Source organism: Primulina eburnea, chromosome 7, assembly GCF_022965805.1.
Source record: "Primulina eburnea isolate SZY01 chromosome 7, ASM2296580v1, whole genome shotgun sequence".
NCBI classification, from domain to species: Eukaryota; Viridiplantae; Streptophyta; class Magnoliopsida; order Lamiales; family Gesneriaceae; genus Primulina; species Primulina eburnea.
The window spans coordinates 7211015-7278633 of record NC_133107.1 but is presented as its reverse complement, the minus strand read 5'-3'; the positions used below and the strand labels follow the sequence as shown (position 1 = coordinate 7278633).

The 67619-nt window shown below is 33.8% G+C and overlaps 7 protein-coding genes and 2 pseudogenes across 7 annotated transcripts; 2 read left to right on the top strand and 7 right to left on the bottom strand.

Annotated features, from left to right (window-relative positions):
* Positions 1 to 9789: 9789 nt before the first annotated feature.
* Positions 9790 to 12122, top strand: LOC140837051 (probable pectate lyase 5). Its single transcript, XM_073203038.1, has 4 exons — positions 9790 to 9958; positions 10149 to 10889; positions 10999 to 11137; positions 11511 to 12122. The coding sequence occupies exons 1-4, from the start codon at positions 9831 to 9833 to the stop codon at positions 11733 to 11735; spliced, it is 1233 nt and encodes a 410-aa protein (XP_073059139.1). The 5' UTR covers positions 9790 to 9830; the 3' UTR covers positions 11736 to 12122.
* A 15413-nt stretch (positions 12123 to 27535) lies between these two features.
* LOC140837050 (BTB/POZ and TAZ domain-containing protein 1-like) lies at positions 27536 to 29920 on the top strand. The gene is made up of 5 exons (XM_073203037.1): positions 27536 to 27766; positions 28155 to 28288; positions 28374 to 28677; positions 28773 to 29089; positions 29518 to 29920. The coding sequence occupies exons 1-5, from the start codon at positions 27647 to 27649 to the stop codon at positions 29693 to 29695; spliced, it is 1053 nt and encodes a 350-aa protein (XP_073059138.1). The 5' UTR covers positions 27536 to 27646; the 3' UTR covers positions 29696 to 29920.
* Positions 29921 to 31263: 1343 nt separating this feature from the next.
* LOC140837048 (ammonium transporter 2 member 3-like) lies at positions 31264 to 34594 on the bottom strand. The gene is made up of 5 exons (XM_073203035.1): positions 34456 to 34594; positions 33460 to 33621; positions 32647 to 33113; positions 32234 to 32519; positions 31264 to 31996 (listed from the first exon to the last, which is right to left on the bottom strand). Exons 2-5 carry the CDS (start codon positions 33584 to 33586, stop codon positions 31449 to 31451), a joined length of 1428 nt encoding a protein of 475 aa, XP_073059136.1. The 5' UTR covers positions 33587 to 33621; positions 34456 to 34594; the 3' UTR covers positions 31264 to 31448.
* LOC140837049 (putative late blight resistance protein homolog R1B-14) lies at positions 34368 to 37560 on the bottom strand (annotated as a pseudogene).
* Positions 37561 to 39289: 1729 nt separating this feature from the next.
* LOC140837472 (autophagy-related protein 16-like) lies at positions 39290 to 43165 on the bottom strand (annotated as a pseudogene).
* On the bottom strand, positions 42979 to 45593 carry LOC140837047 (28 kDa ribonucleoprotein, chloroplastic-like). The gene is made up of 4 exons (XM_073203034.1): positions 44979 to 45593; positions 44722 to 44823; positions 43410 to 43691; positions 42979 to 43318 (listed from the first exon to the last, which is right to left on the bottom strand). The coding sequence occupies exons 1-4, from the start codon at positions 45465 to 45467 to the stop codon at positions 43253 to 43255; spliced, it is 939 nt and encodes a 312-aa protein (XP_073059135.1). The 5' UTR covers positions 45468 to 45593; the 3' UTR covers positions 42979 to 43252.
* Positions 45594 to 48068: 2475 nt separating this feature from the next.
* Positions 48069 to 50345, bottom strand: LOC140837046 (strychnine-11-hydroxylase-like). Its single transcript, XM_073203033.1, has 2 exons — positions 49282 to 50345; positions 48069 to 48921 (listed from the first exon to the last, which is right to left on the bottom strand). Exons 1-2 carry the CDS (start codon positions 50176 to 50178, stop codon positions 48298 to 48300), a joined length of 1521 nt encoding a protein of 506 aa, XP_073059134.1. The 5' UTR covers positions 50179 to 50345; the 3' UTR covers positions 48069 to 48297.
* Positions 50346 to 56477: 6132 nt separating this feature from the next.
* Positions 56478 to 57599, bottom strand: LOC140836082 (high-affinity nitrate transporter 3.1-like). Its single transcript, XM_073201494.1, has 2 exons — positions 57303 to 57599; positions 56478 to 57179 (listed from the first exon to the last, which is right to left on the bottom strand). Exons 1-2 carry the CDS (start codon positions 57436 to 57438, stop codon positions 56692 to 56694), a joined length of 624 nt encoding a protein of 207 aa, XP_073057595.1. The 5' UTR covers positions 57439 to 57599; the 3' UTR covers positions 56478 to 56691.
* Positions 57600 to 61704: 4105 nt separating this feature from the next.
* LOC140837045 (potassium transporter 5-like) lies at positions 61705 to 65705 on the bottom strand. Its single transcript, XM_073203032.1, has 9 exons — positions 65457 to 65705; positions 64882 to 65104; positions 64494 to 64742; positions 64351 to 64389; positions 63974 to 64234; positions 63832 to 63884; positions 63272 to 63386; positions 62918 to 63172; positions 61705 to 62802 (listed from the first exon to the last, which is right to left on the bottom strand). The coding sequence occupies exons 1-9, from the start codon at positions 65637 to 65639 to the stop codon at positions 61841 to 61843; spliced, it is 2340 nt and encodes a 779-aa protein (XP_073059133.1). The 5' UTR covers positions 65640 to 65705; the 3' UTR covers positions 61705 to 61840.
* Positions 65706 to 67619: the final 1914 nt, after the last annotated feature.

Genomic DNA, 67619 nt, shown 5'->3' with positions numbered 1-67619 from the left:
CATAATATTAAATATTTCATCGTTTGATACAAAATCAAATAACTAATATTTTACAGCGAAAATGTAAAACGAGACATAACATTGCCTTGACAGATATAATTTAGAACTGAAAGACAACAATCTTCTTCATCAGACCCAGAACTGATTCTACTCTTCTTCTTCTTCTTCTAGTGTTTCTTCTTTGTTCTTATCTGAGATGAGTTTGGTGAGTGAGTGATATAGTTTTCACTCAATAAGTGAGGGTGAGAATAACTCCTAGTTTTCGAAACCATTTTCAACAAAAATAATTGTGAGGCCCGGGGCCGAAGAGAGCGGGGGGTGATCGCCGGTGCCATGAAATGACACGGACAATGAGTGGCTCCTGGCAGGCTTCTAGGTGGAGAGAACATGAATGAATCGTTCTTACACCGTAAGGAGATGGATTCCGAGACTGTTCAATGTAATGGACTGTACAGTTGAAGATTGCTTAAAAGATTTGATTGGTACTACTCATATCACGAATGTGCATCTTATTTTCGGTAGCTCATCACATAAGAACTTCAATGTTAAGCGTGCTTGACTTGGGGCAATTTTGGGATGAGTGACCTCCTGAGAAGTTTCCTAGGGTGCGTGTGAGTGAGGACATAAGCACGCTGTAAAGACTTGTCTTGGTACAGTGAGGACAGTCGTCGAATCTGGGCGTTACAGGTGACCTCTCCGAGTACGGTGTGGTTCGGGGAAGAACCAAGCGGAATCTGGTGGGCGTGTGAGGCCCGGGGCCGAAGAGGGCGGAGGGTGATCGCCGGTGCCATGAGGTGGCACGGACAATGAGCGGCTCCTGGCAGGCATCTAAGTAAAGAGAACATGAATGAAACGTTTCATACACAGGAAGGAGAGGGATTCCGAGACTGTTCAATGTAATGGACTGTACAGTTGAAGAGGGCTTAAAAGATTTGATTGACACTACTCATATCACGAAGGTGCATCTTATTTTCGGTAGCTCATCACATAAGAAGTCCAAAGTTAAGCGTGTTTCACTTGGAACAATTTTGGTATGGGTGACCTCCTGGGAAGTTTCTTAGGGTGCGTGTGAGTGAGAACATAAGCACGCTGGAAAGAATTGTCTTGATACAGTGAGGACAGTCGTCGAATCTCGGGCGTTACAATAATAATACAAATAATATACAAAAACTTTTGTTTTCAGAACATGAATCAGTATTAAGGAATAACATGTTTCAGAACAAAAATCAGAACTTTAAATTTAGCAAGCAAGCACTGAGCATGTTTGTGAATTTCATGGCTAAACAGATATCAGTCCCTTGTATGTTCTTGGTGTGCTGTCGTTGACCACCAAATTAATTCCTACTCTTTTAAATAAAAACTAGTGTAATGGTGAGTAGGGTCGAATCCACAGGGAACGGTAGATTTATTTCTTTCGAGTAAAATGCAAATAAAGGGGAGCTTTGCTTGATATGAATTTATTAAAATACTAAATTGAATTTATCAAAGAAAGGAAAAACAATAAATTTAAATGATAATTAATCAACTAGTATAAAGCGAAGAATTTAATACGAGAAAGATTTGATTCAAGGAAGAATTATAGGGATAGCCGCTAAAATTCTTGTGTTTTCCTAAATTAATTGGCCGAACCCAGCATCCAGTCAAAACTTACCAATAATCAACTGGGCACGATAGCGTTCCATATTAATTAAAGATAGCATTTTAGTTTCGTGAAAACAGTTAATCCTAAAATCTAACAATCGAGATAGCTGCAATTGATAGATCGAGTTTCGTTGATTTATTTAGATTAAATATATTATGATAGCACAACACATCTAATCTATGCTACTCGTGTATCAATCATTCATGACAATTACAGATCACTAATTTATGGTTAGCAGTAGAAAATCATATATCGAATTAAATTGTCAGATTAATCAATATACAATATTCATATAATTAAATCATAAATCGACAAATACTTGGAATAACAAGAATATTAAATCTAAGAACAAAACCTCACAGTGATAAATTAAACAGTAAAAATATCCCCTGAATCAGAAATAAAACTTAGCCTAAAAGTGTGGAGAGAGTTGGAGAGAAAATCCTTGAGCCTTTTTTTTTTCTCTTGTGCGTGAGTTGTGGAGGAATGGTTGGAGAGAATATCTAATTGTGCCGCCTCCCTTCTTTTGAAACGTGCAGGCAAGCCAAAAAAAAAAAGGGAAAGGAAAAATTGGGTCTCAAAGTACAAGGGCCCTATTAATAAAAATAAAACCTAATCATTGGCAGTAGAAGAGTAGTAACAAGGCGTGGCCACGCTTTGTTCCAAGACCTCTTCTCGTTGAGCAATTCTCTTTTAAAATCTATCTTGGAAACTTCGAATATGATAAACATCACATTTTTAGCTCAAATTTGCTCCAAGATCGTAAAAGTTCCTCTTAAAACAAAATTACACAAAAATATATCAATTAAACATCTCGGAGGTTGGAATACTGGGAAATATGAAAATAAAAATATTAACTATTACGAGCCTATCAGTTCTCTCATCTAAGGGGTGAGCCCAGTAATCAGTGATCAAGAATGTTTCAGAATATATATTCCTACCATTAGTTCACTAGGTTTCAGTGCTTCAAAAATCAGATATCAACAATATATATACTTTGCTTCAAAACAGGAATTACCAAACTGGTTTCAAGATATTTATACATAAGCACACTTACAGTAATTTGCTAGAATTTCGGTTGAAGTCTGGAATCTGTCTGCTCTCGCTACTGGATTTTTATGCTCGAAAATGCACTCTTTTAGCTCGAATTTCAAGCGATAACTCAAGATTTGTGTAACACCAATTCAGAGATTTGATGGTGTTATTTATAGGCAAAATTCTGACTTTTAGCCTCTCAGTTAATGGCCATAATCTGGCATTATGTGTCATTAACAACCTTTATTCCCTGTTAAATGCTTCAGTTACAAGTCATAAGTAGAATCCGTAGCTGTCTGCTGGAATTTGACGCTATTGAACTATTTTGCTGCTGGATTCTATATGCTGGAAAAATAACAGCTTCTGAAATATTAGTTGTTGCTGAAATTATTAGCTTCTGCTGAAAATTTTGCATTGCTGCTGGATATTGCTAGCTACTGCTGCTGGAATTTCTACCGTTGGAATTTTGGGCTTCTCACAATAAGACTGATCTCTAAAGATATGAAAAAACACTAGCAGATAGACATGCACATTCTCAGACTCATTAGCATAACAGTTCAACCCATTAACACCCAAATAGATGCACTAAAAACTTTCAAATGTATAAAAAAATAAAATTATGTATTGACTAACAATTATAATTTTCATCTATTGATAAACATTTCATCGTAACATGATATATTATATACTTATTGGGACGGCAACAGTTCTACTAACGTTATTTTAATGATGATGATTGATGACTGATCTATACCCTGCTGTAATCATTTCATCGGATAAGGCGTTGGCAACGACAGTAAAAAAACATGGGACTACGAATTAAAGGAAAAGAAATTGACCTTAAAACCACTAATCAAGCAGAAAAATCTGGAGATTGTAATTGGAAATTTAATTCAATGGAATAACAGTACTTGGACTGAGTAAAGTTTGACCACATGAGATTTGCATACGGGAAAATACTTTTATTTTAATAAAGTAAGATTACCTTGAACTATATTTTAAATTATAAGATCTTGAAAAAAAAATTACAGTATAATATAATAGTTAAAAAAAAATTTAAACAGAATTCCAAATACCACTTTTTCTGTATAACCATCGATTCTGTTTTGTGTTTAGGAAAATTGTGAATTTGATGTTGTATGTTTGTCTGATTTTTTTTTTTATATTATCAAATTTCAATCTTGACTTTTGTATATTTTATTTTTGACAAATTTAGTCGAGTCATATCAACGTCACATAAAAATTATTGATTTTTTAAAAATAATAATAAATGACTAAAATTGAAATACGACAATATAAATAAGTAACCTCGCAAAAATACAAACAAACATACTATGACTAAAATTTCAATTTTCCTAATGGTATTTCGATCACAATGTGGTGTTGGATCTCAAATGAAGCCTAGGTAGAGCCGACCTAATTTTTGAATTAAAAATCTGAATAAAAAACGTTTTGATAATAATATTCCGCCTCACTTATTTTCATCAAACATGTTTTAAAATTAACTTATAACAAACAATATTCATCAGAGTTTTAATATATAGTCCACTCATCGTATTCACCTATGTGATCACCATTGATATGAGATCCATATATTAGATGTACAATTTTTATATATTTCATCACATTTAATAAGTGAGTCAGTGATGAACAAGACGAGTGAACATAAAAAGTAATATTTTTTTATCAAAACGGTCTCACGAATCTTTATCTACAAGAGGAGTGTCTTGCGAAACGGTCTCACGAATCTTTATCTGTGAGACGGATCAACTTACTGATATTTACAATAAAAATTAATTTTTGTTCAAGGATAATCCAAACAAGCGATACAAGTTTTTGTCTATATAATAATAAAATATTTGAATCATAATATGTTGCCATCTGTCATATTTGTGAATGGTACTTGTTTCTGCAATTAATTCTCCATATAAAAGTAGCCCATTAATTGAAGAATGAAAAGCGCTCCAACTAACAAGCCTCATGGCTATGCCTCTTTATGTGAACCTACTTATACTCTAACCTCCTTAACAAGGACGTTCACGTTAGCTTTGTCCCCATGGCATTGATCGAACGAGACACTCTTACAAAAAGGGAAATTATTATTATTATTATTTTGGATAAGAACATCTTTGTTTATTAATTTGGATTTAAGTATACAATATTGATATTCTAGATATATAATGCACAGAGTTATCACGAAAGATATGTTATAGTTGTTATTCTAAAGATGAACATTTCTCCTCACAAGAGAGATTCATCGAAAAATGTGTCGACCTCACTCATTTGATAAATATTCACATTTAAATACACTCATAGATTATATCTTTAAGATAAATATTCATATTTAAATACACTTGTAGATAATACCTTAAAGATGGTAACCTTATTTCACATCAAACCACTGTCAATTTGGTGGAATTTTTTTCGAAAAAGAAAGCACAATCACGGGCTAAAAAATATATATATTTTTTTTGTGTAAGTAGGATCAAATATTATCTTTCAAATATAAGTAAACTAATCGATCCAAATTATCATTGACAAAAATTTGTGCCTTGTTCACTAGTGAATGAGCATGTCATGTGATCTATATGTGTATTTAGAGGACTAGACTAGACTAGACTAGACTAGATATTAAGTTAAAAAATGGATGGTTTAAGAAATGGTATAAAAAAAGAATAATATATTTTCGAATAATGAAACAACGAGTCATCAAAACCGAGTTCAGGACTAATAAAGTGTCCCATTTGGATCTAATGGGTCATAAAATAGTGCCGCGACCAATGAAACCTGTAATTCATCATCGAACTGATCGAATGCTCATCCGAATAAACTCGACCTCGATGGCATACATCGTGCATGACGGCTGGTTGGAAAATAAAGTGAGGGAACCGATCTCTCCATGTGAGAATGTAGCTTTCAGGAGGAACTATAGGTTAAGTAGTCACTTTAATCAGTTTGTTGATGTAGAGTAAGACCTTGTGTTTAGGGCCATGTTAGCTTGGTCGATTAAATGTCCTCGGCTGTGGGGCAATTGCGGCGAGGTTTGCGGTCTACAAATTATTCTAATCTATTTAGTTTTGGGCTCGAAAATCAAAGAAAATTTGGCTTGGGATGTTGGGGGTAGTTTGAACCGTATAATTTAGTTTGAATTTTAATGCAAAAGCATGTGCTCTGTCTTTCCAAATTCTGGGTATGCTGGCATGTCACCGTCGTTTGTTCAATTTAAGTACTATTAATTTTCTGTTAAAAGTATTATATTCATACTCGCACATGTATGTAATATAGACAAATATTTTTAAATTTGTATGGGTCATTATAATGGGATTTAAAACTTCATGTAAATTATTTTTACATGCTGTTCGATTTTATAACTTGCACGTTTTTCATTTTTTTTAATCGACAGTTCACTATTTTAATTCAATAATTTTCGTTTTTATATTTTAGTACCTATTCATTGTAGTCGTCAATGTTTAGTTTAGCATATATGGCGTTTATATTGCCATATATTAATTCTTTATGATCAATATTTTTTTTTTTTATCCATAGTGGAATAATAACGATCCTTGTAAAAATATATTCTCTCTGTCCTATATATTTAGTGTTGGGTGTAATAATTGTACTTACTTGATAGAACGATCGAACCGTGGTGCTTGAGCTACTGTGTGGTTTAAAAGATTTGAGTTGCACATTACCACCACGAGCTATAACTTTTGGTAAAACGGCAAACGCTCGGTCCTACAAGTGGTATCAGAGCCAAGGTCACGAGTTTGATTCTCATTGCAAGAAGTGCAATTATTCGGAGAGAGATTGTTGGGTGCAATAATTGTTCTTACTTGGTAGAGCGATCGAACCGTGAATGTCAAGCGCTCGGTCCTACAATCAGTCTTGTGTATTTTTTCAAATAAATTAAGAAAAATTTTGAAACAATAAATTATTTTTTTTTTAAATTTTATCCTTTAATGAATGTTTCAATAAAATAAAATAAAATACTTTTTGAAAGAAATTAAATAATTTAGGCAAAAAATTGTGTGAGACGGTCCCACGAGTCTTATTTTGTAAGACATATATCTTATTTGAGTAATCCATGAAAAAATATTACTTTTTATGCTAAGAATATTATTTTTTATTGTGAATACCGGTATGGTTGATCCATCTCACGGATAAAAATTCGTGAGATCGACCTACTCAAATATTTAATGATGAGAGTAAATTGGTCAAAAAATAAAAAAAATAATATTAAATATAAAAACTGAACTATATATATATATATATATATATATATATATATATATAAGACGAATATGTTGATAATAATATAATAAATGAGCTGAAAAAAATTAAAGTCTGAAATACAAACAAATCAAGCGGGTCAACGCTCAATTTTAATTAGTAAAATTGTTAAAAGAAAAAAGATGTTACGCCCAGAGTAACTGAGATATCATTATTACCGTCGGTGGAATAAATGAAATTAGCATTATTTTCTTCTATTTATTATGAGTAAATTAATATCAGTAGCCGTGGTAGTTCAAGTTTAATAATTTAAGCAATTGCATGCAGTATATTTTTGAATTATTGCTGCCATAAATCTGTACATGTCACGACTTTTTTAAATAGCAGACTAGAATCCATAATTATTATTATATTTTAAACATTTTTTTTATTATAAATATAATTAAATTTAGATAATTACTAATAATATAACTAGCTTAAATTAATGTATAAGATAAGAATGACAAATTATTTTTGTGAAGTTATGGATAATTTAATAATAGATTATATAAAATTTATCAGAGAATTGGATTAATAAAAGCAATTTATTATTGTTGGCTTTTGTTATTGATGCGTTCATATTGTGGTTAGGAGAATTTTAATTGCTTAAATTGATTCTTACAGTTCTTAATCATGATTTTTTTTAATTGCATATAGGTGAAAGTATGATTATTAAATACTCACACTAGTATATATTAATTAATTTTATTGAGTGAAGTTAATTTTGGGGCAACATGGTATAATCTTTTTACTAAAATTCAGAAGGAATTATGTCTGCGCGCATAGTTAAAAATACCATTAGCTTGAAAATTAATTACCATATATTTAAATATCACATACGGTTTCATGAGTCAATTTGATGAGATATATATTCTATTGGATCACTCATGAAAAATCATTATTTTTATATCAAATTTATTATTTTTTTATTATAAATATGAACAAAGTTGACTCATTTCACGAATAAAAATACATAAAATCATCTCATAAGATACCTACTCAGTAAATATTATATTCATCGAATATTTAAAAATTTGTATCCGTGACTTTGAAGGTAGTGCCCATAGACTTCCTTTAAAAAATAAAAAATAACAATTTAACGTGCTTGATTGAAAAAAAAAAAAAAAGCAATACAAATAAATAATAAAAGGTTAAACTTCGATCCTCTACATAAATATTTTAAACACGAAGTTTTTTTCATTTGAAAAACCTGATTTACATATGAATATTTAGAAAAAGATCCGATCATCTTTTTTACATGATAAATAATTTTAAAAAAGGTAGGAGAAAATGAACACCTTTCTTATTTCAGACGAATGGCAATGGATTTTCAAATTAACAGCATCAATATTTTACAATTTAATGATACGTCAAAGGTCGAAAATTCTAAAATAGGTCCCGTACGTTGATTTATATCCATTTTTTATAGTCTAATTATTCAGACTTTTAGGTTATAAACTCAATAAGAATATCATCACAAAAACTTGTTTATCAGGTGATGCAATATCTCGATTTATAATTTACTCTTTATTAATGCAATATATCATGTGAGACAATTGTAATGTAATATCATTCTTGAATCGTTGATGTTCACAGCGACATACTTTAAATGACTTTCACTCATCTTTTTCGATGATACCTTTTTTTCTAAATCACTTATTCTGTTACTCCGACTCTCAACGAGATCAATATTATTTTGTAAACTCACAAAAGTTATCTTCACAAAAACTTGTCTATCGAGGAGTGTATCATATGAGACAATTGTAACACAGAATTAGTATATTTAGGTAGTGTTTGGTTCGGGTGATTAGGAGGGATTGATTATTTTATCCTACTTAGTAGTCGTTTGGTTCGCGTGATTATTTAACCAAGTCAATACCTCCTATGAATGATTAGATTATATTAGGTGGGTTAAAATAATACCTCCTCACCCCCTAGGATTATTTATCCAAATCTTAATCATTCATATTTTCCAATTTTACCCTTCTCTTATATCCAAACTCACCACCACTCCCGCCATGACCGCCGCCACCGGCCATCGCCCGCCGCCGCCGGCCGTCACCGCCGCCACCCACCGTCGACGTCGCCGGCGGCCAGACCACCCACCCCACCGCCGGCGTCGCCGTCAGACCACCCACCGCCGGCGTCGCCGCCGGACCGCCGCCGCCGAACTGCTGCCGTCGCCGTCGGAGTGGAAGAAAAAAAAAGGGCATTTTTATCCTTTCATCAAAAAATTCAAAATTATCCCACACTTAAAAATCATACCAAACATAACACCATATAATACATTCCTACAATAATCATTTTTCTTTATCATTTACTTACTAATCATTAGTATATTTTATCTTCCAAACCAAACGCAGTTTTAATTTAATAATAACAAGTGGCAATAAAAAGTAAGATATGTCAGAAACATATGATATCACATCAGCATGTCAACACTTCTGACAATAATCGGATTATTAAAACAAAATTTTTGACTGATTAGTGAAACAAAAACCAATATATCGGACGATTTTTCGAGTTTTCCCGGTAATCACTTGAAACTTTAAACACCATTAAAAACTCTGATCAGTCTGAGTTCTACGAGATCTTTTCACCAGCACTCCTCGAGTGCTTGTACGCACGCCGCAAGGCGCATGTGCGTGTGTATAGTATGCGTATTTCTGGGTTAACAATAATATCCATAATTCCAGTATATTTCGGACAAGATTAACGGCCAAAACGGTCAAATGAGGGAATCTCCGTAATCCCAGTAATCAGCACAGTGCAAGGGGCCTACTCAATTAGTTAATTCACGCTATCTTGTCTGCCCTTTTATCCCTTTATAAGACCCGCATTTCCTCCCATTTCTCCACACAGAACTAACTCCACAATATCAGAAATGGCATCGGCTTTCTCTTCTGCCACATTCCCATTTCTTCTTCTCTTCTTCTGCACGCTTCTCCCGTCTCTCATTGCCTCCTCTGCGGCTGTGCAAGACCCTGAATTGGTGGTCCAAGAAGTACACAGGTATGCGTCGGTCTAGCCAAGGCGTTGTTTGGAAATTACTCGTCAAATTTCGATCTTTGTGGTTGAAGGGTGTCGAAAATATTGTCTTGTGTAGTTTAGTTTACTGCTTGTTGGCAGTTTTCTTGTAGCTCATTATTGCCTTTTCTTGTTTGGTTATGTATAATGTCTGACTTGTTACGAAACAATGTAGGAGGTTGAATGATTCTAGAAGGAAACTGGGATTCTTGTCATGCAACACGGGTAATCCCATAGACGACTGCTGGAGTTGTGACTCCAATTGGGAGCAGAACCGTCAGAAACTGGCGGACTGCGCCATCGGATTCGGCAAGAACGCCATTGGCGGAAGAGACGGCAAGATTTACGTCGTGACGGACTCGAGCGACGACGACGCGGTCAATCCGAAGCCCGGGACGCTCCGCTACGCGGTCATTCAAGAAGAGCCGTTGTGGATCATATTTGCCCGGGACATGGTTATCAAATTGAAGGAGGAACTGATAATGAACTCGTTTAAGACCATTGATGGCAGGGGTGCAAGTGTTCACATTGCTAATGGTCCTTGCATCACTATACAATACGTGACGAATATTATTATTCACGGGATCAATATACACGACTGTAAGCAAGGTGGGAATGCTATGGTGAGGGACTCCACCAAGCACTACGGGTGGAGGACCATATCGGACGGTGACGGCGTGTCGATCTTCGGCGGGAGCCACGTGTGGGTTGACCATTGCTCGTTGTCAAATTGCAAAGACGGGCTGATCGACGCCATACACGGGTCGACCGCGATTACCCTTTCGAATAATTACTTGACTCATCATGACAAGGTCATGCTTATGGGGCACAGTGATTCCTACACTCAAGACAAGAATATGCAAGTTACTATTGCCTTTAACCACTTTGGTGAAGGACTTGTTCAAAGAATGCCAAGGTAAAGTTTTCTAAAGTAGTTTGATTTGATCAAGATTTTGTAGCAAAATTCTAATTAAATATTATAATATATAGTTATTTATTAAATTATATTTATGTTATATGTGCAGATGTAGACATGGTTATTTCCATGTGGTGAACAATGACTACACCCATTGGGAGATGTATGCAATTGGAGGTAGTGCGTCGCCTACCATCAATAGCCAGGGCAATAGATTTCTAGCCCCTGATGACAGATTCAACAAGGAGGTAAGAATTTTGATGCTCACGTGTGTGCAAACTTCTAGGAAAATGTCAGTCTTTTTTAGATCGAGACGAACTCGAGCCTAAAAATTTCGATAAAAAATTGTCTAAAGTCAAGAAAAACAAGATTTCGATCACATACCATGCCAAATTGCATCCTCGATTGGCTATATCATTAATTTTGTCGCACCTCAACATCAATAAGATACTAAATAATTTGACCCAACTTTTTCAACCAAGCATCTATTTAATTGATATAAATAATAAATAAATAAATAAATATATATATATATATATATCTGTGTGTGTGTGTGTGTGTGTGTGTGTGTGTAGTGATTGCATTTATTATTAACTAACAATTTTAATTAAATTGTTATAGGTGACCAAGCATGAGGATGCACCGGAGAGCGAGTGGAAGAATTGGAATTGGAGGACAGAAGGAGACTTGATGTTGAACGGGGCATTCTTTACGACGTCGGGTGCCGGAGCATCCTCGAACTATGCCAAGGCCTCGAGTTTAGGTGCTAGGCCTTCTTCCATGATAAGCTCCATCACTGGCCGTGCCGGCGCCCTGAGCTGTAGAAAGGGATCGCGGTGTAGTTAAATTACCATTATACCCTCACAAGACCCTATTATCTATTTCGTCTGGTCTTGTAATTGGAATTGTGGAACATGTAAATCTTTGTGCGCCTAAAAAGAGAAGATCCCTATGATAAAAGTTGTCAATGGAGCACTTGAGATTTGTCACCTTTTTCTTTTTTCACTATATTTTTTACTTTTACGGTTTTACCCTTCTTTTTTTTTTCGGAAATTTGGTCAAGTTTTTTACCTGATTGGAAGAAGACAACATCGGCCTGCTGATCTGAACCGTCGGTTCTATGTTCTGTCGGACTTGTAATTTGTTGAAAAGGGGAGCAAGTGCTGAAGTATGTATTGGTAAACTATAATATATATATATATAAAATATTTATATGAATTTCTAATTTTAATCGATGGTTGTCATTTTCCCACTCTTTCAATTCTATTATTTTCTATGCACATCTATATATATATATATATATATATATATATATATATATATATATATATATATATATATTCTTTTGTTTATACAATTTATATTTTGTCCTCTATTGTTTAACAAGAAAATATAACAAAATCTGTAATGATAAGACAGTGTAGATTTGTTTTCATTAGCCTAATGGCTCCAAGATATTTCATATTAAAACCGGAGATAGTCGTTCTCGTAAATCCCTTCAAACAGATCTCTATTTTTTGTTCGTCAAACTAGATCAAAGATCAGAGAAGTTTTCGTTGTTTGGATTGCACTAATAATCGCAAACAATTTTCTTCGTTGAGACTAAATCGTCCAAATTTTTAAAATCCAGAGTCAGTGCAGTAGTAGGGGCTCGGCGTTGGAACACTCGCAGTAGCCGAATTTTTCTTCCCACTTCTTGGAGATGGCTGAAAATTACCAAGGAGAGGAGGGAGGAAATTTGTGCTTGTGTTGAGTTCAAAAAACAACAAGCTTTGCATATAACCTTTGTGTCATATTTTAGAAAGGTTGATTCCTAATCTCACAAGGAATCACTCATAAATTAGATTATTTACTTACATTATTATTAAATTCTCATATGATAATATCATACACTAAATCAACACTTCATAATGTATAATATATCTATATACATATTTCCATGTATACAAATATATTTATATCATCATATAAAATATGTTTGCGTGTGTATAAATACACACACTCTCTCTAATATATCGATACATGCATATCATATATACATGGATATTAAAATTAAATAACTTTTATTTAATTTCCTTAATTAACTTATTAGTTAATTCATTTTAGACTATTCTAGAATATTTTATGAGAATTTTATACATGTTAGTCGTCACTACTACTAGTACTATATTTAATTAGTAAATTTCAAATTCACTAAATAAATAATTATGAACTCATTATAACACCGATCGATGATCAGACATCGCCTATATATCGAAGGTACAAATCTTGTTCATATAATAAAAATTGAAAATTTCGAATATCAAAATTTTCATTTACTTTACCAAAACAACCATTTTCAATCTCTTTCTTCAGTTACGTTAACTTCCATTTCTTTCATCATATGAAATCAACTTATAAACTAATTTATAAGCATCCTATTTGATATCCATCAAATTATAGTAGCCAAATTCAACTCCTTGAATTTTGAATTTCTCATTGGGAACACATAATCCGATACTTGTGTGACTCTTAATGGTTCGAGGATACAACTAGTCACGGGTTCACGTCCCCATATGATTCAGAATAATATATATTCTCGTTTAGGCTTACCTTATCAGCCCAATTCTTTTCATCAACTTCTTGATCAAAAATGTCAGAAATCATTTTTAATTGCACCCATCGGATCATGGGGATCATGATAAGAGTGTCTAGTAGGATCGCCGCATGATCCCCTATGTATCGCTGATTGTGCCTGCAAGAACCTTAAATCATGGTTAGCGTACAGTACGCCCTTCATCACATATACCTCGATCGAATCTACAATCATTGGTACATCGAGAGTTGCATGAGTTAGATAACGATGTGATTTATCTTTGAGTACTAAAATAGAAAAATATGTGCAACTAGGAAAACTCATTTTCCCAAAGCACATTTCTTGCTCTGGCTAGAGACTCTTTGCACTGTTAACTCATCTAATCACATAGAATATCTTCATCCGTAGCAAACGACGAATCCCAGACTACAATATATTTGCTCCTAAGTTTTCGTAACTACACTCAACTTCACCACCTGGTGATCCTCAACGGAGTCTGTAAATGGATCAAAGTGCATGCTAGTACGTATAACCTCTATATTTTCCCGGATCAAAGGACTAATGTTGTACAACCATAACTGTGGACTATTCCACTCGATAAGTGAGAATCACTTGAACCATTCGAGGGAGGGTTGTTTAGTGCATCATCATATGATCACTCATATGTATGAATGGACATATCCATGCCCTTGCCAATGAAACATGTAGTTTACATCACAGATGTTAGTGTCAAGCTCAAGCTATCTTTATCCTTATTTTAGACGGATGATTCGAATAGGAACTCGTTTAGAATATACGGTACACTTCCTAATGAGTTTCATGATCTTACGTTGAGTCAGACCTCATGGTACATATTGTATATTCAAGGACTTTATCTATGCAGCTGCATATGTATACATATAAAGCATAATGTCATAACTGAATAAAATCATAAAGTATTATTAAAATAAAGATCGTTTTGTATTAGACTCAATAAAATCTCAAGCTACAAGTTGGCTGGCTGAACACTTACTCTAACAGATACATCTTTAAAAACAACATTATAAAAAATGGAAGTAAGAAATAAACAAATGCTGAGGGTTAAAAATTAGAAAACAAATGGATATATTAAAGTATTATTTTGACTATTAATGGACATGGATGAGGAGAAGGGAATCCGAGATTATTACTTTGACTTTGATAATGCCAAACGCTCCGCTCCGACCACGTGAATCATATATATTTTGTGAAATAAATTATTTCATATGATAAAGTTATACCGATGATCTTTCACTGGCAATTAACATGTCATAATTTTAATTTATATTATTTAATTTTTTGATAATTTCAGTATATTGTTGAGAAAACATGCTATCAAATGTGAGTTATTACATGATTTAAAATATGAGTTGATTCATGATTTAAAATATCTAAGTTGCATGTTATCATAAGCGCTAGAGTTTTTAGTAAAATGCAAATGGTCTGATCCTATTATTGATATCAGAAACAATATCAAATGTTTGACCTTCATAGATAATAAGAAGTGTAAATAAATATCAAGGAAGAGATTGTTACGAAACAATATCTGCTCTTGATAGGAGAGTACTAATCGAAAACTTAACGCTTAAACTGATATACGATTTAAATATTTGAGTAGTAACGATATTTTCAAAAAATAGCAAACATTTATAATTATTTACAATTGATCGTGTGTGTGTGTGTGTATATTGTTTAGGAAATTAAGAATTTCAAACATTTCAAATATTTTTACCTTCAAAAAAAGAATTTCAAATATTTTTGATAGATGAAATAAATTTGAATATTTAATGGCAATTACTATGGCTGACTAACCCCAAACTTCCCTAGCGGATCTCTCATTGTATTTTATTGAATAGTTTTGGATCTTACATTAATAGTACCACATTGTGAATATGACAAATGCCACTAAATTATCCCACGCACTTAAATTGATACACCGTGGTTAACAATTTTTTTTTTATTTAAAAAAAATTAAGGTCTATTACCAACATGTGTTAGTTGAAAAGGTAAATAATTTGATTTTAAAAAAATAATAATATTCGAGTTCTGAACAAAGAATATGAATGTTGAAAGAACTTTGTGAGAGATCGGGCTCGAGTAGATCTCAAATTAGTTTAAACCTCGCCTTCTCAGACAATCTTGTTATATAAAGTTTGTTCAATGTGATTTATGAGAATCAAATACGTACTCTTATCTTGGACAGTAGTTTTATGAATAAGTGTTAATTTTTATACAAAAAATATAGATGTCGATAGTGGTATAATATACCAAAAGTACATGTTTTGATCGATATACGACGTATGCAAATTACACAAAAGAACGAGGACAATGTGTTTTGTTATGGTCAGTCCAAATTATTAGTTCACGTTACGTACATTGTGGATTCACTTGTTTACATTTGGAAATTGAGCCCAAATGGGACTAGGAAAGTCCATGCAATATGTGTGGATACTTGATCCAAATATTGATTTTTTTTGTTAAAAAAATATCCAAATATTGATTTAAAAAACAAATGATGAATAAATATTTATTCTTTATTATTCCTAAAGGAAATAATAGGTAATATCACTGCCACAGAAAATAATAATAATAATCAATATTAATGACAACATTCGGATTAGTGGAGTATATGATTTCTTGACAATGATCATGAAATCGATTTTCTCTCACATCTTTTTTGGACAAGTTTCATATAAGGATTGTTCAGTGTGGTTCACCCGACAAATATGTTTTAGGTTAATGTGTTAGCTTAGTATTTACTCAATATACACCGAAAAATAACAACTGCTGTAAATTCTTTCGTCATAAAAATCCAATATTATATGACATCAAATTTTTTGTATTAAATAATGAAATACAGATAAAAAAAACTTTAGTTCATGAACCCATAAATGAAATTAAAAAACTATTCATATAGTTTGAATACATAAAAAACTTGGTTTGAGGGATATAGCTCAGTTGGTAGAGCTCTACTCTTGCAATTCCGTCGTTACAATTATGAGTTGGATGTCTAATTGTCCAAACAGTAATGCTAATATCATGTACCTGAACCCGTGGCTCACATTTTCTAAGTAATGAGGAAGATGACGGAAACATACCATCGAAATATTCTAGTGAGAAAAAGATGGGTTGTCAAGAATGTAGAGGTAGAATGGACATTTGGCCAAATCTAGTGACCTATATATTTACCCTTTCATGATTTTTGATATTTTATGTTGACATGTTTCCGTTTTAGCATTTTATTTTTCAGTTTATTAAAATCTTAATCATTTTTTGCATGAGTGTTGATGTAACAATGCATACGATAACACTATACCAATGTCATGATAGCGTCACATGAAAAAAAATGACTGCATTTGTTGGGAAAAAAATGAAGATAATGAATTAAAATTGAAATTAATAACATAGATGACATAAATCATAACTAGATAATTATACACGATCTAAATTGCAATTTTCACATACATGTTCACACACGTTCAAAATTTTTTATACATGATTTAAATTGCAAAAATGCACACAAACAGATTTTAATATACATTATCTAAATTACAGTTCATCATATCAATAAGTAAGTGTCACTCTATCGACGCTCACATAAATGTACAGCATATCGAAACTCAATGTTCACACATAAATGTGCAGCATATTGAAACTCAATAGTCCCATCACTTGGATATATATATATATATATATATATATATATATATATATATATATATATATATATATATATATGCAATTGGACACAAAATGGATACAAGTGATGGGACTACATGTTTCTTTCGGAGATTGAAAACAAGATGACAAGTGATGGAGTATCCATTCTGGATATTATGCACGAAATAATAGAAACCACTGCCCATGTGTTTCATACGTGTAAATGGGATTTGGGTGAACAAATCTTATCCAGCCAAGTATGCAAAAGTTTGGTGATCACTAATTAATTTAATATTTTTAACCCAAAAATAAATAAATAAATAAATTACAACTCGTGCTTAGATCACTGCCACGTGGAATTTCTTTAAATATATAGTTGAAGAGAAATACATAAAAAGTAGAGTAGGTCTCATGCAGGGCCGATTCTAACAATATTTGGGCCTGAGTCTAACTTTTAAAAAGAGACCTCTGAATCATAATATGTTCAAATTTGTTTTAGTTCCATGACAATTTTTCAAATTAAATCAATACGTCAAAGACAATATAAAAAACTAAAAGAATAAAAATATCAAACATGTCCAAAATGATCACTAAATAACAACCCGCCTAATAGCTTTAGAGCTAAAAATACTAATCAAGTCTGTATAATCAAGTTGTTCAGTAGTTTCTTTCTCAATCGATAACATATCAAATCCATTCAATATTTTTCGTGACATGGTTGATCGGAGAAAAGTTTTGATGAGCTTTATCTTTGAGAAACTTCGCTCTGCACTTGCTACTGTGACCGGGACAGTCAACAAGATTTTATAAATAATATGAGCATTTGAAAGCTGGATAAGCATTACATCCACCAAAATTTCAGTCAAAAAGCTTAAGTTATAGATACCACATAAAGCCCCGAAGAAAGTAAAAAACTACAATAAAAAATTAGAAGCCCGAACAAAGCAAATACAAGAAAGTAGACTTGTAGATCCTCACGGGTCTTTCAATCAAATCTAGAGACGATGCAACGGCTGAAGTCGATTAAGGCTTGTCTGCAGATGAATATTGGAGAAGATTGGGGAATAAATCGATAACAGGCTAATCAAGTTTTATTTAATAAATACTTGGTTATAGGCTATCTAGTAACTAGAATTATATATAATAATTTTTTTTTAAAATTTTTGGGCCCCAAAAAAGATATGGGCCTGAGTCATTGGACTCATTTGTGTGAGACCGATCTCACGGATCTCAATCTGTGAGACGGGTCAACCCTACTCATATACACCATAAAAAGTAGTACTCTTAGCATAAAAAACAATACTTTTTAATGGATTACCCAAATAAAGATCCGTCTCACGAAATTTGACCCGTAAGACCGTCTCACACAAGTTTTTACCTAAAAAGTATACAGCTATAGAAAATCCGGTGGAGTTCATTTAATTTTACACTTTCCTCTATTGTACAAATACGTAAAAATATTAATTATTTCGTTCATCTTATTTTAATTAATTATATATATGTATTTATCTTGGTCGAATGAATTTTTTGGAGATGTTAGTGTAAGATACGTAAATATTTATTCAAAATTGCGACATTTGAATTAGTACTATTTTAACGGATGAGGATGTAGAATAACACTATACGTGAATGATCATATCATTCATTATCTAAAAATCCGGAAAATTATTATTTTATATATAAACTGTTAAAATCATAAAAATTATCTGATTTAAGTAATTATTTTAATTAATTATCTAAAACACTAACAAAAATTAAATATAAATTTTGTGTTTAGTTTTAGTATAGTCTCTAAAGTTTTTTCATAAAAATAATTTATAAAAAAAATTGTACGGAAAAATTAATTTATTCACAAAAACATATAATATATATAATTAAATAATCACTAATAGTGATTAAAATTTGTCATATAATATATTAATATTTATGATATAATACTTTTAAATAAATTATTTTTGGAATATAGACATGTGGCTCGTTGCATGGTGATCCATCATTTGCGTCGGCGACTCTTCGTCTTCAATTCTAAAAGGAAATAAAAGGTTCAAGCTTAATTGGGGATCCAACATTTTCAAGAAGTTTATGTTGTCAATTCAACAATTTATAGGCCCACAATCAATTCATGTTTTTCATTTATCTTTATTTATACTTTTTATTTACTATATTATATTTGGAGTGAGTCTCATGTGAGACCGTCTCATGAATCTTAATCTGTGAGACGGTTCAACCATACCGATATTCACAATAAAAAGTAATACTCTTAACATAAAAATTAATAATATTTAATGGATGACCTAAATAATAGATCTGTCTCACAAATACGACCCGTGAGACCGTCTCACACAAGTTTTTGCCTTATATTTGTTGGGTATTTATAAAGTTTGGCGATGCACCTTAAGTCATAAAAATACGAAACTATTAAAATTCATCGAATAAGAAAAAGCAGACCTCTTACATGTATTTCAAAAGATAATTTATTTAGGGTCTACATAATTTGGGAAGACATTCTTTACTGAATCATCAAGGTATCACTATGGTTTACTGAATATTGTTGTCGGCCGCATCGTCTTTGATTAGTTTCCTTAACTGGTGAAAACATATTATCGACATTTCCAAGTTTCAGAGAATGTTTAGGTATATAAAACAAAAACATTCTGGTCGTTGGATGTCAGTGTTCCAGACATTTATTGATGCATACTATTTTTGAAGTAAGACAGATGACACGTGACATCTAATATTATTTCTATTATGGCTTTGTCAAGATTGGATTATAGCCATTAAGATTTGTTATCTACTATATATGAGTCTGTGTGTAAGTCTTATTGAAGCGGATATTTAAAGTGTTGTAAAATCCAAATTATTTTAGTAGAATCATTTTGGAAACAAAGAAGGGAAGATATAGAAGAGATTCAACATTAAAACTTCCAAAAACAACTTTTGTGTCATTTACTTTCAATTGTATTAATTTTCATTTTATATTTACTACTCGTGGTCTATTGATTTTACTTTGGTTCATTAAGTTCGGCTAGACTCATTATGCACTGATTCTTGTCTAGTTGTCCACTGAACCTAGAAGATTGAGAGTTGATTTTGACTGCTAACACCAGTTGATATCACCATCGTGCGTAAGAAAAAGAAAAATCTGCGAGGTGTTTGTTCACCCTTCTCTAAAAAGTTTTATTGATCCTACAAATGATACCAGACCGAGTGTTCTCGACCTCTGAACCTATCAAAATCTATCGTATAATTCAAAAAAACTCCATATTATTCAAAGAAGACGATTGAAAAATTATAATGCATGCTAATTATTTGTCCAAGACGATGATATGTGATAATCACTGACAGGCCTATCAAGATCATGAAGCCAATACCACAGTTTCTATTATTGATGAATCACCACAAATGATCGAGAATCATAAATCAAAATGGACTTATGATGATAAAAATAAGGCAAACTTGGATAATGTTGCCAACAAAATCTTGTCAATACTTTAGATAAGAATACTTTTAGTAAAATCAAGATGAGTTCTACTGCAAAAGAAAATCTGAGAAAAATTGATTCAAATTTGTTAAAGAAACGACTAGATGAAAAAGAACAAATTAATGTTGCGATGCAGAAGTTTGAAAATAACAAAATAAAGCTTGGAGAGTCTTTAAATGACTTTGATGAATGATTAGTCGCATTGTCATTGAGTTGGCAGCTTTTGGAAAATTATACACCAATAGAGAATTTGCATTGAAGGTGATGAGAGTCCTTACTAAGGAATGAGATGTTAAGACGGTTGCGACGATAAAATCTAAAGATTTAAAAAAGTTAAAATTGCAAGACTTGTTCGTAGATATGAAGGAATACAAATTTGAGGTTGAAACCAAAAGCGGAAAGGAATCTATCCAATCATCCGACCCAAAATCTTACTATTGATGTTGCTAGTGACATGGCATATTTCAAGTACGGAAAGACTGGACATTTTATTATTGAGTGTCCCAAACCTAGGAAGGATGATCATAAGATGAAGGGATAGAAGAGGAATGATAAGAAGTCCCGCAAAGATCGAAAGGCCATAATTGCTGAAAAAGAAAAATCAAGTTGGCATAATCCAATTTTTTGACTCAGAAATCCAATCCAGTTGTAGGGATGATGACAAAGTTCAATGCATGATGGTTGATGCTGATCTATAAACAACAAGTAATGAGGTATTTGATTTCGAATATGAAGAATTTACACGACTAATCTTGTTAAAGCATTGCATGAGATAATAGAAGAGTACCGGAAGCTTTCTCAATCATTCGAGCAAGTCAAAACTGAAAAGAGAAGCCTTACTACTAAATCAACAAGTCCATTTATATACAAAATTATAGTTGTGAGGATCTCAATGTTGAAATGATTAAGCAGAAGACAACGAATGAAAGAATAATTCGAGATTACCAGTTGCCATTGAATGAGAACAAGAAGTTGGGTATACTGGTAAATTCCTGAAATAAATCTTTTGTTTCAGTAGAGAAGATGAAAGTGTTACAAAATAAATATAGAGACATGATTGGTCTCGGATTTAGTATAATGAAAACATATATTCCGAAACTAGTACTCAATCACTTCTGAAACATATAATTTTGATATGTTGTTCAATCATGTTTTATTTATGTGTCCACGAGGTTGCCATTCACTTGGCTTCATCATGTCCAATAGGTGAGCGCGATTGGGAAACAAAATATCAAATTTATATGTATGTATATATGAGCACATAATTAAACAAATCAATGTAATTATTTAAAGTTTTTTTAAAATTATAAACTCCTCAAATTATATACTCTTCATTTGTATGTGCATAAAATAATTAGATATAATATATATGGTTTAAAAAAATTGTTAGATTATATGCAAAAAATTGTGGAGATCAAGAATCAAATTTAGACAGCCGGCATACGAAAGGGAGTATTTGTTTTCCTCCTTTGAGGTAAGTTAGGAATTTGAAATTTGTACTTGTAAGGTGTGTTTTTTTGTGATACAAAATAAATTTTAAAATAAGTGAAAATAAAAGCAATCCTCTAATATTTGAGTGGAGAAGTAAATCTCGATAAAGCTAATCAAATAGACTCGATGGATGCAACTTCCAACCTAGGTAGAAGGTGTGATATTCATGACTAAATATGAGATATAATAAATAAAATATATTTAAATTTTTTTATCTTATAGTGAAAAAAAAGTAGGAGTTTATTTTTATTTTTGGGCTGAATTTTGTTTCACTCATAGTACGTACATAGAGTAAGGATTTATTTTTTAATAAATTTTATCTTCAAAAACAACATACTATTTTTGAGTTAATCACTATTTTAATTTTCAATTAATAATTTATCTTAATTTCAATATTAATGTGAAATTATTATTAATTAAAAGTTTTAACTCATTTTCATAAATTCTTTTCAATGTGATAATAATTTCTCCTAATATGTCACTTTTGTATATTATATAAATCCTCCAAACTCATTTTCACTTTTATTACAAAGAGAATGGAGAGACAAGCCATAAACATTATATTTTATCACCACCAAATTTACTAAGTAGTATTCCAATTCATTTTATTTTGTCAATTTGCCACCGCCAAATTATTCCCTTCCATACTAATATATACTCATTATTTTTATTGAATTAGAGTAGTGGCATAAGGATTGAACTGCACTGAAATAATCGTCTTTCATGTGGATACATTGGGTAATACGTACGTCTGGATATTTAAGGATTTCTTTATGAAATATATAATTCTCAAGTTATGCCATGAAGTTGATGATAGATGATCCATAATAGTTTCCACTATATGAAGCTGAAATCGAAGTAAGTAGTCTTATATATGTGTTTTAAAATAATGATGTTTTTGTTTTTAAAAACTCGATCTTACATTACTCGTTTCATGTCTTTTGATTCCATGTATGTTCGTTACGTGTGATTCCTCTATTATTCCATGAAATCTTGAAAATGCAATGTTATGATTCGAATTAAAAGTGGTAATGCAATTTCTGAAACATGATAACATAAGATAAGGCCTTGATGTGATGTGTTCCCTTAGATGAATAACAATTAGGGACGATCAGTATACCATGAATGAAAGATGAATAACAGTGCCTTATTTTGATATGTTTTGATGCCTTGTTTTGAGTTCTGTTTGTCTCATGTCTTGATTCATGTTGCGATATGTTCTGCGACATTTCACCTTTGAACTCATATTATATATATATTTGGATATTCTAGTGTACGGTTGGTCCCCACATACTAGTGTTTTCCCAAACACTCAACTCCTTATTTCCCTCCTCATATAAGAATGAAAAGGAACTCGAAGAGGAAGAGCATACATAATCTTGGGCTGATGAAAAAGAGACATTTAGAAGTGCCGCTATTATTTGATTTCGTTATCCCTATGATAATAAGTTTTCGCTTCTGCTAATGTATTTGATTATGATTTGTACTTTGGGATGTAAGAATAAATTTCATCGTGAAATAATATACTGATTTTTGGTTAGATTTTAAACTATGAGGCTTGTTGTTTTTGAATTTATTTGAAAGAAACGCCAATGTCGCGCTCCCAGGTTCGGTGCACTACAGAAAGAACCAGTAACAACCATTACTTTTGGAGATATTTGTTTCTGTTTTGGCCTTTTGCGTAATTACTAATACACATTAAACTTATGTTTAAATCGATATGATTCTAAAATTGATCTAAATATAATGTCATTTGAAATTAATTCTATTTTGTTCGAATAGTGATGTCTCGTTCAAAATGAATGGAATTCCAAAACTGTACATATTTGAGACTGTACAGTTGATGATGACTTATGTCATAATTTATATACAATCAGAATAGACGTTCATAGTCAAATCAACCACGATTCAATGACTTCCAAGTAAACTTGCCTTCCCAAGATGCCGAGTGAGTTAAAATCCACGATATTCTTGTTATCTTCACGGTGCTTTACCACTATGAGATACACGTGAATACAGTTATTTTGTATACATACAAGTTAAATACGTTGTAAACTTCTTCAAAGAACCTCCCAATATTAGTTTGCACTGCAATGTATTTTTCTTGTACTTTACTTTATGGGTTTTTTTTAAAAAAAATTAATGTAAAAAAAAAAGAATTTCAAAAATAATTTTTTTAAAAAAAATTTGCATAACTACTTTAATCTATACTTATAAAGCGCGGACGCTCGTCCACGTACATATATTATTATTTTAATATAATTTATTATTTATTATTAATTATTATTTTGTGATGGTACGTACAGTTTATTATTATTATTATTTTAAATAATTAATTTAATTTGAATAAACTATTATTATTATTATTTTTTAATTATTAATTAATTCGAATAAAATATAAATATAAATATTTATAATATATGTTAATTATTAAAATATTTTGTATTATTTGGTTGATTGATTGAAAAATTAGAGATATGAGAAGATTGAAAAGAGAAAATTAAAGAGAATAAAAATAGTAGTCTTTCACCAATACACCAATAAGAGGTTTAACTTTAACATATAGTATCGATGAAAGTTACGCTGTATTATAATATTTTCATTCTATTATTAAATTTACATTGTTTATTTTCTATTTAAGTTATTATTATTAATTTAATTTCAATCGCAACATAAAACCTCAAATGACTTGAAAGTATATTTATAAATATATTATTATTTTTATTATTATTTTTATAATTAATTAAATTCGAATGAAAAAAATGTTTAAATATTTATAATATATATTAATTATTAAATATTTTGTATTATTTGGTTGGTGATTGAAAAATTAGAGATATGAGAGGATTGAAAGAAGAAAATTAAGGAGAATAAAAATTGTAGTATTTTATCAGTACACCAATAATCTAAGGCCCGAGAATTTGATTACCGTAATCTGAAATGATTTGGAGAATAATCGATGTGATTATAGACGTAAAGGATTAGACCGGGAAAGACGAGAAAAGACGTGAAATATGTGCGAAGGAAATGCCATACGCGCACATGCGCGAGTTGGTGCGCACACATGCGCGGTTTTGGCAGAAGACTCCACGCATATGCACGGCATGAGGGCGCGCATATGCGCGAGGTGTCCAGTAGCCTATGGGAGTGCTCGGCGCATATGCGCGACGTGAACGGGCGCATATGCGCGAGCATGGCAGAGAAGCTGGAGCACATGCGCGGCGTGGAGGCGCGCATATGCGCGAGTGGTAGAATGCACGAGACAGTAGGTCTCGCGCATATGCGCGAGCAGTCCAGCAGCTGATTTCCGGATAGAACTTCCGACGCATATGCGCGCGGCATGCAGCACGAAAAAGAGCCATTTGCCCCTTAACAGTGCAACGTATATATATATATTACAATGAATTAGAAAAGAAAAGAAGGAAACCGAGAGCTGAAGGGGAAAAGTTTCGGAGTTTCGCATTTGAGCAAAATCCGCTCGTCTGATTTTGAATCTGAGTACAGTATCGAGTTCTTAGCGACGACATCTATAACATGACGTAAGTTTTGTTACGTTTTGATATCGTTTGAAATTAGGATTTTTTCAGAATTGAATAGGAATCATATATGGTGTTTCTGATATAGTAGACATCGTATATTTGAAATCAGATAGAAGAACGGACTGATTATATAATTGTTATGATTTTCTGAAGTGATATGACTGAGATTGTACCGATTTGAGATTATGATCTGTTATCGCTGGGTTATGAGTTGTATTGATATTGATTATGTCTCTGATAGTATGTCCGTGATATTGAGATTGACAGGGTTATCAGGACTGTATTATCATACCGTCGAAGCATCAGTAGATTGGTGTTAATCAGATTCACTATTGATTATGATTGTATCGTTCTGTCGTGACATTAATCAGATTATGTTTGATTTGTATAGTGATCAGACCAAGCCGTGAATTGGATTGTATATTAATATTGTGTTTATTTGATATTATCATTCCAGATTTGATATGGACAGATTTGAATTCGAGACAAGACTAGATAAAGTGAAGATCCAGGCTCAGAAGTAAATTAGGATTCAGCACTTGATATATAGTAATCGAACCCTAGATGGATCAGAATGTAATTAGTACCGAACTTGTACTTTTATATTTAATATGTATTTCGGATTGAATTACAATGCGTGTCCGCATTGTATTTTAAAAAAAAAATTTAGACCCTGTTTATTCTTATTGATTAATTAGTCCAAAAAATGATTAAGAATCGAATTAGCGTCCGGGTCCCCACAAATAAGATGTTTAACTTTAGCATATATTATCGATAAACTTGCATTGAATTACAATATTTTCATTTTATTCGTAAATTTACATTATATATTTTCTATTTAAGCTATAATTATTAATTGAATTTCAATCATAACATTAAAATAAAATATTAATCACAACATAAAAATACAATATTAATATATTTTGACCAATTGATTTTATGTACGTTTTCTTGAAATAATAATTTAAAAATAAAAATATTTTTCAATTCTCTCATATCTCTCATATTTTTAATCATCTCATATTTTTAAAATGGAACAATAAATATTTTTTCAATCCTCTCATTATTTTAAAAATATTGATTTTATGTACTTTTTCTTTCAATCCTCTAATATCTCTAATTTTTCAATTACCCAACCAAATAATACAAAATATTTAATAATTAACATATATTATAAATATATATATTTTTCATTCGAATTAAATTAATAATTAATAATAATAATAATAATAATAATAATAATAATAATAATAATAATAATATATTCGAATTAAATTAATTATTTGAAATAATAATAAATAATAATAATAATATACTTATGTACAATCACAAAATAATAATAAATAGTATTAAAATTATAAAATAATAAATACTATTAATAATAAAATAATAATAAATAATATTAAATAATAATATATATACAAAGCGCGGACGTTCATCCACGTAAGCGAGCGTTTGCGCTTTGTTCACGTGGAGAGTCCGCGCTTTGTAAGTGCGGATTAAAGTAGTTATGCAAATTTTTTTTAATTTTTTTTTACAGTACTTTATGTGTGCAATTTATTCATATTTTGAAGTACTGTCTCACGAATCTTTATATATGAGATGGATTAACTCTACAGATATTTATCATAAAAAGTAATAATTTTTCATAGATGACCCAAATAAAATATCTGTCTTACAAAATACGATCTAGAAGATCGTCTCACACAAATTTTTATTTGAAATATGCCAAGCATAAAATACAATTCTTGTTTATTTATTTTTAGTATTCCTTATTTTTTTTTTTTTTGATTGTATTCCTTATTAAATAAATCGTTCTACTCCAAAAAAAAATAAAAAAAAATTGCTCTCGTATTGCCTATAAATTCAAACTGCTTTTCAACACCAACTCTATATCCAGTCTTTCCATCATTTCTCAATTCTCAAGCATTCACTCACGAACAAATTCATTTGGAAAAAAAATATTGTTCAGGATTCCTTGATATCGATAATCATGGTTCGAGCAGAAGCGAGTAGAATCCTGACAGTCGTTGGCGCCGAAGACATGCCGGAACCCGACGTCCGTGTCATCACTTCCGACGGGTTGCTCATCTTCGCGCACTCAAAAGTCCTGGTACTCGATCTTTTTTACGTAACCATATCGCAAATTCCTCTGGTTTATTTTCACATAGATTTATCTTTCATTCGTCAATATGTTAAACTTCGTTTCGAGTTCTGTTCAGTTTTGATAATAATAGGATTTAGTCGCTCATACGGGCTTTGATCTGTTCAAAAATAATAAGATAAATTAATCATTATTTTTAATGAATATTTGTAGTTAATCTGTATGTACTTACAGAGACTCGTAGGCGACCATATGATTTACACTAGATAATAAATCTATTTTCGTTCCGAGCTGGTTGATTATATTTGAAATATGATCGAGTATTTACTATGTAACTTAGATGAAAACTTTTGATTATTTGGACTTGTGGTTGTTGATTCAAATGTGAAACTTGTAGGCTGCAGCGTCTCCCGTGCTGGAGAACATAATAGAAAGGCCGCGAAAGGGCCGGAGCAACTGCAGCAACATTACCATATTGGGCGTCCCATTCGGCGCCGTCTCCGCCTTCATCAAGTTTCTTTATTCTTCTAAGTGAGTTCTGTTTCAAGCCTCAAGCCGAATTAAGATTTTTTTTGCTGTGTGAGATGATCAAAACGGCCTTTTATTACTTTTGTAGGTGTAGTGAGGATCAAATGGAGAAGTATGGGATTCCTCTTCTTGCATTGTCGCATGTTTACTTGGTGCCGCAGCTGAAGCAGATGTGTACGAAGGATTTGGCCGACCGGATGTCGATTGAGGACGTGGTGGATGTGCTTCAGCTCGCAAGACTATGCGACGCCCCGGATCTTTACGTCAAGTGCATGAAGTTGTTGTCAAATAATTTCAAGATGGTCAAGGCCGGTGACGGATGGAAGTTTTTGCAGAAACATGATCCCCTTCTTGAACTCGAGATCTTACAATTCATCGATGAGTCTGAAAAGGTGTGTAAAGCTTTGAAAAAGTACCCACTTTTCGATCAGATCGAACGCGTCGATTGTTATCATAACATTTGTTTTGAATTTCTTGGATATAACAGAGGAAACAGAGGATGAGAAGGCATAGAGAGGATAAGGATTTGTATTTACAACTCAGTGAAGCAATGGAATGTCTTGAACATATATGCTCGGAAGGTTGCACCACTGTTGGGCCTATCGATATGGACCCGAGCCAACACAATGGTCCGTGCGCCAAATTCACGACATGTCATGGCGTTCAGCTTCTGATCAAGCATTTCGGTACTTGTACGAAAAGGGTTAACGGAGGATGCCTTCGTTGCAAGCGAATGTGGCAGCTCTTTCGATTGCACTCCTCCATTTGTGACCAACCTGATGGATGCAGAGTTCCTCTATGCAGGTTAGTGGATTCTTTTTCTAACACATTGCTTTTGAGTGAATCTAAAGATAAATAAAGTTTTTCGAGTCTCGTCTACATTGTGAGATCCCATTAATTTTAACACGAATCGAGCTGTCTTGAAGCTCCCGCAACCGTTGGCAATCCTATCCTTTTCTGAATGGCAATAGTATACTAAAGGTGGCTGTGTGTTTTAGGCGTGTGAAAAAGGTGAGACTCCAATATTGACATAGAAAGCGATGTCTTGCATCCAAAATGACCTCTTAAAAAAATTGACGTGACAACCAAATATCAGGGCCGACAAAAAAATGACATTTCCTCATAAATGTAAAATGCCGTATTGATTCAGACATCAAGTACGACTACTTCTCCGGCCTAAAATAAATTGTGAATCGTCCGAGGTTTTGAATATACCTGTACTGTTGTATCAGGCAATTCAAGTTAAAGGCAGAGCAAGATGGAAGTGATGCCCGGTGGAGATTGCTCGTGAGGAAGGTGGCGACCGCGAAATTTACGTCGTCTTTATCGAATTTGCATAGGAAGAAAGAAAAGGAGCCAAGAAGGATGATGGGGGATCGAGGCTTCAGACCTTGGTTCCAAAAAACTTGAGTATATTTATTTGTGTGGAGTGCCATTGATTTTTTGGCCATGTAGATGCTAAAGTCGAAGTCAATATTTGTGTGTATTTCAAATGTTAGCCAATTGTAAGATAATTTCTCAGGAATTGATTAATAATGTAGGTGAGAGTTCAATTCAAAGAAAACAGTCATTGGGGAAAGAAGTCAAATAAAGTGTGAATAAATAGTTCAAATGTCATATTCTAAAACATTTATGATCGTTTTATAGATCATTTTTGTGATACAGATATCTAACTCGATCTGGTTCATAAAAAGATATTATTTTTATGTCAATTTTTTTTAAAATATGCATCAAGTCAATCCGTCTCACGAATTCATGAGTTTCACGCACGAGAATTGTTTAATCATATAAAAAGACTGTGTACACTTGATATTGGTGCCATAAAGACAGAAAAAAACACGAGGGGCAAAATGAGACGGACGCCCACGTTTGGATGCACGATGGAATGGACATTATAACACCCTCTCTCCATTGTGATTAATGAGCATTATAAAATATAAGTTTTTTTTTTCTTGATAACTTTGCCTCCCAATTATATATAAATCAACATAGATCACATAAAGAGCCATGGATGTAAAAGTAAGCATTGAAATATGGATATGGGCATAAATGAACAAGAAATTAGAGACCATCATAAACAATTCATGTAATGACCTAAGTTTTAAGTATGATTAAACATGATTGAGTGTTGTCACTTCAACAAATTGAAATATATATTCAGTAGTTAGTTCGGAACGACCAGAGAGTATGTGAGGTCCTGAGTCGAAGAGAACAGAGTGTGATCGCCGATGCCATGAGGTTGCACGAGCAATGAACGGCTCTTCACAGGCTTTTAGGTTGAGAGAACATGAATGGACCGATCTTACACCGGAAAGAGAGGGATTCCAAAATTGTTCATGTATGAGACTGTACAGTTGAAGATGACTTAAAAGATTTGATTGATATTACTCATATCAAGAAGGTGCATCTTCTTTTCGCTAGCTCATCACATAAGAACTCTAAAGTTAAGCGTGCTTGACTTTGAACAATTTTGAGATAGGTGACCATCTGAGAAGTTTCCTAGGGTGCGTGAGTGAGGACATAAGTACGCTGGAAAGACTCATCTTGGTACAGTGAGAACAATCTTCAAATTTAGGGCGTCTCAGAGTATTTCAAAACCATCGAACATGATCAGAACTTCCGAACCCAGAATGGAATGTCTGAAGACAGCTCGGAGTCTAATATATGCTCAATTGAAAAAAAAAAAAGTGACCGAATCAATTTGTTAGATTAAAAACTCATATAAAATCGTCATACGAGTCAATTTTGTGATACATATTTTTTACCCGACACGACTCATTAAAAATATTGTTTTTATGTAAAAAAAAATAGTAATATGCACTTCATTTATTATCAGGTCGATAGTAGATTTGGAAGACCGTCGTACGAGAGGTTTATTTAAAAATTATGCACATGTGTGATCTTTTCTATATTATATACATATTATAGTAATTTAAATTTGTTATATTTGGTAAAAAAATTTAAAAATTGAACCCCGGGATTGTAGGTTTCTTGGCAAGCATTTCGAGAACCAACTAGGTCCTCGAATATCCCCTCCCAACCATGATATTATTACTGGCTAGCCATTTAAAAAAGACCCCACGCTTGTGAAGGCAATGCCCGTACGTACAGCTACAGAATTTACCAAGTGAAATGAAACAAACTTCGGGCCGGGCTTTCCGGCTCATAACCCATGTTGTTGGCTCCCGTGACGCCTACAAAAGGCAGGCATCCTAGGCGTCATTCTAAAACGTAGAGGTGGAGGTTCCCTTACTCCGTCTCCCCACAATGCATACGCTTCCTCCCCGTGTGCCGCATCATCCCCTATCTCAAGGTCATCTTCGTCCATTCGAAGTGGAATTATTCTATTTATCAAGATGCATATCAAGCTAGTCAATACAACATTCCATGCAGATATAAAAAGCGCTCCCAAGATTTGGTAGCACATTTGGTGAAGTCCGCCCCTTAAGTCGCCATCGACTAGACCGTAGATGAAGCCCGGTCTAGGAGTCCTTGGTGGCGGATAGAACATATGGAGGAGGTCGGGATGAGCGAAGAGGCCTGACAGGAGCCCGCCCAGTAGGCCCGCAACTGCGTGGGTGTGGAATACTCCCAATGTGTCGTCGACTTCTTGGAAAAAGGATGATTTCTTGTGCAAGACCATCATGGTGTACCATGGTACTGAGCCCGAAAGTATACCCATTAGTACCGCGGCCCATGTATCCACAATGCCTACCAAATCCAAATGCACACCAAAAAATGGTGTATTACAGTATTGTAGAAGCATAGGCTATTTTGGATAGCATAAAATCTCCCAAAAAAATATTCTAACCTTACATTTTAAAATGAACCTTTTGTATTTTCTCAAGAAATCTACTATCATAAAAAAAGAAGAAAGATTTTGTATTCTAACTCAATTGTACTCGTAACGTATTTGTCATATATTAAACTATTAACTAGTCGAATTACCTGCACCAGGAGTAATACAAACGAGGCCAGTGATCATCCCCTGGACAGCACCAATGACAGAGCTCTTGAAGTAGACCACCATGTCGAGTGAAAGCCACACGAGGAGGCTCGTGGCGGTGCACACGTGCGTATTCAACACAGCGAGCGATGTGATCCTGTTAGCCGCGAGTGGCGAGCCACCATTGAATCCGGTCCAACCCATCCATAGGAAACCTGCGCCACCCAACATATTTATTATGTTGTTTGGTGGAAAATGTTGTCTGTCATGGGAATGCCTTGGTCCAACCTAGAATGTAATATAATGTAACAGAAAAGAACACCAAAGTCATCACGAAAAAGGCCATCTTGATTTATACAAATTTATACTTGAGAAAGTATTTGAATCAAAGTTTGATTATGTATATCAAGATTACCCAATAAGCAGCAGTGAAACCAGCAACCCCTGAAGACAAATGGACAACATAGCCCCCTGCATAGTCAATAATGTAGTCTCTCAAGAACCCCGAGCCCCATATGGTGTATGCACCCACCGTGTAAGACAAAGTAACCCAGAGCGGAACGAACAACATCCACGCGTAAAAGTTCATCCTTCCCACCAATGAGCCGGCCAGCAATATAACAGTGATGGCAGCAAATGCAAACTGATAGAATACATCATCTGCAGTCGGGAGAGATGTTCCGGATTCGTGCTTCAAAACATAGGTATCAGTCATGGCCTGACCAGGCTTTCCTAATATGGGCAACATAGGTGATCCGAAGGACATTCTATAAGCCCATGATACCCAACATATGAGCACAGCTGCGAATGCATAGAGCGCCATGAAGGCCGAGTTTACGGCCCATTTTTTCTTGACCATGCTGCCATAGAGTATAATCAGGCCTGGAATCAGGAAAGTATGAGATATTTTGTTTGCCGGCCGAATGCAAAACAACAAAGTAATGAGTAATTTTTTTGAGAGAGGGGGTAGACTACCCCTAACTACCTCTTTCATTCGACATGCCGGGAACTTATACGAGTGAAAACAATCTGTCTAGACGAATTTCATCAAGTTTTGAATAATTATAATATCGAGTTAACTTGTATCTTATGATACATGTATATGTCAGGCCAACAAAAAAAAACAAGAATCCTACTTTCAATGGATAATACACAAGAGCTCAAAACTTTGGTATTGTTGAGCACCTCGCTAGCACGATTGGTCAACGCACTCACTTTACGTCCATACCTGGAACACTTTGTAGGCCAACCAAGGTAGCAGCAGTTAGCTCCCATCCGTTGTCTCCTTTGTTCATCCATGGCGGGTTAGCTTCATCTGGAATCAGTCCCCCTGGAAGGCTATTGTTTGAATCCATTTAATTGGTGGGGGCGAAATTTTTTGACATGGAATCTGTATGCACAATTTAAAGATATATTTTAAGGTTTTGGAATGTAGCAGGATGTGCATGCTTTGTAATAATCTATGTTTTTGTCAGTGTGTTTTACATTCCTTTTCTCTTTTCTTGTTTTTGGTTATGATTCACAGACAGATGTTATGCAGATTCAGTGAGACAAGTCAACTATTCCTTGTTGGTATCTAAAATTGCTAGCTAGATTCTTGTAAAGTTCGACCCTTAATGTTTTATTATTATTATTATTATTCAATTATAGGCTTTCATAAATGTTTACTTGGGAGAATGTTTGTACAAGATTCTACCTGTAATAAATCTAAAAAATAAATGCTATTCTATAGATTTTGCGGGTTAGTACGTTCGATGCTACTGCATGAAGATAAAACATTTGGATCTCCGACATGTGAAAGATTTTAGGCAATAGAGAAACCCTTCGGACAAAACCTAATGGTAGAATTGGATTTTTCAGATTTTGAACTTTACATTTATCTTGACTTTTCAATCCCGTGATAAAATTTTAGCCCTTGAATCGTAACACTTGATGTCAACTTTCGTCAATATATGAGGGACTAACTAACACACTTGACACAAATTACTATACGCCAATGCTGCAATTGTGATTGAGTTGAAAAACTGAACGATCATAATCAAGATTCTTGACATACGAGAAATTAAACTACTCGAGATAAATTCTTAATTTTGTCGTACTCATAAATGTTCAAGGAATGAATCTCATACGGCAGAATACGCATTGGAAAGGATCTTTCGTTATTATCGCTAGCCAATTCTTGAAAACAAGCAGCACAAAATTCTTGAAAAGTTAAGATTTTCACCCTCAAAACAGGAAGAACAGAAGAAGTGAATCGATCTGATGTATTCCAATATCAAGAAATTGAATCCATGTGAGAAACCTGTATTAAAATGACAAAAATTTATTAGAGGGGACGACTTAATGCATTGTCGGCTTCTGACTCCGTCTGACACGAACTTTAAGGACATAATTTCCCATGTCTCTTTGCTCTTCTAGAATCTGGTTTACTGAAGTGACTGCAGAAGGCCTGCTATCGTAAATCTCAATCATCTGAAGTGTTGATATTTTGCCGATACCAGAAGGGATCTTCTGTAATTAAAAGCATTGGCTTATTTTCAGGTGCTCGAGGCATGGAAAGTGCGAGGTTTCAGCTCTCCAACTCAACAGTCTTGCTCTATTTATATGCAAGTACTTGAGTTGGCAGAATTCTCCATCAACTGATTCCCAGAAGGCCCCAGCAAAGGCATCCTCTTTCAGTTTGAGTACTTCAAGATTAGGCAACAAACCAATAATCCTCATATCTTTGCTAAAAAGAGCGCTGCCACTTAAAGTTAAACTTTTAAGGCTCAATGGGAAAACCAGGTTTGGCAACAAGGGTTCGTTCGGTGGCCAGTTAAAGGTACATTTCAGGTTTTCGAGTTTTGACAGATGAACAAGATTCTCGAGATGGTAATCTGACCAGTCCGCAATGTTAAAGGCGTAATAATAAATTTCCAACGTCTTTAAATTTGGAAATTTTCTGAGGACCTCTCCTGTACATTTGAAATCTGATACAGATGCAAGTGTTTCCATGTTTTTCAAAACAACAGGGTTGTCTCCCTCAATCGGATTCGGCAGCGAAAATTCGGTCATCTGTACATGTCGTAATTGTGGCATCTGAAAAATTTCTGATGGTAGCTCTACTTCACAATATGATTTATAATAGGGAAACATCTCTCTATTTAACAGATCTTGGCCCTCCGTCACAATCAAGGTCTGAAGATTCCAGAGTGGGGACAAGAGAGGGAGAATCGGACAACTTCGGAACCCGAAAGCGAGGAATCTCAAGTTCAGAAGATACAGAAAATCAATTGAGAAGTGAGCGAATTCAGTTCCGGGAAGATCAACTACCCTCAGTAATCCAAAACTTTTATAAAAAAGAGACGTGGAGAGGAGACGACCTGTCAGCAATAAAGATCGTGTGAGTAGCATGGATTCTATCGCCCCGTTTATGTCATCAGTAAAATCTTCATATTTCAAAATATCCAGATGCATGCTCAGGCGTCGGTGACCGCTCCAGCTTCCATCAGAGAAGTTAGCATTCCTGTTCATGGTGTGGAGAAACTTTTCATTTTGAGCTTCTTTAAGGCATAATTCCCTTAAAAGATCGTGAACATAGCATGTTTTTGCTGTCCCATTAGGCTGCTTTCGACCAACAACAACAAGGTTTCTTTCTAACAGGTCCTTCAGATATTCTTCGGCAACCTCCTCCAATCTTTTTGGCGGAATAGGCTTGAGAAATCCCTCGGCAACCCATAATTTGACAAGTTTAGAGACAGAGATATTGTGATCTTCTGGAAAAACACCAAAATAGAGGAAACATGGTTTCAAATGGTTAGGCAAATGGTTATAACTCAACCATAGTATCTCTGAACAATGCTTATCACTTTCGGCAGCAACAGAATTCACATTTTCAGCCACATATTCCCAGCTTCCCCGTTCACCATTCGCTTTTGCGACGAGTCCGCCAACTACGGCAATTAAGAGTGGAAGTCCTCTGCAATTTTTCACAATCTCCTTCCCGACCTGCTCCAATTCGGGAGGACAAAGTTTGTCAACAAACACTTCTTGACAGAAACGATCCCAACTATTCCTGTGATCGAGAAAATGCATTTCATGAGGGGGGCTAGAAGAATCGGTGGCATAAACAGCCACATCCAATAGCCTCGTAGTGAACATGATTCGACTCCCATTATCATCGTCTGGAAATATTATCTTCAAATCATCCCATACTTTGGTACTCCACATATCATCCAAAAAGATCAAGTACCTCCGACCCTTCAAACTTTGGAACAGAGATTGCCTTAACATTTCCCTACTCTTGTCTCGTTTCTTGTCAGTGGCAACTCCAATACATTTTAAAAGAGATTGAAGTACTTCACTAGCATGATACTCTTCGGATATAGTAACACAAGCACGAACATCAAAGTAATGTTTGATAAACAAATCATCAAACAAGTTTCTCGCGAGAGTCGTCTTACCAATACCTCCCATCCCAACAATGGGGATGGCACAAAATCTAGAATCCTCCGCCATCAGCCTATCCCTCAGCTCCATAACTTCATCCTCAAGTCCCACCAGCTTCTTCCTACTACTATTAGCAGGTCTGGGCTTGCCGGCGGGCAATAAATTCTTCGGCAGCAGCTGCTTTAGGCCGCATCTGTCTTTCTGCAATTCTTCCACGATGGAGTCAATCTCGTTTATTGCTTCATGCAAACAGTCAAAGTTTCCGCCACAAGAATGGTCCTCAGGGTAAGAATCCAAATGAAAGAAGAAACTACCAGGATCATCGGCAAGAATTTCAGTGAAAACGTGGGATTCAACGGTAACTTCCACTTGATACGCGACATCCCTGGCTCTAATCTCCAAGAAATGATCAGTTCATCTTGGATGGTTCTTGGAGGAGAATCTTCGAGCAATGCTTGCAAGAATCGAGATTTTCTATACAAAGAGATGATTTCTTGTTTCGCATGAAAAATGGAAAAGCGATCGGAGCGCAAAATCTGCTCGAGTGTGTTCACAAGGGAAACAATGGCCGTATGAGCCATCTCTCATCCTTTGTGTTTTTGTATGCAGAATACACAATACAAACACCGATTTATAGACGGATAGACCGGTGCAACAAACAACGCGGAACTCATATATATATATATATATATATATATATATATATATATAACAAAATAATCTTGGTCATCTAAATCGAAAATTTCCAAAATAGTAATAGTCGGAATCGAATCATAAATTAATTTTAAATTTTTATACGATATAGAAAACTTCAATTATTTAATTGAACTGTTTGATTTATTTAAATTTAATTTTTTATTTTACTAAATATGGATATTATTTTATAATATAACAAAGGTGGAACCATGTTAGGATCGATTAGGGGGAGCACCGTTGAGCTACAATAGCTCGGTTATTGAAATATTGAACATCGATGAATTAAATCGAGTTTGGTTAAAAAACCAAGCGGAAGATACTCGAAATAATCCTTCGTAGAAACCGAATAAATATTTTGTAAACCATTTAAAATATATGCACAGTTGAATGAGTTAAAATATTCAGTTGAAGCATTTTATCAAACACTTGGTATACAATATTTTGGTATTTGAAGAAGACATAAAAATCTTCAACAATGCATCTTTAAAACTAATGGAAATGTTAAGTAAATGCAATAAACAAATAGACACGAATTTGTTTATGGATGTTCGGAGATTTCAAACACTCCTACGTCACCCCTTCTTCCCCTTGGGAAGGATCCACTAGAAGACTTTGATTTATACAACACCTTGTACAAACCCATTCAACTAGGACTTACTCCACTGCCTAAACTGAACTCCTAGCACTCAAGATTGTAGGCAGAACCTCACAATCAGCATATTGTTTAATGTCTCATATGCAAAGACTACATACACAAGTTTTACGTCTTTGTGCAAGACTCACTCAACTAATCTTTGAACTTCAACTCTCTCGTATATGTGAGTGATTGTGTGTGAGGAATTTATCATTTACAGTGCATCTCAAATGTATCCTCACACAAGGGCTTGTGCTCTCAACTAGCTAATATATTCATGCTAACTGCCCATGCTTTGAATCCCCTTCCAAAGCTCTTGTTTGATCTTCAAGATGTTGTATTTATAAGCCCCAACAAAGATATATACGTTAGACACAAGAATATGACCGTTTGGAAAGTTTCTGTACTGTTTCTGAAGTTGCAACGGTCAAATTCGCTTTGCTGGACATTTTCCCGAGCTTAAACTGGTTGGTCAACGGTTGAAAACTGGTCAGCGGTTCAAACTGGTCAGCGGTTGAACTGGTCAGCGGTTGAAAACTGGTCAGCGGTTGAACTGGTCAGCGGTTCAAACTGGTCAGCATCTCAAACTGGTCAGCGGTTCAAACTGGTCAGCATCTCAACTGCAGGTCAACTGGTGTGCTGTGCAGAACAAGTAGCTTCATCGTCATTTATCAGCATCTTAAGTTTCGATGCAGACTTTGACTTATAAGAATGATTTGTAGATCTTTGTCTTAGCTTTTCAACGCATACTGAATCGCTTCGTTTCGATAACCGAGCTGAGAGATATGACCAAAATACGGCAGCTGCTCAAACACAACTGATTGCTGTTTTCGTGTGATCAGTTCGGTAATTGAGCGATCAGTTAGACCATGATAACATCCGATTTTGCCCAACTGACGTGGAATACAACTTGTTCCAAATTGAGTTTTCTAATCAGTCCAATTGGCAGATTGTCATTTGAATCATCCAGCTGGGAGATATCATCAAAACACCGAAGCTTGCCAGAAATTCAGTTTGTGCAAAATTCAGTTTCAGCTTGCTTCTTGTGTTTGCAACTTCACACTTGAGTAAATATGTTAGAAACACAATAACAAGTTTTGTTAACATCAAAATCAAGATTGCGAACTTGAAAAGTTCCAACAAACCATCATACAAATTCCTTGAACCATTTGTAGGATTTGATTTCTCCTAATTTTCTAATCCGCAGCATCCGACGTTGGCTTTTGCTAAATATTTATTTTATTGGTAAATGTAAACGCCCTTTGATCAAGAATTAGCAATCACAAATAATCTTACTTACCGCCGATGAAAAAATGTCGATAGGAAGCTTGCTTTGAAGTTGAGCAGACTTCATCAAACACGAGCGATTTCTTAGGAAAATACCATCAATTCCATATGCATATGTTACCACTCCTGTCGGAGACAGCCAGAGGTTTCCCAAGATTACTCCATGAACAGCATAATATGGGAGACGTAAGCTCCGTAAGCGTGCTAACTATTTTCGCATTCGCTACATACCAAATATGTACAGATCCATCAGCAGATCCAGCAGCGACGTAGCCCTCATCAGGACTGATACAGGACCTGCTCCAATTAGATGCCACTCTATTCCCGTTCCCTCTCAATGTTGTACAGATTTCGAGAATACGCATATCAAATAAATTATGCAAGTTGTCTCTTCCACTGGACAAGATAACATTTCCGTTTCTCGATACTGAGAGAGATGTAATTGCAAAAGAATGCGCAGCAACCTCACTCAGAAGTTTCCCGGTCTGGATATCCCAAAGGCGCAGATTTCCATCCACATGAGCAGAACAAATGGTCCGTCCATCCATGCTAAAGCAGAGAGTATTGCAATTGCTGTGAAAGATTAGGGTATTGACACAGTAGCCTTTCTGAAGATCCCAAACTTTTATTGTGCGATCATAAGCTGCACTCACAACATTACGGTTAGAGATTCGGCTGACATCCACAGCACAAACTTTGTCTACATGCCCAGTGAGAGTATGTCTTACTCGACCAGAGCTTATGTCCCATACATACAAGTTATTTGCGCTGCTAGCCGCAATGATAGATTTGTTGTCATGGGTGATTGAAACATCAAGAACGGAACCAAGGCAACCATGAAGAGTACGACTCAAAGACCCTACACTTGTATCCCATATTTTAATAGATTTGTCCTGCCCTCCAGTCCTCCACTTACCAATTTATCGGAATTATACTCGAATAATATTGAGGCACATCCACCTTCATGGGCTGGGATTCTTTGCTTGCATGGAGTGGGAATGGTTGACTGAACATAATATTCGGCGACTTCTTCACTGTGGCGAACTAAACCATCCACTTGCTGATTGGCAATTTGTTTTATGCTACTACCATTAAGCCCCAGCATGTCTTCATAAATCTCATTAGCCTAACACAAGAAGCGGTAAATACATGACAATAACAAGCTGGCTCGCCAGTTAAACGTATGTTTCCTACTACAAAATCACTATGAAAGAACAAATATCACTGAATAGATATGGATAATTTTGATTCAATTAACATATCCAACCAGGTTTTCCGCCACATAGAACCAAGTACTATACATATTAAAAGCTCGACCGTGTTATTGAATTCCCACTGAATGAAACAATACAGTGGCACTCCTTATCTTGGTCAGCTAAATCATATTCCTCTAAGCTAAGTAACATCAATTATGATTTCATGCTTCAAGCAAATATTTATTACCTCGTTCAGGCGTTCAGCATCTTTCATTTTCTCCAACATCCAACGGTCAATCAATTTCTTGTTTTCCACTTGAGCACTGTCAGCTCTTAGAGTGGTTGCTTCATGCAATTTTTTAAGATCCCGGTGCTCATCTATCAACAGTTCTAGAGCCTTAGTCTTTTCTTTAAACAGAGCAGCTAAACGAGAGCATTCATCCCTGCAAATAAATAAAAGTTATGCTGACACAGATACAATAAATTCCCAAGTCCAATACCCTACAGCTCATATTAATATCCTCTGGAATTCCATAGAAAAGAACCGGAGAAGAATGAGAACTTCATACCTTGATTGACTAAGCTCATCTTGCAAATCAGATATCAAGGATTCCTTCTCCTGTAGTAAGGATTTTGTAGTTCTGTTGTCAGCCAGTTCAATTGCGAGTTGTTCTGAGAGTCGAGATTGAGCTTTGTAACACTGGTGAATCTCCAACTCGAGATTCTCAGCCTTCTCTTTCCACTCTGAGCCCTAAGATTAAAACACAAACTTTAGCCAAAATTCATTTCTGAGGAATCACAAAACCTATACATGCATAAATGCATTTGATTCCTTTCTTTCTCTTTCAAGTACAAAGACAACAAACTTAACCAATAAAATCAGTACGATCATCAAAACCAGGATCACGACTTAAATGCATCGTAAAATTTTGAATTAATGAATTTCAAGCGCAATAAGAGTTTCATTTCACCCATTTATATAAGAAACAACACTCACACTCGTTAATAAATATGAAAATTCAAAATAGTGATAGCATGAGATATCTTCACGCACAAACTACTGAAATTTCAAATCAACAACCTAACTTGCAATCTAAGCATTACACATACAAAGAGTGCAAGCGTTGCCTCGGACTAGCATAGGTTGCCATCAAACCATTAATGGAAAATGGGCTTTTATAGGCTGGTTGAGTTCAAAGTGCAACCCGATATATAAAATGTTTCAGACATTGGTGTTGTTTTTTCTTGTACTCCTTTTCAAATATAACATCACTATTTACCATAAGTTCTACATTGTTCTCTGTTCCAAACATATATTAATCTTATTTAAATTTGTAATTTCAAACCACACCCAGCAAAAACCATCTTCATTGAATAAGTATTTCTGGATTGACTAATAGTTCTTAAATTCTCTTATCTAGTCAAATTTTATCTTGAAAATTTTGTTCACTAATTAAACAGACTTCTCGCTCATTACTGTCAAGAATGAGATTGAAATAAGATACTGAATACCTTGATCATGTGAAACAATCCACCCTTGGGATATGTGCCCGATCAAATGATTGGATTCGAAGCTAGAGTAATGTTGCCTCCAGTAATGTATTTGTTTTATAAATGTGGTCAAACTTTTTTAAAAAAAAAATAGTCTCCAGTAATGTATTTGTTCACTACATGGGAGGGTTATTTTGTTTAAAAAAAGTTTGACCAAGTCTATTTTCTTAAATATCCCTGGAAAGGGAGCCCCTTCTTCGAGTAAATGCCGCTTTTTCAGCACTTTCAAAGCATGTTTTATTACTTCCACAGCTATTTCTTCTTGCGACCTTACAGAAGATTAAAAAAAAAAACGGAAACAATTAAAGGGCTATCAATGATTCAACCAATTGGGAAAAACAAGACAAAAAAACAGACCACAAGTTCGAAAAATTACATCTTGGATAACAGTTTTTGTGTCTGATCGCGGAATCTTTGTCAGGGATTTTAATAAATGATCTGGGATTTTCCAGTGATGATTAATTGATGACATCTAGTGACGAAGAAGGACTGTCACTGAGCAGTCGCTGTAGAAGTGAACAACGTATGTTCTAAACTTGCTGTGGCCAATCAAGCGCACTGGACCTTTTTCCAAAAACGCCTTTTCTTTCTCAAAAAACGCAATAACCGGATGATGCGACTTTTATCATTCCCCCTTATTTTTTAAGAACATGACTAAATAAATTCTATAGCAGTGTTCGTCACAAAAAGAAAGAAAAAAGGATAAATTTGGAAGTGACCTTATGTTTTATACTGCTTGCTAGCTTTATATTTTGTTTGAACTTCGAACTCAATAATGTAATGGATATCGAAGGATTGCAATAGATTCAAAAAATTTAAAGATCACAAAATTAGAGTGAGGCCGTGCGCAAAATTACTAGCACAAACCTTTTTATTATCATCTCAAGAATTCTATTTTTTGATCAGCATACTTCAAATATTTCCATATGACTCAAAGAATAGTCCCCTTCCAACATCATCAAAACCAAATTTTGATAACATGAGATAAATTGTTCTTTCACGAAATGGTATATCGTCTCCCAAAATACATATACTTTGACTATTCATTAGAACCATAGTTTCCCTCCATATTCAACTCAAACAAGAAAAAATGAAAAATACATCAATTCTAATAAACATACTGTTGATTAATACTACCCCATTCCGTGGCACTGGTCTTCGAACACCGAGAGATCTAGCTACAAAAACGATGAAACACAGACATTCTCTAGTATTGGTCTTTAAGCAAATTATAAACTACTGCGCCTTTGTCTCTCTTCAGCGAAGCTTACTCTGATTGCTCGCCCATCCAAGTTCTGCATCAAGAAAATTAATGAAGCAATAATTTAACATTGATTTCTGAAATCAATTGCGCCCTGAGACAATATAAAGGGAAAAGGGATTCACCTGTCCGTCGAGGTTAGCGATGGCATCGTTCATTTCAGACTCGCTTGACATCACCACAAAGCCAAAGCCACGTGATCTTCGAGTCTCTCTATCAGAGACTACTCGAGCACTTATGACTTTACCGTGCTCGCTGAATATCTCCTCAAGACGCTCGTCATCCAAACCCCATGGAAGGTTTCCCGCATAAATTCTGTATGTGGGTTCAAAAACCCGGGGAAGGCGCTCAGGCTGTGATCCTTTTGGAGCAGCTTTGTATACTGTTAGCAGCCTTCCATTTATTTCCTATTAAGAGAAGAGCTGCTTGTGATTGGAAGCTGTAACATATGATAACTTGGGGAAAAAAAAGTAAAGTAACCAAGATGTGCGGGAATAACTGCTAATTAACAGATCCCAAAAGATATTCTTTTTGTTTGTCTACCAGGATTGGTACGAGGAAAATTAGTAGTGCAAAAGACATAATTGTCTATGTTAAGATCAGAAGCGCAAGGAACTTGCTAATCATCACATTCACGATTCATGTGTAAGAATTGGGCACTCCTGAGAGGGACTAGATTCCGTCCCAATCTAAAAGTTCATTTCATACGTAGAGTGGAGGCCATCTCAGGGGAGTATAGTTTGATGGGAGTTTATAGACCCCAGTAATCATCCAAAGAATGCTGTTACTTCTTCTAACCATTGAGCACGCCCAACACATCAATTGTATAATGGACTGATTAGCAATCTATCTAACCAATTTCCAAGACCAATATTTTGCTATCCGTAAACATAGATAAAACAACCTATGATCTCAATAACCAACAAAAAAGATCCTTCAACACCTAATTATCAAATAAAATGTATTTGATCACATCATCCTGACACCTTAACAACCTAATACTATATACCCAAGCAATGCATCACATTGCCAAGTTCTTGCTCTGCTCGTGTGATACCCCAGTTGTATTACAAATGGAGATTCCGGATATAAATCCTGGGCTCGAATCACAAGATGCATACTAAACCTCAAGTATCACATCATGACCATAATCACTTTGAAGGTTTTATGACCTACATTATCTAATGTACTCTCCAAAGATTAGCGAGAGTGTCAAACTCAGGATGATCCAAAATATGCAGCAAATGGATGATCTCACTATTATGCCTTAGTCCCCACGAACTAGACCAAGAGTATACTCAGCGACCTATAACTTCCTACAATTAATTAAACAAATATTTTTCAAATCGATGAACTTAAAACAGTATAATTCTATAAAATGCAGTAAACTACAAAATCCGACAATCAAATTCTAATAAAGAAAATTTTGAAACTCACATAGCGATGAAACATTTCCACAGCCTTCTTAGCTTCTTCCACAGTGCTCATGGTCACAAACCCGAACCCTCGACTTTGGTCAGTGTCTCTATTGTAAATGACCTGCAAATCCACAATACATTTTAAAAAGCAAAACCAATCAAAAGAAGCTATTTATCTCATTACAGCTCAACCAAAAGCCAATAACCATAAAATCAATCATTTTACTCAAAATCCTACAAAACAAAATCTCAATTCCAAAAAAACCATCAAATTACCTCGGAAATCTCCACAACACCAGACTGCTCAAAAATCTGAGCCAACTTCTCACTATCAACATCATATGGCAGATTCCCAACAAACACTTTAGCTTCCTCAGGCGGTTCTACATACCCATCATCCTCTCCAGAATCCCCCACAGCTTCCACGATAGCATCAGTCTCCTCACCTACGGATTCGTTCTCCGAAATATCCCAGTTAGCAATCCCCCGAAGAACCCCCTCTTCCTCACCTCGCTCTTCTTCAAGAACAGCTGGGTTGTGCCCTTCTTGCTGAGCAGCCATCGCAGAAACTCTCAAAAGGGTTTCTCTCTTGTCCGGAGAAAACACAGAAGGGAATGAGATTGAAGAAAAAGAAAAAGAAGAACAAGAACTCGAGAGCTGGGATTTAACTGGTTTGAATGGCATAGATAGATAAGGGTATGAATATGAAACTTTCGAGATGGTGAGTCGTGCGGGGACTGTAATCAAGAAACCATTTGCCGCCATATTCAGTTATGCTATCGAAAACAGCACAGAATAACGTGTCTAAATTGAATGTTATAGCGAAAATAAGAGGAAGAAGAAGCAGAGTGGAAGGGTTTGAGGTTTTAGGATAAGGCGCGATGGATTATGCTGTGGATATGAATGATGATATTAGATACATAAACAAGGCTGGACTGCTTGGGCCCATTATAAAATGGGCTCAGATTTATTAAAAAACATACTAGATTGGACCGGACCATTTTTATAATGGACCGGTTGGGATAGATGGGTTTCTGGACCAAACATAATACAGTCACAGGCCTGGGCTGAGTTGCTGTTCAAAATGGGCTAGGTTTTTCCAAGCACAGTGGGGAACATATCAAAATTATATAAATGTGAAAATTTTTAGATGATATCTGACGTATATAATTTACAAATGTGTGACATTTATATTTTATTTTATTAATAAAATAGGAATTTTATCTTATAATTTACTTAATGAAATGAATACCTTTTGTATAGATATAACGTTATTACTCAAGTTGTTGAAGTTAACCTTGGGTTGAAAAAGGACTAATATAGAAGCATTATTCAAAGCAACTTGGAATTGTTTGGTTTTACAAGTTTTTGATGAGAAATGTGGGAAAATATTTTGGAAAATATATCGTCCATTATTACCAAATGTAGTTCCATAATTTAGCTAAAAATTATAAATAGCTCTTTCTTAAGATGTAAAAAAAAAAAAATCAAAGATTTTGCATTTGTATTTGTCTATACTGAGCCATACTTATGTTTGATAGAGCCTGAAGCGAAAATTTAAAAATGAATTCTCTTGTTGTTATAAATAATGCTAAAATTGAGTTATCAAATAATAAATACAATATAAGAAACAATATATTACATAAAAAACGTCAATAAATATTTAAAATAATTACATAAATAATAATCGTCTAGCTATTTTAGAGGAAATATATATATATATATATATATATATATATATATATATATATATATATATCAAATTTGTATATTCTAGTTTTCGATTCATTTTTTTGTCAATCAACAAGATAGCTAGCTCATTTAGTCTATTTTGTAACATTATTGATTGAAGATAAATGTTTATTAACTTCAATTTCGATAAACTTCTTTATGCTTATGCAATTGTTACTAAGCTCGTTAAAAAAATTTTATAGGCAATATAAGTATTTGAGAATAAAATCATTCAGTTTTACTAAATATTGTAGCATATTAAAAAATTGTTGAAGCTCTATACAATATTTCATCAAGCTAGTTAAAAACTAACTCGTTAACTTCTCCAAACTCAACAAAACCCCCAAAGCCTCTTGATATTGTTTAAATTTTCAAACCGAACTTGAAGAAAAAATCGAGTTCGATCAATTATAAACAAAAAATATTCAAATTACTCTTCTTTTTTATTTAATTTTCGGCCAACAAAAATTTATTTCAATAGATCATCGACTTAAAATATATATGTTCGACCCTCTCAAAGACCAGGCCATGAGACGGTGGCCTCCTTGGCCTCATAAACATCCGGCCCTAGGTCCACGCTCGACACTAGGGGTGCAAACGAACCGAATCGAGTCGAATAATAGTAAAAAAGTCAGGCTCGAATTCGGCTCGAAATAGGTATATTCGAGTTCGAGCTCGATTCGAAGTTCGATAATTTCAAATATTTGGGCTCGAGCTCGGCTCGAAATGAAGTTCGAGTTCGAGTTCGGCTCGAAATATTCGAATATATTCGTGAACTATTCGAATTATTGCTCGGATATTAAGGTTTGAATGCTCGAAATGCTCGAAATATTCGAAATGTATATATATATATATATATATATATATATATATATATATATATATATATATATAATTATATTATATTAATAAAATATTAAGGCTCGCGAACTATTTGCGAGCTATCGAACAAAATAATTTGGGCTCGAGTTCGGCTCGAAAAAAAAGTTCGAACGTGTTCGAGTTCGGCTCAAATTCGATAAGTTCGAATACGAATCGAATATTTATCGAGCCGGTTCGAAAAACTCGCGAACATGTTCGGTTCGTTTGCAGCCCTACTCGACACCATTAATTACTCTATCTTTAGTTTATTTAACGTTTTTGCAAATCGCAAATTCGATTAGTTAGCATTATATGCCCACGTGTGAATTACACATATTTCCTTATTATATAATAATGAAGATCTTAGTGACAGATTAACTATAAGTTTAAATGTTTCTCATTTGTTCCTTGTACTTAAATTACAATACACAAACTCAATCGATGAGTTTGTGTACATAATAAATAATATGATTTAGATAGTAGAGAATCTTACAAAGAAGATTATATCAAGTGGTGGTAATTAAGCGGGCGAGCTTGCTTATATTTTGTCATTTTGAAAAATTATTAATTCAACTCACATATTTTAGATCGTAGACCAGGCGTTCGACCAGCTCACAACCCATCACTGGATGGTACGGGGCGGTAATGATGTAATTAATTAATATATTTGAACACGGTATATTAAGGAATTGAAGGGGTGTTTATGATCATCCCTAAATGCTTATAGGCAAATAATTTACAAGAGAAACAGAAACCATAGAGTTCAAAGCATCTTCTTGACATGGAATAGGCACAGGTTTATTTGTTTGCCAATACAATGTGGTATCACATACATCGATTCTTCTTGCAATAATGAAAATACTATGACAAGTATATCAATGGACATCATTTGTTCGTGGAGAAGCTACGAGACAAAGTGGGATTTTTTTAGTACAGTAAAGAGAATCTAAGTACGACATACCTCGTATTCTTCTTGCGATAATAAAAATACTAGTACAAAATATCAATGGAGATCATTTGTCGGTGGAGAAGCTACGAGGCAAAGTGGGATTTTCTTGTGCGTTGCGATCCCAAGTGCTTCTTCCATATCAAGCTCTTGCGCTGACATTCCCCGGGGGAGCTCCCAATCGAACGAAAACAAAAGATTCGCGAGTGCAAGCTCTACCAAAGAAACTGCAAAATTGATTCCAGGGCAAGCTCTTCTGCCAGCACCAAATGGCAACAACTCAAAATGATGTCCTCTGAAATCGATCTCGCTATTCAAAAACCTCTCAGGACAGAACTTTTCCGGGTTTTCCCAATATTTTGGGTCACTTCCGATTGCAGCTGCGTTAAAAAGGACTTGTGTCTTTGCTGGGATTTCGTATTTGTTGTCAATGGTGCAATCCTCGGTAGTTTCTCTAGGGACCAGTAACGGGACAGGTGGATGGAGCCTCCACGACTCTTTTATGACTGATTTTAGGTATGTGAGTCTTTGGAGATCCTTCTCTTCTACTAATACATTTCCTTTACAAGTTTTTCTCACTTCTTGTTGAGCTTTTTCTTTAACTTGGGGGTTTCTTATCAGCTCTGCCATTGTCCATTCGATTGTTGTAAATGAAGTATGAGTTCCAGCAGAGAATAGTTCCTGCAAATATTCATTCCATACCGCTAAAGTTTGAAACTAATATAAACAATTCTTTCACTATGTTCTTGTTTGAGGTTCTAAATTGTTTTCTGAGATAATATTTCAACTGATGTTTATATTTGAATCAAGAAGCCAGATCCTAAAATGTTCGATTCAATTATTAACTTGTATAGTAATATTTTAAAATTCGGTTTTTTTAATTTTCGATTATTTTGCTTCTTTTGCCAAAGTAATTCAAAATCAAAATTTGAAAATCAATGAATCAGAACTAAAAATTAAACCAGCATCGAAAAAACTATTTTTCTAGTAAAAAATTTAAGAAAAAATCGAATGGATAACTCTAAGAAAGAAAATACATACTCCAAGAAGACCCTTGACATGCTCATCATTCAGCTTGATTTCTTGATTGGGGTCGTCCTGAATTCGAAGCAAAACATCAATAATATCTTCTTGATCAGGTTTAGGCCTCTCGGGATCACGATGTTCTTGTATAACTTTGTCGAAAAAGGCGTGCGTCTCCATAAAAATCTTGTCGATCCTCCGTTCGACACCGTTAAACTTGTTAACCCAAGCCAGCCATGGAAAAACGTTTGCAACATTAAATTCAGCAGCCAGCTGCTGCATTTCAAGAAGCATTTGTTGAAACTTGCTCGTTCTTCCATCTTTGTTCCCATGATCATCAGGGCTCATCGTTCCAAAAGCAGCCCGACAGATGACGTTATTCGACAGCGAAAATGCTAATGAACTCAAATTTACAGGATCTGCATTGTGTTCAGATATACGTTGAATCATGAAAGCCACCTCTTCGTCCCGTATTCTACCAAAAGATTGGACCCTCTTAACCGAAAATAGTTCCAAAACCGCGATTTTTCTTACTTGTCTCCAATACTCACCGTATGGTGCTAAAGCAATAGTACAGGATGAAACAAAATCGCTTTTCTTGCCTAAATAAATGCGCGGTCTCCCCGAGAAAGCAAGATCGTGTGATTTAAAGATTTCTCGTGCCATGTCGGCCGACGAGACGATCAATGTAGGCACCGACCCCAAATGCAAGAGCATGAGATCTCCGTATGTTTTGGATAATTCTTGGAAGGATCGATGAGGCAACTTCCCAGTTAGCTGATGAAGATTGCCTATAATTGGGAGCTTTTGAGGGCCAGGAGGGAGCTTTTTCGTTCTCTTCTTTTTCAGGAGGAAGAACAAGAATAAAGGTGCGATGAAGCTGAGACAGAGTACCAAAAAAACTTCAGAAGCCATTATTTTCCCGAGGCTGTAGAGATTAGCAGATATCTAACGTTGAAGGGAGTTTTATGCTGTTTTTTCAACCCTGAGAAGCAAATTCGTATTCGAACATGTAAATTATTAATTTCTTTGTCTGCTTTGAAAGTTCAAATTTTCCTTTTCTTTTGGTATTTTCGTGACACGTAATTTTTTAGAATTTTCCAGAAAAATATTTTTTTAGGAAAAAAGAAGAATTTTCCAATTTCTATTTATGATTTTTTCCCAAGAGTTGGCTGTCAACTTATGACGAAAAATACATTTGTGGAAAATGAAAATAAGGCTGTAGTAGAGATTGCTGGTGTTTTATTTTTAAGATTTATTTAGAAACTGATTTACTAGTATTTGGATTTGGAAAACACTTTTATTGCACCATTTTTATATGTAATTTGATTTTAGTTTAATGTTTGTTGCAATATTTGCTGCTCGTAAGTGTATATTGTCAAGTTTTAGTACTACGTGGAGTACTTATATTGATCTCACAAGGAGTGCAATTTAATTATAAATTAATTAACGCAATTAAAATAATCAGAATTTATTTAGAAAATTCAATAGAATGTTTGTTGTTAATCATAACCTAAAATTAATGAAAGCACGCACATGATTTAAAATCAGTGAGAACAAGAATCTATAGGTACGATTTCACTTGATCTTCACTATATTAAATTATCATTGACATTTATATTTATAATTTCAACTCGTTTACTACCTAAGAATTCTCAACTATTCTCAATCTCTTTTTCAAGTGGTGTGTATGAATCAATTATCTAAAGTCGATTTCAATATCTTTATTAAAAATCAAACAATAAATAATTTCAAAAGCATAATAATTCTTTCAATGGATTCGTTAGAGTTATATGTCTTCCAAACTTTATAAACGCCAACGATATGTTTTCCATCAGTCTTATTCAAAATCTTCTCTCCCGAATTATAGATCTCAAATAAATATGACTATCCAATTAGTGATTAAATAGTTGAAAACAATAAAATCCAAAAATATATAAATAAACAAGAAGAAATTCGCATATATAAATCAACAATCCATAAATAAAGATTCGACCAAGCTATGTCTTCCTCTAGATTTAATGTATTAGTTCATGAATGAAAAACCACAAAATAAATTCATGATCATCAAAATCACTAATAAACTAAAATTAAGTAAGAAGAAGAAAAGAAGAATCGAATCAGAAATGCAACTCCGTCTCTGGTAGATGTGCTCTTTGTTTTGGCTCTTTTTCCCCTTCTCTGGTTTTTTGTGCATGATTACAGCTCTCTCTTTTCTTTATGTGGTCAGGGTTAAAATTTTTATTACAACTTGTGTGAGCCATGTACGTAGACTCTTGATCATTTCAATTTAATTTAATTTAGAAAATTTAATTTTTGGTTTTATACATTTATCTATTTCGATTTTAGTTTTTTTTTTATATTGTCAAATTTATTCTTACTATGTTATTTCTTTATATATATCTATATATATATCATTTCAATTTAATTTAATTTAGAAAATTTAATTTTTGGTTTTATACATTTATCTATTTCGATTTTAGTTTTTTTTTATATTGTCAAATTTATTCTTACTATGTTATTTCTTTATATATATATATATTTATTTATTTATTTTGAGATATGACGCTGAGGCAGTGCCGTTATAGAACTGATATGTACATTGGCTCACCGGCATTCCAAATAAAAAAGACTAAAATTATCAAAAAAAAAATTAAAAATATAGGACTAATACTGAAATTTGTTAAAATAGATGACCAAACTCGCAATAAAAGTAAATGTATAGGATAAAAAATGCAGTTTTCGTTTTAATTTTACCAAATTCATCTTAGGATTAACTTACATGAGATTTTTCTTATCTTAGTAAAATATGAGACAATAAATCAAAACAAATGTGGGAAAATTGTAAAATTGTCCATGTAGGTTTGTCTAATTTTAATTTGGGTAATCTAATCAATCAAATTTGGATTTTAGCATAATAACTTTACTTATTTTACAATTTTAGTCATTTTATCGAAATGTTTAATGACTTCAATCGTTGATGACAATGTGTCAATCATTGTTTGGTGGTGTAGGATACTTCTTACGTATCTGACCTCACATCTGCTTTCTAACAAAAATAAATATTTAAATTATAAATTCAGCAAAATTATTGTATTAATACCAAAATTTGATTAGGTAGATTATTAAAATCAAAATTTTTCAGATTTACAGATCTAAATTTTCTAATTTTCCAAGTTATAATATATTGATATAACTCTGTTTTAACATCTGATATTCAAATCAAACAATAAATGAGAGATTTTTATTTTCATCTTAATTTGATGGATTTGGGACAAATGCCACATTCAATGATGGGTTAGTCATGTTTACAGGTGTTTCGGTGGTGTGTGGAGTGGGAAGCACGATGACTCACCATTAATCAAGAACATTTTGAGCATTAGAAATGACATCGTTAGAATTGAGGGTGGCAAAGATGCTGCCATTACTCGACTTCGAAGTTGGTTTGGTCAGAGTGGGGGCCTCTCAAGAGCATATCACTACTTTGTGCGCTCCAAAGGTGTGTGGCCTTGGAAACCACTGTTGGCTAAGAGTTGCATCCTACCGAAACATCGATTTGTTCTTTGGTTGGTTGCCCACTCGAAGCTTATGACACGGGATAGAATGGGCTTTCTTCCAGATCGTAGCTGTGTTCTTTGCAAGGATGATCTTGAAACAGTACATCACTTATTCTTCTCTTGCAAAATTCGAAGATTATTTGGAATAATGTGCGCAATCGGCTTGACATGAGGAAGAACATGGCAACTCCGAATTCAATACTTACAGCCTTCCGAAACAACTACAAAGGGACATCCACTTTAGCGAAGATGAGAACCACAACACTATCTGCAACAGTTTACCAGGTTTGGAATCTTCGGAACAGGGTAATTTTCGACAATGAGACGCCTAATGTTGATGCCATTTTCATGAAGATTAATATTCATACATACCGTTGTGTTCCATAAGCTACAAATGTGTTGATGTAGGTTGATATATGTGTTAGTGGTTATGATGGATGCATGGTATGTTTGTGATTGGTATTTAGTCTATCTCCTGGGGATGCCAGTATATTTGTATTACTAACTTTTTACCTATTTTAATGGATTCAATTCATTAAAAAAATATTGAGAGAGGTTGACCAACACATCAAATATTGAAGTAGTTGAGTCCTTACGTGGTTGGTTAACTCTAATATCTTCACTTAGAATAGGTCTCTTGTGAGACAGTCTCATGAATCTTTATCTGTGAGACGAGTCAACCATACCGATATTCACAATAAAAAATAATACTATTAGCATAAAAAATAATAATTTTTCATGGATTACCCAAATAAAAGATCCGTCTCACAAAATACGTGATCGTCTCACACAAGTTTTTGTCCTTCTCTTATATCGAAATATTACCTTGAATACTTCGTATATAGTATTTTGTGGTCTAATACATGACAACCTGATTAGAGGCAGCTATCCGATAACATATATTCATCAGTCTCAACTCTCAAATATATAAGTTTGTTTATTTCTCACATAATTAAGAAATCATCGGTAAAACAAAGTTTTCAAACAAACTTCTTATCGAGTAGGTCTCTTGTGATATGGTCTCACAGATCTTTATTTGTGAGACGGGTCAACCATACTGATATTCATAATAAAAAATAATACTCTTAACATAAAAAGTAATACTTTTTTCATGGATGACCCAAATAAGAGAGTTGTCTCACAAAATACGACCCGTGAGACCGTCTCACACAAATTTTTTGTCTTTCTTATTTTGCTTTTGTTTAATTTCATTCAAAAAATTGTTGCATATTTTTCAAGACTTGGTTAATAAAAGTATATCAGTAAAAAAACGTTATTAAATGTATAAAATAAACTATATATTTGAAATAAACAATAAAAAGAAACTTAAATAATTGGAATGGAATTAGTACAAACTTTCTTATCTCAGCTTTAGCTATTATAACATATTTGCCGATAATATTCTATCATTTCAATAAACAAATTATTAACATATTTGATTATAATATTCTATTATTTCTATAAACTAATTATTAACATATTTAATTATATTATTCTATTTTTTCTCGAATTCATAACATGCTATCCTATAATTACATAATAAATACGTACGTAATTCATTATATATACATTATTCTGCTGGATTGCAATTGATGGTGTGCTTGATTCATGCAAGCTCGTTGGTCAACTACTGTATTCCATCCCAAAAAAAGTGCATATATCTATGAAAATATTGTCCATCGTTTTCCTTTTCAACTAGTATTGTCGAAATCGAAAATATGAATTTCTTCTTTACGATTTTGTTCATTTATATTACTATATTGACTTGTAGTAAGTTATATTTGTTCTGTTGTTGTCGCGGTTTTACTTTTTTCCAATATGATCTGATGTGATATCGACATGATGTTGAAGAATATACTGAAATATTATCAATACTACAAATAAAAAAGACTAAATTTTCACAATTTGAAAGACATGACAAAAAATGATATTTGATGAAATAAATTAGAAAAATAGCCAACAAACAAACCTATATATATATATATATATAAATATATATATATATATATATATATATATATATATATATATATATATATATATATATATATATATATATATAACCAAAATCACCACCTACAAAAAATAATATTATCCCAAGACATTACCATTTATTTTATTACTGAATAATTCGGCATGTGTATCTCTTCCTTGGAGTTTACTTTCATATATTATTTAATTAATATTTACGAAATTAAAGGCGAGGAATGACATCATAATACGATTTACAGAGCTAAATTTCAACAACTAGGCTATTTAAAAGATGGTCGGCCTTTTCATGATATAAACCATTGACTTCTTTAGGCACGGAAATTTATGTTTGAAATAATAAATTCTAACGTGGTTATTAAATATCTTACGGACTAAGATTTTAAAATTTATTTTTTAATAATTTTTTAAATTAATCAATTCGAATTAATATCAAATTAATTTAAATTATTCAAAATTAATATATACTTTAAAAAAAAAGTGTCCGGATAGCCACATATGTGGCTCCGCAATGTTAACCTCATGAACTTGGGACTTGACAAGAATATGTTTATCGTGAGATGATTTCGTTCGTTAGACGAGTTAATTTTGTCTACATTTATAATAAAAAAGTAATACTTTTTATATAAAAAAAATATTGATGACCAAAATAGAATATCTGTCTTACAAAATTAACTCGTGTATACATCTCACATGAGTTTTTTATGGTTGGATTAAACAAGTGATACACAAAAATGAGTGTTTGCAAACTCAAAAAAATAAAATAAAATAAAATCAGCAATCACTTTTATGTGTTTTTAACCCAAAATTTTGCGTGTTACCTTCTATTTAATTTTAGTAAAATTCAAAGTTGGTCACATGGTAATTTTGATTCATAAGAAAATAGTTATGTATTTTGGTAAATAGATAAAAAAAATCTCTTTAGATACATACTATTACCCCCATAATTTTGAAGGGAGAGATGTGTATTACCTGATTAAGTGTATTTTTTTTATATTTTATTAAAAACTCGTATTAGAATTACTTATTGTGACTTAACATACACAATTTTATTCGTCCTTGATTTGTCCATTAATTTCTCACCACTCCAAATTAATTCTTTAAGAAATCAAAATACAACTCTAATCTATCCACCACATAGGTTTATCTATACATTGAGTCAGTTTTTAAAAGGAAAAGTGTTTTTTTATTATATTCTCCAATTTTAGTTTTTGGTCTATCGTCAACTTTTTTAATTTTCGATTATTTTAGTCTAACTATTGACGTGACATATGACAAGTCATATTTTTTATATCACTTCATCGTTTTTCAATTTCATATCAGTATTTTCCAATATCACATTAGTTATCGGATAATAATAACTGAAAAATAGAAATTAATATATACAAATAAAATTTTAAAAACTTAGCAGACTAATTTTATTCCCATTTTTAAATTACTTGTACTTGCTACATTAAATTTGAGATAAGGGGAAGGTGCCTGGTAATTTCTCACATTTCAAGTCAATGCATGTCAGATACTCGTGTATCTTGCAAGAGGCCAAAGTCTCTGTTATCTATAGGAAATAGATGACTTATTTATTTGCGTGCATAGGTTTTCTCAATCCCAAAAATTCAAGAAATTAACATAAAATAGACAGAAGACGAACATTAATTAATAACATGAAAATGAACAAAAAATATTCATCCAAAAGTTTATTTAACCCGAACATGTAATCCAACGTCGTTAATCATACAAGGATTTCTACACCTCCTATGATTCCTCGCATATATAAACAGAATTGCATGACCAAATTGTAAAGAAACACAAGAACTTGCTAATAGGAATCACATATATCACGACGCCAAGTTAAAGAACATAGAAAAGTGTGAAATTCTCTGGATCATGACTTTTGTTCGGATGCCTTCGACTTTCTCTTCTCCATGAAAAAGAACCCGAACAACGACAGAATCGAGAAAACAGAGAAGCAGATCGCAGATATATCGAGCGACACATGTCGCCCGCTTATCGCCTGGATCTGGAACAAGTTCGTGTTCTTGTTGGAATCCGTGCTCTGCCCGAATGCCACCTTCAACTGCGCGGAGTTTTCGGCGTATGCGCGAACGAAGTACGTCGCGGTGGGGACATCTCTCTCCACTTTCCATGTGAAGGTATTGCCGGAAGGCTTATACGGTTGGGATACAATATCGCGTAGGCAGGTCTTGTCTTTCTTCAAATCGTCAACCGTCTTCCTCCACCCGCGATCCTTTTGGCTCACCGGAGCGTAGCAGATCTTGACGACCACCGTCTTGTAGTCTGAATCGGTGCCTGATGGGACGGTAGTGTTGAGTGACCATGTCACGGTGATCGAATCTTGCCCGGCTTTAAGAACTGCACAGTTAAATTTCATAAAATATAAAAACATTCTTGGATCATGTAACTACTTTTTTTGTGCATAATATCGATTGATCATCGGATAAAAAACAGGTGCATGGACCGCGGAGATCGACTTACCTTGTCCGGCCGTTTGCGGTGACGTGGTGACTACGAGAGTCTTCTGGCTCTGGAGAGAAGAGAAGGTGACACCATAGCAAGTAGCTACCCAGCAAGAAAACAGAATCGATGCCAAAAGAAAAATAGGATTCTCCATTTGATTGGATGCTTTTAGAACTGAAGAACCTCCAAGAAATTCGGGGAAAAAGATCTATGAGAAGTTGAAAAGATGTGCGATCCCACTGGATATCTGGTTTTTGGAGATGAGACAATTGCTAGAATCTTGATTCCTTTATATAAAGGGCATAGACAAGACCTTTTCCATTCATTACAATTACAACCTTTTAAAAGAACCAAAGGGTTTTTTTTTTTTTTTTTTTTTTTAAAAAAAATTATACATTTTAAGCACCAAAAAGTCAAACATGACCAACTGGCAAAATTTTCCCATTTGATTATGGTGACTAGTAGGAGTTATTACATATAAAAAAGAGAAGATATATGGTTGAAAATTCTCGTGTTCCTATTATTTTTATGGAAGGGAAGTGTCCCCAAAGTATATTCAAGGGATGTGATTGCCTCTAGTTTTGTAGTTGACTTTAGTTTTCGTATGCATGAATGAATCATGGTGGTATATTTTCAGGATGGTTCAAGAATCGGGGGGAGATTCTTTTTTAATTTTCAAATTGATACCATCTTCGTCGTAAACGAAAAAAATAATTGCGTCAAAGTATCGCTTGGTCCCTCGAATTTTCAAAAGGGGTCGACTCATAAGTAACATAAAAGGTTACTAGTTATTGGAATGTCATTTTCTTTCACATTTATACAAGGAATGTGAATTGAATTCTAACATTAATTTTTTTTAGCTAAAGTAGAAAACCTTAAAAATACGAGTATGTCTAACGAATCTTTACATGTGATACGAGTCAACCCTATCGATATTCACAATAAAAAGTAATATTTTTAACATAAAAAGTAACATTTTTTCATGTATGACTCAAATAAGAGACTCGCATCACAAAATATGATACGTGAGACCGTCTCACACAAGTTTTTGTTTAAAAATATTAATAAGTTAAAATATGTCCATATTTTTGTTAAAACCAAACACAATTAACTCTTACGTTAAATGGAGTTTTTAGCCTGATTTATAAAATTACGGGGTTTAAAATGAAATTAATTTTACACATAAAGCTAATGTAATTTTATTAATTTTCCCCATATTTTATATATCTATTACTATTATTAATGCTCAAGGGCCAAGGCCTTAGACTGACATCGTGTATCCGTTTGGTATCGCCTCTCACCAAATTGTAGTTGGTCTCTAGTCAAATTGTAATATGACTTTGTATCAATTTTTCCAATTATGATATTACCTTTATTTTAATATAAATCAAATTATTTAGCAAAATTGATTAATTTTTAATTTTTTTCCACAAAATAAAGACTATATAAACACGTAATGGTTATGCCAATATGCCGAAACATTAGAACATAATTCAAGCTGCAACATACACTTTGCGCCGTGAGTTTTCAGGCCAGTCCCAGTAGAATTCGGGTCACAAACTATAAAACTAAATTATTTAAAAGAATTAAATTGTTATATATGGTAGTCAACAATTTGAATAAATGAGAATGGAACACATGAACAGTAAGCTGTCTTATTTAGCCAAAAGGTACATGAGAAATGGCGGGTCGATGATTCCAATCGAGGTTTACCCCTCATAAATAAAAAATTCATCTTCGAAAATTTATCACATTTTCTCATGAAAGATTGTCGTTTGCTGTCAAATTTTAATTTCAGTCATGTATCTTTAGTTTTTTGTGCAATTGTAGTTATTTTACAACGAGAGTTCAGACGTGACTCTACATTCATTCTTGTCACATCATAATCTAGACTTAAACCACAAAGAAAGCCAATATATCTGCCTAAAATTAAAATTTAACAATATAGAATATCAAAATCGCAAATAGAGAAATATACATATAGTTTTCCACATTTTTTCAGACAAAACCTTTTAACATATTTTTCACGAAAATTGTTGGATTAAATGTATTGGGTTGTGAGGTTATGGACTTTCAATGTAAGTGAATGTAAAATTGAAAAGTGAGTTTGTCCACATCGGAAAAATAAAGTGGTATAGATGAGTTTATATTGTATTGTAATTTATGGAAGTATAACAATGATTGATCAAGAGGCTTTCTCTTGCGCACGCCGGCGTAGGTGGGCCCAAAATATGGGCCCAATTTGAATTAGAAAAGGCTTGATTTGTTGTAAGCGTATGAGCGCGACTTAGGTGCGTCGAATGTTGGACCGATCCAGCCAAAATTGGCTAGTTGGTGCTTCGTCTGGAAACCTTTGGCCTTTCGTATGGCTGCTATCGACATGTATAAATAGGGGATGTGCCAAAGCCAGAAAATACACCGAAATCTACTTTCTCCTACGTCCCTGCATTCTGCCCCTGCCCGCTTGCAGCTCTTCTACTCTTCTGCTCCTGCTTCGTCCATCGATAAAGTCCAGGTACTGTTTCGTTTGTCAGTGTAGTGATTGGTGGAACATCACTGCGGGTCTGTCCGTTGTATCATGTGAAACAGACGTCCGTTGAAACCTCGAAACACATACCGGAGATGACAAATCTATTTTAAGGAAACTGTACATGCTACATACTTCGGTTTGGTTTAGCTTTCTTTACACAATAATCATGCTGTAAACTTATTTCGGCTACTGCTTTGTCTTCACAAGTTTGTTTCTAAGCTACTGTTATTAATATTTTTGCTAACAAAAAACACAAGTAAAATATTTATTTATTCGTACTATATCATTTATGAAATTATTGATTATAAGTAGATGTCGATATGAGAGTTTATTAGTCAAAATTTGAACGATGATCTTGTAGATGAAGCTTTCGGTTCTCATTAATAATTTTTTTAGGCTATATTGCTCTCAAGACTTTTGTGGTAACCTACCATAAAGCTAAAGGAGATGTCCCAATTCTACACTCTTATTACGTAGTTTAAATTAAATTGCAAAAATGTCAATTACTAGCGATGCATAGAACTAGCTAGCCGGACAAAGATTATCCAAATCATCATTGGAATGAAAGTACAAGTAAAAATCAATCCGATCTATTTCCTCGAGTTTTTATCTTGGTTTTCAAACCCGACCCAAGTTCGGAAATATTGAATAAGTTTCCATTCGAATTTGAGCCGAAATTGTATATTTTTTAAAATTGTAAACGTTCACGAAGCCGTGACGACTGTATGTGATAAAGCTTGGTAAAAAGCAGGGATCAAACAACTTGAAATTAAACTCTGTTCCCTATTTTGAGATGTGCCCATACTTAAAAGTAGTTGTTTATATGTTCATCAGTTCATGTTGAATTTAAAGACGATAAAATGCTTTCGGAGTTTAATATAAAAACATTAATAATATTCGGGCTAGGTCAAAATGGAATTGGACTGGGCTGGCTCAAAACAGGACTGCTCTAGGATTGTTCTGGACTTGCTTGTTTTGCAATATTTAGGATTAGGCCTAATTTTATATGGGCTTTATTCTATTTTGGGTTTAAGTCTATAATCATGACCATTGGATCAACGATCCAGAGTGAGTCCACTCTGTCAGATCAAAGACTAAAAGAAAAGCCCATTCACAGTAATAGCTTCATGGATCCAAAGGTTGGATTTGAATACATGGACTTCAGCCCACTTTATAACTATCACCTAAGCCACTTCGAATGGCCCAACATTATGTAGTTGCTAGTCGTCAAGAAACTGTGCGAAGAATCCCTGAAGTCAACGTTGTGTCGGTTGACTTCAAAAACAAAAAAATGATTTATATATATATATATATATTTTTTTTTTAAATTTGTACGAAAAATCTAAAATCACTTTTTTTTTTAAATAAAAAAAAAGTTGCACCGAGAATTGTATCGAATTTTTTGATTCGGTTTTTGGTTTTCAAGAGCGTCAACTCATTTTTTTGTTTGTTTTTTGAGACGTGACGGTAATATAATACCAAAAATAGTGAAACGAAATATCAGACAAAAACACAATGCAGGTTAGAGCTGTCCGTGTGTGTGAACCAAATCCAGTTGCCAGATTTAATTCAAGAATTTACGCCGTCATCAATTATATTTGACAAATGTGTCACATTTGCAAAGTTTTCCAAAGCACATTGACCCACCTCACCAAACATCCGTGTTCGAATTCCTAATTTTCAACCGACTAGTGGGCTCAAATATCTTGGAGATATTCGTTTTCCAACACTGAAGTTTGATAAAGAATGTGCCACAAAATCCCCATTTTTTAAAATTTGACTTTAATTTGTAGCCTCTTCTTTTGAAAACTAGGCTTATTCAAAAGATAGGATTAAATCAGCTAAACAGTAACATCACTTGTTCGGTAGATGACAAACATTCTCAATAACTTCGAAAAATAAAGTCCAAACTTCAATTCATTACTTCCGAAATAGCTACATATTTTGGCACGATACAATATAACATACACGATACACAGATTACAAAAATACAACTGAAAATTGCACCAATTTATCTCGTGAGAATTCAAACTTCATATGTCATTCCAACTTTAAGAAGCCTTTTCTGGGGAATGGCCAACATTTCTTCTCCATGCCTAAAGTTCTTCCTTAGGAATGTGTAGGCATAGTTTATTACTATCTTCTTCACAAAAGATGAGTCCTTTTTCGCCACCACTTCCACTTCTCCTAGCAGATAAAACACACCTTGATCCATTGCTTTATCGATAAATCGCATTTGTTCTTCTGCTCCCGGGGGCAGGGCCTGTGGAATGTTGGCCCTTTTGTTATCGAAACTAGCAGACTGAATCAATGCAGAAGAAGTTGATCCTTCACTTAATAAACCCGGTTTAGGGATGTTTTCCGCCTCATGCATAAAATGTTCATGCTTTATGAACTCCTTCAATTTCTGCACTAGCTGTTGTTCAAATACGTGTGGTTCCTTCATTGTATCCTTGTACCCATACCTTACAACACAACGGTAAACATAGCTTTCTCTTGATTCAACTTGTCTAAACAAAAACCGCTCCTCAAGCAAGACGGTGCTGATAGGAATGGACTTTATTGAGACTATTACCATCACAGAATGAATAGAAGGGATGTTAGAAACAAAGTGAGAGAATATTGGTGGGATTCCTTGAACTAGTTCAGAATAAAGAAGCCCAATTCCTGGTAGTCTCTTTATGTCTTTGTTCTTAGCTAAGTCCCTGATATATGCACTAGAAACCTTATTTTTCATCTCGAAAATGTAACGTTGCTGCTGCGAATAATGCCATGTAGCCATTATTATCATAAGCACTAGAGAGAAAGCCAATGGTAAGTACCCGCCTTCGGTAAACTTATAAAGAACGGACGATAGATATACCAACTCCACCGACATGAAAACGGCGACGAACAAGCAAACCCACCAAATTCTAGTTTTCCAAATGAAGAGCATTATCAGAGTCAACAGAGATGTTGTTATCAACATCACCGAAACAACAGCTATACCTACAACATGAGTAGTGTGGGATATGTTACTTGTCATGTATAATAAATATATAATGGCTATTTAAGAAACATTAGAATTTCTGATAATTAGTAGAAATACACAATGAATTATTACCATAGGCGTTGGCAATCTTTTCTGTCGTTTTGAAGCCAAACGTTATGATTACACAAGCAATCATGAGAAAGTAATTGATATCAGGAATGTAGACTTGTCCCTCATACTTGGTAGAAGTGTGAACAACTTTTACTCTTGGAAAACAACTTAGACTCAGGGATTGGGAAATGATGGAAAATGCTCCAGATATCATAGCTTGACTGGCAATAATGGCCGCAGCAACAGCCACAACAAAAGTTGGCCAATAAATTGGATCTGTATGATATATATAGATTTAAATGTTCAGATTTCACCCAAAAACCATACGAGATTTAGCATTATGTTTGCATTGGAGCATCTCGGAGAGGAATTAACCTGGTATGGAGTCATAAAATGTGTTCAGCACATTTCCAGGAAACTTCATAAGGTACGCAGCTTGTCCAATATATGCAATGATGATAGCAGGAAAAACAATTCCGGAGAAACTAATCTGACATGATGCAAAAAAAGAATTGTCATTATTGTTTACAAACAGGTTTTGAGAGAAAGGAGCATATTTCACTTCAAACAGGATTGATTATAGGGGAAATACATATTTCATGTCAAACTTGTCATGCCTTGAATTCAATCGTCATCCATACAAATATTTCATTATAGATTTACAAATATAACTAACCAAAGATATCAGATAAATCTGTTAACCATTTTATAGACTTTTTCAAATTCAAACCCTTTCAAAGTGATGTTCTAATTGTTTCAGATACGCAGGGCAAAGATTTTACAATATCGATCGGTGCCGACTAACAATGTGATGTTCTTTTATATGAAAACAAACCAACTCAAGTAGCAAGCTAGAGAATCAAAATATAGACATGATCATTGCATATTTCTTCAACGAATAGGCGTGGCATAATGGAACTACTATATATACTTACTTGTATGGCTGGTACATTGAAATGGCCCAAGTCAGCAAACATGGCCTCGGTCCCTATATATTGAGAATAACAAATTATTAACATTGGTTTGCTTGTGAAAGTTAAACTAATTCAAGTATTAGAATTGATTAGTAAATATAACCTGTGATGCAGAGAACAACTCCACCAAGAGATACCCAAGCTTTGTGACCATTTCTTCGGAAATAATGCACTATATACAGCGGATTGAAAGCTCGTAAAACACGAATATCGTGCTTGAATAAGTTGTAGGCACCAATTCCAGTTATAAATAAAAACCATAAGCAGATTGCGGGAGCGAAGGTGTAGCCCACTTTATCAGTGCCGAATCGTTGCATGGCGAAGAGAGCAATCAATATGGCAATTGAAATGTACGCAATAGCATCTGAGAAATTACATACCGACTTCATTATACATTTACATAAATCACGAACATGGTATGATTTTGTATATATGCCAAAGAGGAAAGAAAGTAAACACGTAGAGAAATGTTGCAGCTACCTTTGCTCAAACCACTGATTCCACCTACAGCAGAAAGGACTGCAAATTCGATCAATAAACAAAATTATGTAAATATCCCATTTCTTAAAGACAACTCAAAGTACTAAACTTGCCATTTTATAACATGTCTGTTCAAGATATACCTGAGATGCAGGGTGTAAGAACACCATCACCGATGACCATGGAAGTTCCAAGAATCGTGGCGAGGAAAAGCATGACTTTAGCAACTTTGCTCTTCTCCAGATTCTCTTTGATCTTTCGAGCCCGGTTTAAATGGGTCGAAGGGGTTTCGAGTTTGTAGTTTGAGAGTTGGGCGTCTTCAGGCTGACTATTTGGTATCAGACTCACGTTAGCGTACCGGCATATCAAGGAATACAAGGCAAACGTACCTCCTGCAGCATTGAAGTGAATGGAATTCAATAAATAAATATTGGAAAGATTATTGATTAAAAAAATGATATTAAACATTTTGATTTTTCAGTTTTCTAATTTTTTTTTAAATCGAAATTTTGAATGATATACAAAACATACCATCGCCATGATCGTTGGCCCTCAAAACAATGAAGACATATTTGATCAAAGGAATGAGCACAATGGTGTAAATGATGAGCGAAAGAACTCCAATTATGTCGTCGGTATGCTGAATCCCATCGGGAAAAGTGGTGGAGAACACGTACAGTGGAGAGGTCCCGATATCTCCATATATGATTCCCACACTCTGAAAAGTTAAATTCAAAAGCCTGCTCCAGCTATTCTGCACAATGAATGAAGATGTTAGATATTTTTGAAGTTATATCACATATGTCTGAAATTCCTACAGAAATTGGAAAACCGTTAACAAAGAATCAAATCAAAATAAACAAAAGTGTCAAAAAATTAATATTTTATTGATCAAATATTCCAAAAGTTAGATTCCGCAAACCAAAAAAAATTCTACATTCGTCCCTGTCAATATTTTATTGATTAACTATTTAAAAAATATTGAACGCCGCACCCCAAAAAAATTCTAGAATCATCCTCCATCTAATATATATAATAATGGAAGTAAGATAGAGCTTGTCAATAATGAAAAGTATAACGATCGATTGAGGAAACTGGGAGAGGACCTGGCTGGAGGAGCCGCCATGAGCTGCCGGTTTAGAAGAAACATTTCCGGCCTCTATATTGAACGAGTCGAAGCGGTTCAGCACGATTGCAGCTTCTTCTTCTCTCAAATGGGTATTTGGTTCTGGTGCTTCCTTGTACTGATGATCGTGGAGATCATGAGAGTGGAATTCTCGATCCGCCATTGTTGCAGCTTTCTTTGATTTGGAGTTAGTCAGCTAGTTCGGTTTGGTTCTTATATAGGACTTCGGTTAGCGTGTGAGGATGTTCCATTTGGATGTGAATACCGTGCGCGGGGTTTTCCATTTGCATGGAATTTTCGTCCGTTGACTTCTGGGTCAACTTACTCCACCAGGTGAACCTCATCCGCCGTTGTAGCCTCCACCAAAAAATTTAATCACGTTTCTCAAGAAATTAATATACAATTTATTTTTTTTAGCAGATTCAACTTAAATATTGTTTTGAAACTTTTATAATATATTGTTTTTAAAATGTATGCAAAATGTTTCTTAAAATAAATTAAGGAAGATTTGCAATTTATTTTTAAAAAAATAAGTTTCTAAAATCTTAAAATGATTTTAAAAAAGTGGGATCGTGACAATTTATTTCGTGAGTCGTGTAGCTTTTTTTTTCTTTATAAATAGTGAAATAACCTTAATACTTATCATTACATCACAAATTTTTAAAATGTTTTATTTCTCCGTCGCACTAGATTAACACAAAGTTACTGTCAAAAGTCTTACTTGTCAAATTTGTGAAACAAATATTTTATACGGGTCACTCATGAAAAAATATTATTTTTTATGTCAAATATATTAATTTTTATTGTAAATATGAACATGATTGGTCACTTTCACGAATAAAGATCTGTGAAACCGTCTTATGAAAGACCTACTCCTAAATTAAATTATATCCATAGTAATAAATTTTTTGATTATCCGAAGGACCAATTGTCGAAATTAAAGAAATATTTTGATAAAAAATAAAAATATAAAACGAACAAAAATAAAATAATTATATCCAAGGGCCCCAAATGAAACTACTAAATTAGTAAATTACCATGACTCTCAGCTATTTTCTCCACATGTTCTATGTCTCATCAATTTAATTTGGATTGTTATCAATGTATATGTAAATGTAAATAAAATACTCAAATTCACAAGATAAGGGTTTTTTTTAGTAAAAGATCTCCTAAGGAAATTTTTTGTTTCACCTGTGTTTAGAATCCCAAGACTCTTTGTTTTGTGGGAGATGTTTATGCCAACTAACTATTAATAATGGAGGATGTTGTGATATAGAGTTTAGAACGAAGAATAAATTATTTTTAAAACATTTTTTTTAAATCGAGTTGTCCTTAACATTTTTTAGGCTAGTCGTTCTTTGAGGATCTGATTGATTTCGATAAAGGTGTGTTGTGCGAGCAACTTTAAATATGATCGTTTTAGTGTGCTCAAATATCTCGAAATAACACAGATTTGAAACATTTGCACAAACTTGTAATCGTTGTTCACCTTCTTCTTCCGTCTTAAGTCTGCATATTTATAGTTAAAAAGTTTCAGAAGTCGGATATTGTTTTTCAACGATAATGTGCATTTGTTCATGACAAAATGATCGTCACTATCAGTACTGTACAATGTAATAAATCTATATACCTATAAAAGTATCGATGATAGCAAAGTTTTTGCATTGTGATTTTACTATATTGTCCAAAAACTATGCATTGTTTTATATTAATTGCATGGACATTTGTATTAAGGCAAAAATTTGTGTGAGACGATCTCACGGGTCGTATTCGTGAGACGGATCTCTTATTTGGGTCATCCATGAAAAAATATTACTTTTTATGCTAAACGTATTACTTTTTTTATTGTGAATATGGGTAGGGTTAACCCGTCTCACAGATTAAAATCCGTGAGACGGTCTCACATGAGACCCACTCTTGTATTAATTACATGAGCATTGGTGTAAAAATTTATAAAATTTAGGGACAAATTTGAGATATTGAATTTGTAAGGTATTGATTATTTATTTAATCGATGCATTTATTTTTTTGAACTCAGAATCATAGTGTTTTTATTATTTTAATAGAAAATTGTAAAATAAGAAATTTTGAAAATAATATTACATAAAAATTGAATAGATATTCGATAATCTATCTACTCTAT

Bases quoted from the DNA above. Each gene is read 5' to 3' on its own strand.
- LOC140837051 (XM_073203038.1), top strand. From the start codon at position 9,831: ATGGCATCGGCTTTCTCTTCTGCCACATTCCCATTTCTTCTTCTCTTC. The intron at 10,890-10,998 runs GTAAAGTTTTCT...TTATATGTGCAG, and splicing joins CTTGTTCAAAGAATGCCAAG to ATGTAGACATGGTTATTTCC. The intron at 11,138-11,510 runs GTAAGAATTTTG...AAATTGTTATAG, and splicing joins ATGACAGATTCAACAAGGAG to GTGACCAAGCATGAGGATGC.
- LOC140837050 (XM_073203037.1), top strand. From the start codon at position 27,647: ATGGTTCGAGCAGAAGCGAGTAGAATCCTGACAGTCGTTGGCGCCGAA. The intron at 27,767-28,154 runs GTACTCGATCTT...TGAAACTTGTAG, and splicing joins TCGCGCACTCAAAAGTCCTG to GCTGCAGCGTCTCCCGTGCT. The intron at 28,678-28,772 runs GTGTGTAAAGCT...TGGATATAACAG, and splicing joins TCATCGATGAGTCTGAAAAG to AGGAAACAGAGGATGAGAAG.
- LOC140837048 (XM_073203035.1), bottom strand. From the start codon at position 33,586: ATGGATTCAAACAATAGCCTTCCAGGGGGACTGATTCCAGATGAAGCT. The intron at 33,114-33,459 runs GTATGGACGTAA...TCCTGATTCCAG, and splicing joins TGGCCTACAAAGTGTTCCAG to GCCTGATTATACTCTATGGC. The intron at 31,997-32,233 runs GTAATTCGACTA...TGGATTTGGTAG, and splicing joins TTGTATTACTCCTGGTGCAG to GCATTGTGGATACATGGGCC.
- LOC140837047 (XM_073203034.1), bottom strand. From the start codon at position 45,467: ATGGCGGCAAATGGTTTCTTGATTACAGTCCCCGCACGACTCACCATC. The intron at 43,692-44,721 runs GTGAGTTTCAAA...TTCTCTTAATAG, and splicing joins TGGAAATGTTTCATCGCTAT to GAAATAAATGGAAGGCTGCT. The intron at 43,319-43,409 runs GTGAATCCCTTT...TTCTTGATGCAG, and splicing joins TCGCTAACCTCGACGGACAG to AACTTGGATGGGCGAGCAAT.
- LOC140837046 (XM_073203033.1), bottom strand. From the start codon at position 50,178: ATGGCTTCTGAAGTTTTTTTGGTACTCTGTCTCAGCTTCATCGCACCT. The intron at 48,922-49,281 runs GTATGTATTTTC...GAATATTTGCAG, and splicing joins ATGTCAAGGGTCTTCTTGGA to GAACTATTCTCTGCTGGAAC.
- LOC140836082 (XM_073201494.1), bottom strand. From the start codon at position 57,438: ATGGAGAATCCTATTTTTCTTTTGGCATCGATTCTGTTTTCTTGCTGG. The intron at 57,180-57,302 runs GTAAGTCGATCT...TTAACTGTGCAG, and splicing joins ACCGCAAACGGCCGGACAAG to TTCTTAAAGCCGGGCAAGAT.
- LOC140837045 (XM_073203032.1), bottom strand. From the start codon at position 65,639: ATGGCGGATCGAGAATTCCACTCTCATGATCTCCACGATCATCAGTAC. The intron at 63,885-63,973 runs GTTATATTTACT...CTCAATATATAG, and splicing joins AGTTGTTCTCTGCATCACAG to GGACCGAGGCCATGTTTGCT. The intron at 63,387-63,831 runs GTAAGTATATAT...GCATCATGTCAG, and splicing joins TCAATGTACCAGCCATACAA to ATTAGTTTCTCCGGAATTGT.